The 72089-nt window shown below is 42.6% G+C and overlaps 1 protein-coding gene across 1 annotated transcript; it reads left to right on the top strand.

The window, feature by feature from the left end:
- Window positions 1-25216: 25216 nt before the first annotated feature.
- On the top strand, window positions 25217-61689 carry LOC120055117 (sodium/potassium-transporting ATPase subunit beta-233-like). Its single transcript, XM_039003039.1, has 6 exons — window positions 25217-25458; window positions 33094-33222; window positions 48372-48527; window positions 54184-54374; window positions 59547-59630; window positions 59901-61689. Exons 1-6 carry the CDS (start codon window positions 25365-25367, stop codon window positions 60159-60161), a joined length of 915 nt encoding a protein of 304 aa, XP_038858967.1. The 5' UTR covers window positions 25217-25364; the 3' UTR covers window positions 60162-61689.
- Window positions 61690-72089: the final 10400 nt, after the last annotated feature.

The raw sequence follows: 72089 nt of genomic DNA, 5'->3' as shown, positions 1-72089 counted from the left end.
ACTAACATGTCCCACTAAACTAACATGTCCCACTAAACTAACATATCACACTAAACTAACATGTCACACTAAACTAACATGTCACACTAAACTAACATGTCCCACTAAACTAACATATCACACTAAACTAACATATCACACTAAACAACATGTCACACTAAACTAACATGTCACACTAAACTAACATATCACACTAAACTAACATGTCACACTAAACTAACATATCACACTAAACTAACATATCACACTAAACTAACATATCACACTAAACTAACATATCACACTAAACTAACATATCACACTAAACTAACATATCACACTAAACTAACATGTCACACTAAACTAACGTGCCAGTTTAGAGTTTTTGGAGATAAATCCAGCCTTGTGGAGAAAACATGTTTTTCTGTCCAACGACTGCCGTTATTCACTTGTCGTCTGGTCTTGGTGATCAGACGACATTATTAGTGTTTTGGTCTGGTCTTGGTAATCAGATGACATTATTAGTGTTTTGGTCTGGTCTTGGTCTGGTCAGATGACATTATTAGTGTTTTGGTCTGGTCTTGGTAATCAGATGACATTATTAGTGTTTTGGTCTGGTCTTGGTGATCAGATGACATTATTAGTGTTTTGGTCTGGTCTTGGTGATCAGATGACATTATTAGTGTTTTGGTCTGGTCTTGATAATCAGATGACATTATTAGGGTTTTGGTCTGGTCTTGATAATCAGATGACATTATTAGTGTTTTGGTCTGGTCTTGGTGATCAGATGACATTATTAGTGTTTTGGTCTGGTCTTGATAATCAGATGACATTATTAGTGTTTTGGTCTGGTCTTGGTAATCAGACGACATTATTAGTGTTTTGGTCTGGTCTTGGTCTGGTCAGATGACATTATTAGTGTTTTGGTCTGGTCTTGGTCTGGTCAGATGACATTATTAGTGTTTTGGTCTGGTCTTGGTCTGGTCAGACATTACATTACATTTACATTTAAGTCATTTAGCAGACGCTCTTATCCAGAGCGACTTACAAGTACATACATTCATACTTTTTTTTTTGTACTGGCCCCCCGTGGGAACATTATTAGTGTTTTGGTCTGGTCTTGGTGATCACATGACATTATTAGTGTTTTGGTCTGGTCTTGGTGATCAGACGACATTATTAGTGTTTTGGTCTGGTCTTGGTGATCACATGACATTATTAGTGTGTTGGTCTGGTCTTGGTAATCAGATTACATTATTAGTGTGTTGGTCTGGTCTTGGTCTGGTCAGATTACATTATTAGTGTTTTGGTCTGGTCTTGGTGATCACATGACATTATTAGTGTGTTGGTCTGGTCTTGGTGATCACATGACATTATTAGTGTGTTGGTCTGGTCTTGGTGATCACATGACATTATTAGTGTGTTGGTCTGGTCTTGATAATCAGATGACATTATTAGGGTTTTGGTCTGGTCTTGGTGATCAGATGACATTATTAGTGTTTTGGTCTGGTCTTGGTGATCAGATGACATTATTAGTGTGTTGGTCTGGTCTTGGTGATCACATGACATTATTAGTGTGTTGGTCTGGTCTTGATAATCAGATGACATTATTAGGGTTTTGGTCTGGTCTTGGTGATCAGATGACATTATTAGTGTTTTGGTCTGGTCTTGGTGATCACATGACATTATTAGTGTGTTGGTCTGGTCTTGGTGGTCACATGACATTATTAGTGTTTTGGTCTGGTCTTGGTGATCACATGACATTATTAGTGTTTTGGTCTGGTCTTGGTGATCAGATGACATTATTAGTGTTTTGGTCTGGTCTTGGTGATCACATGACATTATTAGTGTTTTGGTCTGGTCTTGGTGATCAGATGACATTATTAGTGTTTTGGTCTGGTCTTGGTGATCACATGACATTATTAGTGTTTTGGTCTGGTCTTGGTGATCAGATGACATTATTAGTGTTTTGGTCTGGTCTTGGTGATCACATGACATTATTAGTGTGTTGGTCTGGTCTTGGTGGTCACATGACATTATTAGTGTTTTGGTCTGGTCTTGGTGATCAGATGACATTATTAGTGTTTTGGTCTGGTCTTGGTGATCAGATGACATTATTAGTGTTTTGGTCTGGTCTTGGTGATCAGATGACATTATTAGTGTGTTGGTCTGGTCTTGGTGATCACATGACATTATTAGTGTGTTGGTCTGGTCTTGATAATCAGATGACATTATTAGTGTTTTGGTCTGGTCTTGGTGATCAGATGACATTATTAGTGTTTTGGTCTGGTCTTGGTGATCACATGACATTATTAGTGTGTTGGTCTGGTCTTGGTGATCACATGACATTATTAGTGTGTTGGTCTGGTCTTGGTAATCAGATGACATTATTAGTGTTTTGGTCTGGTCTTGGTGATCAGATGACATTATTAGTGTGTTGGTCTGGTCTTGGTGATCACATGACATTATTAGTGTGTTGGTCTGGTCTTGGTAATCAGATGACATTATTAGTGTTTTGGTCTGGTCTTGGTGATCAGATGACATTATTAGTGTGTTGGTCTGGTCTTGGTGATCACATGACATTATTAGTGTTTTGGTCTGGTCTTGGTGATCAGATTACATTATTAGTGTTTTGGTCTGGTCTTGGTGATCACATGACATTATTAGTGTGTTGGTCTGGTCTTGGTGATCACATGACATTATTAGTGTGTTGGTCTGGTCTTGGTGATCACATGACATTATTAGTGTGTTGGTCTGGTCTTGGTGATCACATGACATTATTAGTGTGTTGGTCTGGTCTTGGTGATCACATGACATTATTAGGGTTTTGGTCTGGTCTTGGTGATCAGATGACATTATTAGTGTGTTGGTCTGGTCTTGGTGATCAGATGACATTATTAGTGTGTTGGTCTGGTCTTGGTGATCACATGACATTATTAGGGTTTTGGTCTGGTCTTGGTAATCAGATGACATTATTAGTGTGTTGGTCTGGTCTTGGTGATCACATGACATTATTAGTGTGTTGGTCTGGTCTTGGTGATCACATGACATTATTAGGGTTTTGGTCTGGTCTTGGTGGTCACATGACATTATTAGTGTGTTGGTCTGGTCTTGGTGGTCACATGACATTGATGTTGTAGAGAATACTGTGCATCTTTTAGATCTTTTCAAATTAAGAGTTTACTCAAAGCACCGTTGATTACCATATTATTACCATATTATTACCATATTGTTTATGGAGACCTTTACTTTTCCCTGGGAGGACTTGGATTGTGTCACAAATGGCACCCTATTCCCTATATAGTGCACTATAAAAGCCCTATATAGTGCACTAAAAAAGCCCTATATAGTACACTATAAAAGCCCTATATAGTACAGTATAAAAGCCCTATATAGTGCACTATAAAAACCCTATATATTACAGTAGAAAAGCCCTATATAGTGCACTAAAAAAGCCCTATATAGTACACTATAAAAGCCCTATATAGTACAGTATAAAAGCCCTATATAGTGCACTATAAAAGCCCTATATAGTACAGTATAAAAGCCCTATATAGTGCACGATAAAAGCCCTATATAGTGCACTATAAAAGCCCTATATAGTACAGTATAAAAGCCATATTCAGTGCACTATAAAAGCCCTATATAGTACAGTATAAAAGCCATATTCAGTGCACTATAAAAGCCTTATATAGTGCAGTATAAATGCCCTATATAGTGCACTATTAAAGCCCTATATAGTGCACTAAATAGGAAGCAGGGTACCATTTGTGACACCTCCAGATTTTGATCTAGGTAAAGACACCCCGTTGTTTATGAGAGTACAACAAGCCCATAACATGGTTTATGAGAGTACAACAAGCCCATAACATGGTTTATGAGTGTACAACAAGCCCATAACATGGTTTATGAGAGTACAACAAGCCCATAACATGGTTTATGAGAGTACAACAAGCCCATAACATGGTTTATGAGAGTACAACAAGCCCATAACATGGTTTATGAGAGTACAACAAGCCCATAACATGGTTTATGAGAGTACAACAAGCCCATAACATGGTTTATGAGAGTACAACAAGCCCATAACATGGTTTATGAGAGTACAACAAGCCCATAACATGGTTTATGAGAGTACAACAAGCCCATAACATGGTTTATGAGAGTACAACAAGCCCATAACATGGTTTATGAGAGTACAACAAGCCCGTAACATGGTTTATGAGAGTACAACAAGCCCGTAACATGGTTTATGAGAGTACAACAAGCCCATAACATGGTTTATGAGAGTACAACAAGCCCATAACATGGTTTATGAGAGTACAACAAGCCCATAACATGGTTTATGAGAGTACAACAAGCCCGTAACATGGTTTATGAGAGTACAACAAGCCCATAACATGGTTTATGAGAGTACAACAAGCCCATAACATGGTTTATGAGAGTACAACAAGCCCGTAACATGGTTTATGAGAGTACAACAAGCCCATAACATGGTTTATGAGAGTACAACAAGCCCATAACATGGTTTATGAGAGTACAACAAGCCCATAACATGGTTTATGAGAGTACAACAAGCCCATAACATGGTTTATGAGTGTACAACAAGCCCATAACATGGTTTATGAGAGTACAACAAGCCCATAACATGGTTTATGAGAGTACAACAAGCCCATAACATGGTTTATGAGAGTACAACAAGCCCGTAACATGGTTTATGAGAGTACAACAAGCCCATAACATGGTTTATGAGAGTACAACAAGCCCATAACATGGTTTATGAGAGTACAACAAGCCCATAACATGGTTTATGAGAGTACAACAAGCCCATAACATGGTTTATGAACGTACAACAAGCCCATAACATGGTTTATGAGAGTACAACAAGCCCATAACATGGTTTATGAGTGTACAACAAGCCCATTGGCTGCTAGAGAAAGAAACAAGACATGGGAATAATATCCCAAAGGTTTTTTTCTGTGAAATAATAACAGAGTTTATATTTTTCAATGTTGGTGATACTTGCTGAGAGCCAATAACGATGCACGTACTCCACTCCCCCTCTCAGAATGACTAGGCCTACACATCCCCTGTTTCACCTGTTACTAGTGGTGTCTGAATAAACCTCTCAGAATGACTAGACCTACACATCCCCTGTTTCACCTGTTACTAGTGGTGTCTGAATAAACCTCTCAGAATGACTAGACCTACACATCCCCTGTTTCACCTGTTACTAGCGGTGTCTGAATAAACCTCTCAGAATGACTAGACCTACACATCCCCTGTTTCACCTGTTACTAGTGGTGTCTGAATAAACAATGTCTGTATCTGTCAAATCTTAAGATTTGTTATAAATAAACCCATAGGTTCAAGATCAGCTTTCACTTTAACAAAGGGCTGATATTAAAGTGGTACAGTCCGGTAATAAATAGCGCGGGGGGGGGGGGGGGGGGGGGGGGGTAACGCCGTACTGGTAAAACGGGAATCTATCACAATAATGAAAACAAAACGTCCAGAAAACTGTGGGCTACGGCACCACGGAATGGACTTGACAACGGGTGGTATAACCTACGCTCAAATATGCGATGTGGTTTCGACGAGAACACTGACATTTTGCCAAGGCAGAGATGAGTGGCTGAAACTGTGACAGGGGGACTATGACTACGCCCACAGAGATCCTATGGAATTCATAGGGATTATATATGTAATTATATGATTAAGAGCGTTCACACACAGGAGGTTCATACAGGAGGTTCATACAGGAGGTCCACACAGGAGGTCCACACAGGAGGTCCACACAGGAGGTCCACACAGGAGGTCCATACAGGAGGTTCATACAGGAGGTCCACACAGGAGGTCCATACAGGAGGTCCACACAGGAGGTCCACACAGGAGGTCCACACAGGAGGTCCACACAGGAGGTTCACACAGGAGGTCCACACAGGAGGTCCACACAGGAGGTCCACACAGGAGGTTCACACAGGAGGTCCACACAGGAGGTCCACACAGGATGTTCACACAGGAGGTCCACACAGGATGTTCACACAGGAGGTCCACACAGGAGGTTCACACAGGAGGTCCACACAGGAGGTCCACACAGGAGGTCCACACAGGAGGTCCACACAGGAGGTTCACACAGGAGGTTCACACAGGAGGTCCACACAGGAGGTCCACACAGGAGGTTCACACAGGATGTTCACACAGGAGGTCCACACAGGAGGTTCACACAGGAGGTCCACACAGGAGGTCCACACAGGAGGTCCACACAGGAGGTTCACACAGGAGGTTTTGAATTTTTTTTACGTTCTGTAGCCAATGGAAACAGAGCAATAACAAACACGCAAGGTGATTGGACGTTTATTTTTCATTTATGAAATATCCAATATCCTATACTGTTTACAAAGAGAGGGCATTAGAGGCTTTATAAAACATCCGTTTATGTGACATATGCTTATGACAGGCAGCGTGATCTGTTGAGGAACTATAGTCTAATTCACCTAGGGGGCTATCTTCTAACAGAGTTAATGAGAAGCTATGGATCTGATACCCTGGTAATAAAGGATGACTGCAAAACAAACACATTTCATCAGCCTTCCCCTCTCTGTGAAAACAGAATGATCTCGTAAAAGACGTGAGAAAAGAGAGAGAGAGAGTAGAAAGAGAGAGAGAGGGTAGAAAGAGAGAGAGGGTAGAAAGAGAGAGAGGGTAGAAAGAGAGAGAGGGTAGAAAGAGAGAGAGGGTAGAAAGAGAGAGAGGGTAGAAAGAGAGAGGGGGTAGAAAGAGAGAGAGGGTAGAAAGAGAGAGAGGGTAGAAAGAGAGAGAGAGAGACAGAGAGTAGAAAGAGAGAGAGAGCAGAATGAGAGAGAGGGTAGAAAGAGAGAGAGAGAGAGAGTGTAGAAAGAGAGAGAGAGAGAGAGAGAGAGAGAGAGAGAGCAGAGAGCTGTGGGTTGGCAGCGCATTACATTGCTGCCTGCCATAAGTTGAGGGACAGTGTCTGACAGACCAATCAACCTGCACATGTCCTCTATACTTATTGTTAATGTTTGGTTATTTTGACACTTGGTTATTGTTGTTACTGTTGTCCCGTTGACAATATTGATTCTCATTTTTATATTGTAAATAGCCAAAATAAGCTTTGGCAATATGTACACATGCCAATAAAGCAAATTGAATTTAGTAGAGAGAGAGAGTAGAAAGCCTAAACAGTATATTTACCTTTCAGCATACCCATCAAATGAAACAATTTCAAGCAGACAACCTAAGAAAATGAAAAAACAATTACAAATGATTTGATGAAGAATGCAAAAAACTAAGAAAGAAATTGAGAGACCAATATCCAATCAAAACCATAGAGACCCAGAAAACCTGAGTCCATGCCTTCACTATGGTGAATCACTAAAACAATACAGAAATACACTACGGACAAAGGAACAGCACGTCAGAAATCAGCTCAATGTAATCGAAGAATCCATGGAATCTAATGGAGATAAACCACTTCCCCAATCTTTTTTTTTTGGCTCTAAAACAAAGAACAAACAGCAAAAACATATACATGATCAAATACAAATCTTAGAATCAACTATTAAAGACTACCGGAACCCAGTGGATTCTCCAATTACATTGAATGAACTGCAGTACACAATACAAACCCTTCAACCCAATAAGACCTGTAGTGTTGATGGTATCCTCAATGAAATGATCAAATATACAGACCACAAATTCCAATTGGCTATACTAAAACTCTTTAACATCATCCTCAGCTCTGGCATCTTCCCCAATGTTTGGAACCAAGGACTGATCACCCCGATCCACAAAAGTGGAGACAAATTTGGCCCCAAATAACTACCGTGGGATATGCGTCAATGGCAAACTTGGGGAAATCCTCTGCATTATCATAAACAGCATACTCTAACCAAGAATTTACAAAATGGGGCACACACGAAATTGAGACTCCACATGCAAAATTCTGCAAAAATATCCTTGTGTCACGATCGTCTTGCGGTGAGAGAGAGGACCAAAACGCAGCGTGTGAAAAATACATTCTCTTTTATGAGAAGAGAGAAAACACGAAACGAACACTTATAACAAAGCTACAAACGTAAGTGCAAATACAAAAGCTACAAACGTTCTACATAGACAATTACCCACAAACGCATAATGCCTATGGCTGCCTTAAATATGGCTCCCAATCAGAGACAAATGAAAGACAGCTGTCTCTGATTGAGAACCACTCAGGCAACCATAGACATACCTAGACACATTCACTAAACACAACCCCATACACTAAACCCAACACCCCCTTTACCATATAACCACCCAAGACGAGACAAAACACAAACATTCCCCATGTCACACCCTGACCTAACTAAAATAATAAAGAAAACAAAGAATACTAAGGCCAGGGCGTGACACCTTGGGTACAACGTAAAAGACCAAATAATGCATGCAGAGCAGAATTAGGCCGATACCCGCTAATTATCAAAATCCAGAAAAGAGACATTCAATTCTACAACCACCTAAAAGGAAGCAATTCACAAACCTTCCATAACAAAGCCATCACCTACAGAGAGATGAACCTGGAGAAGAGTCCCCTAAGCAAGCTGGTTCTGGGGCTCTGCTCACAAACACAAACAGACCCCACAGAGCCACAGGACAGAAACACAATTAGACCCAACCAAATCATGAGAAAACAAAAAGATAATTACTTGACACATTGGAAAGAATTAACAAAAAAAAAACAGAGCAAACTAGAATGCTATTTGGCCCTAAACAGAGAGTACACAGTGGCAGAATACCTGACCACTGTGCCTGACCCCTAATTAAGGACTAAGTACAGACTCAGTGAGCATAGCCTTGCTATTGAGAAAGGCCGCCGTAGGCAGACATGGCTCTCAAGAGAAGACAGGCTATGTGCACACTGCCCACAAAATGAGGTGGAAACTGAGCTGCACTTCCTGACATCCTGCCCAATGCATGACCATATTAGAGACACATATTTCCCTCAGATTACACAGATCCACAAAGAATTTGAAAACAAATCCAATTTTGATAAACTCCCATATCTACTGGGTGAAATACCACAGTGTGTAATCACAGCAGCAATATTTATGACCTGTTGCCACAAGAAAAGGGCAACCAGTGAAGAACAAACACCACTGTAAATACAACCCATATTTATGTATTTTTATTTTCCCTTTTGTAGTTTAACTATTTGTACATCATTACAAAACAGATTACACAGCCATCATATGACATTTGAAATGTCTATTCCTGTGTAATGTGTAATGTCTACTGTTCATTTTTTGGTTAATTTCACTTTTGTTTGTTATCTAGTTCACTTGCTTTGGCAATGTAAACATGTGTTTCCCTAGCCAATAAATCAATTTAAATTGAGAGAGAGAGAGAGAGTTTCAGAGACAGAGACAGAAAGAGCGAGAGAGAGTTACAGGGAGAGAGAGAGAGAGAGAGAGAGAGAGACAGAGAGAGAGAGAGAGAGAGAGAGAGAGAGAGAGAGAGAGAGAGAGAGAGAGAGAGAGAGAGAGTTACAGAGACAGAGAGAGACAGAGAGAGAGAGACAGAAAGAGAGAGTTACAGAGACAGACAGAGAGAGAGAAAGAGCGAGAGAGAGAGAGCGAGAGAGAGACAGAGAGAGAGAGAGAGAGAGAGAGAGAGAGAGAGAGAGACAGAGACAGAGACAGAGACAGAGACAGAGACAGAGACAGAGAGAGAGAGAGAGAGAGAGAGAGAGAGAGTTTCAGAGACAGAGACAGAGAGGACGAGACAGTGAGAGAGAGAGAACGTGACTGCAGCGGCCATGTCTGAAGGCAAACGAGAGTTTAATGTGGGTGTCTCTTGTGTGTTCGCACGTGGCAAGCGTTTGTACTTTCACAGAACAGTACACAATTACAGTCACTCACCCTCACACAAATCTTACCAGGTCTTGTGTATTGCTTGCTATTTGGGGTTTTAGGCTGGGTTTCTGTATAGCACTTTGTGACATCTACTGATGTAAAAAGGGCTTTAGCCAACTTATTTCGAAAATTAGCTTCATCCCGACCGTGGCAAAATTGGTTTGACTTTGGATAGCCTAGCTCTGGGGCTAGTCAATAAATTACCCAATGTAAATGAGATAATATTTTTATGTTGCACATCTTTTAGTTTTCTCATTAAATGCTTTTAATATTTTTATATGAATTTCTACAATTTATAGTTGTTTTGAGGTTTTAAAGTCATTGAAATTTGGAGCTATTGACATTTAAAAATATTGTCCCGTGTACGTTGTGTAATTTAGTGATGGTCCCTAACTATCCCCAAAGAGATATTGAATGTCAAACCAAATTGACCTTGGGTATTATGATCTGATCACTTGGAGCTGTGCTCTGAATTGATGATTACTTTGGTGCTGCCAGCCATATGGGCAGGATTGAAACAAACCAAGGAAAACCGTTACTCTTCATTCCTTGGCATACATTTTTTTTCCTATCATCTCGCAAAGCTCAGTTTTGGACGAGACGGACTTTATGAATAAATAAATTCTGTTCACACTTTGTAGTCAATTTTGACCCTAGAATAAATGTTTCTGACTCATATCAATGCCACTTAGGCCGTTTTCAAAATGAGAAGTTGCTTTTTAGGGACAGGTGCTCTTTATTAAGCTATTGTCCTTTTACATTCAAACATTAACTGAAACTTATTAATGATTGGATGAAAAACTCAGCAAACTTTGTACCGGCATAGCAACCTGAAACGTCAGCTAGTCATTGGAGGAGCTGGTACGCAGCGGTTTGTTCGGCAATGAGTGTTTCAACACATCAATTAGGTGACCAGTAGTGTGTGGATTGAATATTACTGACGGAAGTCACACTTTGTTCCCTGACTGTGCAGTAGAGGACAGAGGTTGTATAAGAGGCCTCAGAGATCTTTATCAGGTGTGTGTGTGTGTGTGTGTGTGTGTGTGTGTGTGTGTGTGTGTGTGTGTGTGTGTGTGTGTGTGTGTGTGTGTGTGTGTGTGTGTGTGTGTGTGTGTGTGTGTGTGTGTGTGTGTGTGTGTGTGTGTGTGTGTGTGTGAGAGAGAGAGAGTGAGAGAGAGAGTGAACAGTGTGAGCTGTATACTACCAAAAGAACCCACTGGTCTTCTGTTTGGAGGAAAGACAGAGAGTCGAAGGTCACCCTTATTCCCCCCACAAGCCACTGCAGTACGTTCTGACTTCTCACCACTGGTTTCCTCTAAATGACAGCTCTATCAGTAGTACTACTACCACCTTTGTTAAAACGACCTCTGTGATCTACAGTACATCCACCTCAATTGGACATTAGTAACTAAATTATTATTCATTGTTAATAAACAAAATAGTCAAATCATGATAATTAACTCTTTCTCAGACATCTCGTCGCTCAGAGTTGAATAGGAATGAAAGATAGTCATGTCGTAGATATATAATATATATTTATATCGGGGCGGCAGGTAGCCTAGTGGTTAGAGCATTGGACTAGTAACCAAAAGGTTGCTAGATCGAATCCCCTGAGCTGGTTAGGGTTAGGGTTAGGGTTAGGGTTGTCTGCACCTGAACAAGGTAGTTAACCCACTGTTCCTAGGCTGTCATTGAAAATAAGAATTTGTTCTTAACTGACTTGCCTAGTTAAATAAAGGTAAAAAATGTTTTAAAAAATATACACTACAGGTCAAAAGTTCAGACACACCTACTCATTCAAGGGTTTTTCTTTCGTTTTACTATTTTCTACATTGTAGAATAATAGTAAAGACATCAAAACTATTGAGTTTTTGCGACTCAGTCGGGGTCTCAACTTACTGTTGAGAGCTATAATACTAGAATACACAAGGTTCATTTTCGAAATTTGGTTCTGCATAAGCAGTCACTCAATTAGCGCATGTGAGCGAAACATTTTTAGATCGGTAAGTTAGTCTAGTGGCCAGCTATCAAAACTTGTAGTAAGCATGGTTGAATTACCGACCGGGGTGGGTGTCACACCCTGATCTGTCATTGTGAATGTGTCCAACCCCTTCCAGGTGTCACCCATCTTCCCCATTATCCCCAGTGTATTGATTTCTGTGTTCTCGATTTGTATGTTGCCAGTTCGTCTTGTCTTGTCAAGCTTACCAGAGGGTTTTTCCGAGCTACTGTTTTTTCCTAGTCTCTGTTTTTCTAGTCCTCCCGGTTCTGACCTCTTGCCTGCCCTGACACTAGCCAGCTAGCCTGACCATTCAGCCTGCCCTGACCTCGAGCCTGCCTGCCGCCCTGTACCGTTTGGAACTCTGACCTGATTAATGAACTTTTGCCTGTCCTCGACCAGCCTCTTGCCTGCCCCTTGTTGTTCAATAAATATCAGAGACTCGAATCATCTGTCTCCTGTGTCAGCATCTGGGTCTCTCCCTGTGTCGTTATTGTACGAACTGGCCATGACTGACCCAGCAGGCTCGGACCAGGTCTGCAACACTGTCTCCCTGCATGGAGCCACCATTGAAAGACATAAGGAGTTACTCCAGAACCTTATGGAAGAGCTCCGTTCTCTGACGGAACGCCACGACCAGGGGTTCAAGACGTTACTGGATCAATTTGGTGGATTATCTTACAGGCAGCATACCACAACGGAGACCTCCCAGTCGCTCAGTAACCCCCCTACCAGTGATGGGTTGGTACAGCCTACCCCGGCTCCCCGAGAACCCCGCTTACCTCTTCCTGAGCGATATTCTGGGGATCCTGGAACCTGCCGGGCGTTTTATTTCTCAGTGCTCCCTCGTTTTTGAGCTGCAGCCATCTTCGTTCCCTTCGGATCGGTCTAAGATAGTGTATCTGATTATGCTAATGTATGGGAGGGCGCTCTCCTGGGCGACGGCAGTTTGGCAGCAACAATCCGCCATTTGTCGTCATCTGGAATATTTCATGGCAGAGGTGAGGAAGGTGTTCTATTCTCCGGTATCCGGGAGAAAAACATCCCGAAAACGACTTGGATTACGTTAAGTGTGGCAGACTACGCAGTAGATTTTCACACGTTGGCCGCCTGGAATCTGGAGTCCCTATTCAATACCTTCCTTCACTGACTGTCGGAGGAGATAAAAGATGACCTCGCAGCTCGGGAGTTATCTTTGAACCTCAATCCCCTCATTGCCCTAACCATTGGGATTGATGGGCATCTACGGGAACGCAGGAGTGAAAGGAGGTCAGGTCTCGGTCACACTCGTTCATCCGCTGCTACCTTCTCACCTCCTAAGAAGTCCGGGAGTCCCCGACTTCTGCATGTCCAAGAGGAGCTGAAGCCACCCGAGTGCCCTCGGGAATCATCAGCAACGGGTGACTCGTTTACTCTGGAGCCTATTCAACTGGGCAGAACTAGATTATCGCCTAAGGAATGTTCACAAAGGGTGAGCTCCAACTTTTGTCTGTATTGGGGTGCTGCTGGGCATTGTATAACCACCTGCCCAGTCAAAAGAGCAGGCTCATCAGTAGGAACGAGTACGCTGGTGGGCCAGACTGGGACTTTTCTAACTCCCATTTTTGTTATCCTGCTGTGGGGTGAAGTCTTTCCGGGTGCTCATCGCCTCTGGGGCAGATGAGAGTTTTATAGATGCTACCCTGGTATCTGAGCTAGATATCCCCATACAACTCCTCTCCCTTCCCATGGACGCCAGAGCACTGGATGGTCGCTACATTGGCAGAGTCATGCACAGCACAGTTCCCATTAACCTGCGGGTATCAGGCAATCACAGTGAGTCCATACAGCTTCTCCTTATTGAATCTCCACACGTCCCGGATGTTTTGGGATTCTCATGGCTCCAGAAGCACAACCCCGTTGTTGACTGGACCACGGTTCAATCCTGGGTTGGAGCCCGTTTTGCCACTCACATTGCCTTAAGGCGGCGCAGCCTCCCCCGGAACGTCCTCCTCCAGGTTTAAGTACAGCCTCGTATTTCTCTGCCGTTCCTGCCGTTCCTGCAGAGTATCATGACCTCCTGGAGTTTTTCAGCAAGGCTCGTGCTACATCTCTTCCTCCGCATCGTCCCAACGATTGCGCTATTGACCTCCTCCCGGGGACCACACCACCTCAAGGCCGGATATATTCCCTGTCTGGCCCTGAGACCAAGGCCATAGAGGAGTACATCGAGGACTCTCTGGCTACCGGAAGCATTCGCTCTTCTGCCTCCCCTGTGGTGCGCGGGTTCACTCTTCTGCCTCCCCTGTGGTGTGCGGGTTCACTCTTCTGCCTCCCCTGTGGGGCGCGGGGTTCTTCTTTGTGGAGAAGAAGGACACGACCTTGCGTCCATGTATCGACTACCGGGTCCTCAAGGACTTCACGGGTAAGAATCGCTATCCACTGCCACTCCTCCCCTCTGCTTTCAAACCTCTCCAGGGGGCTATCATCTTTACCAAGCTGGACCTTCGGAATGCCTACCACCTTGTTCGGACACTTGAGGGGGAAGAGTGGAAGACAGCCTTCAACACATCACCAACGCTCCCGCTGTTTTCCAGGCGCTGGTAAACGATGTGCTCCGGGACATGTTGAATCGTTTTGTGTTTTTCTACCTCGACGACATCCTGGTTTTCTCTCGTTCTGCCCAAGAACATGTTCTCCATGTCCGACAAGTCCTTCAGTGCCTCCTGGAGAATCAGATGTTTGTGAAAGCAGAGATGTGCAATTTTCACCGCTCCCTTTCTGGGATACGTCATCGCTGAAGGGAATGTCCAGATGGATCCTGAAAAGGTGAGGGTGGTGGTGGATTGGCCCCAACCCACATCCAGGGTGCAGATACAACGGTTCCTGGGGTTTGCTAATTCCTACCGCCATTTCATTCGGGGATACAGCACCCTGGCGGCTCACCTCTCTGCACTCACCCAAGGTACCGTTGATATGGTCCCCAGCTGTTGACAGAGCATTTGCTCATTACAGCCCCCATCCTCATCCAACTGGTTGCCATCCGTTTGTGGTTGAGGTCGACGCTTCCGTCATGGAAGTCGGGGGCCGTCCTGTCCCAGCGGTCTGTCCAGGACCAAAAGCTTCATCGCTGTGCCTTCCTGTCCCATCGTCTCAACTCCGCGGAAAAGAACTATGACGCTGGGAACCGGGAACTTCTGGCGGTTAAGATGGCGCTGGAGGAGTGGAAGCACTGACTGGAAGGGGGGGAACATCCATTTCTGGTTTGGACGGACCATAAGACTTTAGAATACCTCCACACTGCCAAGCGCCTCAACCCAGGGCAAGCCCGTTGGGCCCTGTTATTTACCAGGTTCAATTTTACCATCTCCTACCACCCAGGGTCCAAAAATGTGAAGCCGGACACCCTCTCTCGCCTGTACAGTTCCACTGCCACACCCTCTGAATCTGAGACCATCCTCCCTACCTCGTGTCTTGCGTCTTTGGTTGTCTGGGGTATTAAGGCCCTGGTCTGCAAGACACAACGTTCCCAGCTGGACCCTGGGGGTACGGGCCGGCTAACTGGATGTTCGTCCCTCCTGATTCGGCCCGGTCTCAGGTCCTGGAATGGGCTCATTTCTCCAGGCTTACCTGTCATCCTGTCGCCCGTCGAACTCTAGCCTTCCTCCGACAACGCTTCTGGTGGCCTACTATGGTTCCGGACGTCTCTGTGGGTAGAGTAGAGGTGATCTAGAGTTTTATATGTGTCTCTGTGGGTAGAGTTGAGGTGATCTAGAGTTTTATATGTGTCTCTGTGGGTAGAGTTGAGGTGATCTAGAGTTTTTCGCCTCTAATTGCAAAGGTGACATGCTGGTAGAAATGAGGTAAGACGGATTTCAGTTTCCCTGCATTAAAATCCCTGGCCACTGGGAGAGTCACATCTGGGTGAGCAGTCTTTTGTTTGCTTACGGCCTTATACAGCTCGTTGACTGCGGTCTTAGTGCCAGCATCGGTCTGTGGTGGTGAATAGACAGCTGTGTATAAGCTACAGGCCTACAGCTACAGGCCTGTAGGATGTGGTTCTAATGTACTGGATAACCTACTATAGGATGTGGTGCTGCTGTTGCTGCTGCCCGTTGCCACGCTGCTTGGTCCGGGTTAGGTGGGTGTTTCTATAACGGCTTTCTTCCATAGGTGAAGGAGAGGACCAAAGTGCAGCGCGGCTAGTGTTCAACATGTTTAATAAAAGAACAAGTGAAACACTACAAACAACATACAAAATAACAAAATGTGCAAAAACCGAGGCAGACCTATCTGGTGCAGACAACCACAGAGACAGGAAACAAACACCCACAAAATCCCAACACAAAACAAGCCTCCTATATATGATTCTCAATCAGGGACAACGATTACCATCTGCCTCTGATTGAGAACCATATTAGGCTGGACATAGAAACAGACAAACTAGACACAACATAGAATTCCCACCCAGCTCACGTCCTGACCAACACTAAACAAGCAAAACACATAATAACTCTGGTCAGGACGTTACAGTACCCCCCTCCTGAGGTGCGGACTCCGAACGCACCCCTACAACTCAAGAGGAGGGTCTGGGTGGGCATCTGTCCGCGGTGGCGGCTCCGGCGGTGGACGAGGACACCACTCCACCACTGTCTTTGTCCCCCTCCTTAGCGTCCTTTGAGTGGCGACCCTCGCCCACGACCTTAGCCTACGAATCCTCCCCAAGGCCCCCACATGATTTTGGAGGTAGCTCAGGACAGAGAGGTAGCTCAGGACAGAGAGGTAGCTCAGGACAGAGAGGTAGCTCAGGACAGAGAGGTAGCTCAGGACAGAGAGGCAACTCCGGACTAGTGGCAGCTCCGGACTGAGTGGCAGCTCCGGACTGAGTGGCAGCTCCGGACTGAGTGGCAGCTCCGGACTGAGTGGCAGCTCCGGACTGAGTGGCAGCTCATGACTGTAGGGCAGCTCATGACTGTAGGGCAGCTCATGACTGTAGGGCAGCTCATGACTGTAGGGCAGCTCATGACTGTAAGGCAGCTCATGACTGTAGGACAGCTCATGACTGTAGGACAGCTCATGACTGTAGGGCAGCTCATGACCGTAGGGCAGCTCATGACCGTAGGGCAGCTCATGACCGTAGGGCAGCTCATGACCGTAGGGCAGCTCATGACTGTAGGGCAGCTCATGACTGTAGGGCAGCTCATGACTGGCTGACGGCTCTGGCAGATCCTGTCTGGTTGGCGGCTCTGGCAGATCCTGTCTGGTTGGCGGCTCTGGCAGATCCTGTCTGGTTGGCGGCTCTGGCAGATCCTGTCTGGTTGGCGGCCCTGGCAGATCCTGACTGACGAATGGCTCTAGCGGCTCCTGACTGACGAACGGCTCTGACGGCTCGGGACAGACAGGCGGCTCTAACGGCTCGGGACAGACGGATGGCTCAGACGGCGCTGGGGAGACGGATGGCTCAGATGGTGCTGGGGAGACGGATGGCTCAGATGGCGCTGGGGAGACGGATGGCTCAGATGGCGCTGGGGAGACGGATGGCTCAGATGGCGCTGGGGAGACGGATGGCTCCGATGGCGCTTGGCAGACGGCCAGCTCTGACGGCGTTGGGCAGACGGACAGTTCAGACGGCGTTGGGCAGACGGACAGTTCAGACGGCGTTGGGCAGACGGGCAGTTCAGGCGCCGCTGGGCAGACGGGCAGTTCAGGCACCGCTGGGCAGACAGCAGACTCTGGCCGGCTGAGACGCACTATAGGCCTGATGCGTGGTGCCGGAACTGGAGGTACCGGGCTGAGGGCACGCACCTCAGGGCGAGTGCGGGGAGGAGGAACAGGGCTCCGGAGATGCACTGGAAGCCTGGTGCGTGGTGTAGGCACTGGTGGTACTGGGCTGGGGCGGGAAGGTGGCGCCGGATATACCGGACCGCGAAGGAGGACACGCGCTCTTGAGCACCGAGCCTCTCCAACCTTACCAGGTTGAATGGTCCCCGTAGCCCTGCCAGTGCGGCGAGGTGGAATAGCCCGCACTGGGCTATGCAGGCGAACCGGGGACACCACCTGTAAGGCTGGTGCCATGTGCTTCATGGCACCCGGCTCGATGCCCAACCTAGCCCTACCAGTGCGGCAAGGTGGAATAGCCCGCACTGGGCTAAGCACGCGTACTGGGGACACCGTGCGCTTTACCGCATAACACGGTGTCTGACCAGTACGACGCCCTCTCACTCCACGGTAAGCCCGGGGAGTTGGCTCAGGTATCCAACCCGGCTTCGCCACACTCCCCTTTAGCCCCCCCCCCCCCCCCCCCCCCCCCCCAGAAATTTTTGGGTGAGCCTCTCGGGCTTCCAGCCTCTCTTACGTGCTGCCTCCTCAATCCACCGCTCCTGGGCTGTGGCTGCCTCCTTCTCCTCCCGAGAGCGGCGATTCTCTCCAACCTTTGCCCAGGGTCCTTTTCCGTTCATGATTTCCTCCCATGACCATTCCTCCTGGTACCGCTGCTGCTGTTGCTGCTGCCCGTTGCCACGCTGCTTGGTCCGGGTTAGGTGGGTGTTTCTATAACGGCTTTCTTCCATAGGTGAAGGAGAGGACCAAAGTGCAGCGCGGCTAGTGTTCAACATGTTTAATAAAAGAACAAGTGAAACACTACAAACAACATACAAAATAACAAAATGTGCAAAAACCGAGGCAGACCTATCTGGTGCAGACAACCACAGAGACAGGAAACAAACACCCACAAAATCCCAACACAAAACAAGCCTCCTATATATGATTCTCAATCAGGGACAACGATTACCATCTGCCTCTGATTGAGAACCATATTAGGCTGGACATAGAAACAGACAAACTAGACACACAACATAGAATTCCCACCCAGCTCACGTCCTGACCAACACTAAACAAGCAAAACACATAATAACTCTGGTCAGGACGTTACAACAACGTTCCCAGCTGGACCCTGGGGGGGGGGGGGGGGGGGGGGGGCTAACTGGATGTGCGTCCCTCCTGATTCGGCCCGGTCTCAGGTTCTGGAATGGGCTCATTCCTTCAGGCTTACTTTGAGGTGATCTAGAGTTGTATATGTGTCTCTGTGGGTAGAGTAGAGGTGATCTAGAGTTTTATATGTGTCTCTGTGGGTAGAGTTGAGGTGATCTAGAGTTTTATATGTGTCTCTGTGGGTAGAGTTGAGGTGATCTAGAGTTTTATATGTGTCTCTGTGGGTAGAGTAGAGGTGATCTAGAGTTTTATATGTGTCTCTGTGGGTAGAGTTGAGGTGATCTAGAGTTTTATATGTGTCTCTGTGGGTAGAGTTGAGGTGATCTAGAGTTTTTCGCCTCTAATTGCAAAGGTGACATGCTGGTAGAAATGAGGTAAGACGGATTTCAGTTTCCCTGCATTAAAATCCCTGGCCACTGGGAGAGTCACATCTGGGTGAGCAGTCTTTTGTTTGCTTACGGCCTTATACAGCTCGTTGACTGCGGTCTTAGTGCCAGCATCGGTCTGTGGTGGTGAATAGACAGCTGTGTATAAGCTACAGGCCTACAGCTACAGGCCTGTAGGATGTGGTTCTAATGTACTGGATAACCTACTATAGGATGTGGTTCTAATGTACTGGATAACCTACTATAGGATGTGGTTCTAATGTATTGGATAACCTACTATAGGATGTGGTTCTAATGTACTGGATAACCTACTATAGGATGTGGTTCTAATGTACTGGATAACCTACTATAGGATGTGGTTCTAATGTACTGGATAACCAACTATAGGATGTGGTTCTAATGTACTGGATAACCTACTATAGGATGTGGTTCTAATGTCCTGGATAACCTACTATAGGATGTGGTTCTAATGTACTGGATAACCTACTATAGGATGTGGTTCTAATGTACTGGATAACCTACTATAGGACGTGGTTCTAATGTACTGGATAAGCTACTATAGGATGTGGTTCTAATGTACTGGATAACCTACTATAGGATGTGGTTCTAATGTACTGGATAACCTACTATAGGATGTGGTTCTAATGTACTGGATAACCAACTATAGGATGTGGTTCTAATGTACTGGATAACCTACTATAGGATGTGGTTCTAATGTACTGGATAACCTACTATAGGATGTGGTTGTAATGTACTGGATAACCTACTATAGGATGTGGTTCTAATGTACTGGATAACCTACTATAGGATGTGGTTCTAATGTACTGGATAACCTACTATAGGATGTGGTTCTAATGTACTGGATAACCTACTATAGGATGTGGTTCTAATGTACTGGATAACCTACTATAGGATGTGGTTCTAATGTCCTGGATAACCTACTATAGGATGTGGTTCTAATGTACTGGATAAGCTACTATAGGACGTGGTTCTAATGTACTGGATAACCTACTATAGGATGTGGTTGTAATGTACTGGATAACCTACTATAGGATGTGGTTCTAATGTACTGGATAAGCTACTATAGGATGTGGTTCTAATGTACTGGATAACCTACTATAGGATGTGGTTCTAATGTACTGGATAACCTATTATAGGATGTGGTTCTAATGTACTGGATAACCTACTATAGGATGTGGTTCTAATGTACTGGATAACCTACTATAGGATGTGGTTCTAATGTACTGGATAACCTACTATAGGATGTGGTTCTAATGTACTGGATAACCTACTATAGGATGCGGTTCTAATGTACTGGATAACCTACTATAGGATGTGGTTCTAATGTACTGGATAACCTACTATAGGATATGGTTCTAATGTACTGGATAACCTACTATAGGATGTGGTTCTAATGTATTGGATAACCTATTATAGGATGTGGTTCTAATGTACTGGATAACCTACTATAGGATATGGTTCTAATGTACTGGATAACCTACTATAGGATGTGGTTCTAATGTACTGGATAACCTACTATAGGATGTGGTTCTAATGTACTGGATAACCTACTATAGGATGTGGTTCTAATGTACTGGATAACCTACTATAGGATGTGGTTCTAATGTACTGGATAACCTACTATAGGATGTGGTTCTAATGTACTGGATAACCTATTATAGGATGTGGTTCTAATGTACTGGATAACCTACTATAGGATGTGGTTCTAATGTACTGGATAACCTACTATAGGATGTGGTTCTAATGTACTGGATAACCTATTATAGGATGTGGTTCTAATGTACTGGATAACCTACTATAGGACGTGGTTCTAATGTACTGGATAACCTACTATAGGATGTGGTTCTAATGTACTGGATAACCTACTATAGGATGTGGTTATAATGTACTGGATAACCTACTATAGGATGTGGTTCTAATGTACTGGATAAGCTACTATAGGATGTGGTTCTAATGTACTGGATAAGCTACTATAGGATGTGGTTCTAATGTACTGGATAACCTACTATAGGATGTGGTTCTAATGTACTGGATAACCTACTATAGGATGTGGTTCTAATGTACTGGATAACCTACTATAGGATGTGGTTCTAATGTACTGGATAACCTACTATAGGATGTGGTTCTAATGTACTGGATAACCTACTATAGGACGTGGTTCTAATGTACTGGATAAGCTACTATAGGATGTGGTTCTAATGTACTGGATAACCTACTATAGGATGTGGTTCTAATGTACTGGATAACCTACTATAGGATGTGGTTCTAATGTACTGGATAACCAACTATAGGATGTGGTTCTAATGTACTGGATAACCTACTATAGGATGTGGTTCTAATGTACTGGATAACCTACTATAGGATGTGGTTGTAATGTACTGGATAACCTACTATAGGATGTGGTTCTAATGTACTGGATAACCTACTATAGGATGTGGTTCTAATGTACTGGATAACCTACTATAGGATGTGGTTCTAATGTACTGGATAACCTACTATAGGATGTGGTTCTAATGTACTGGATAACCTACTATAGGATGTGGTTCTAATGTCCTGGATAACCTACTATAGGATGTGGTTCTAATGTACTGGATAAGCTACTATAGGACGTGGTTCTAATGTACTGGATAACCTACTATAGGATGTGGTTGTAATGTACTGGATAACCTACTATAGGATGTGGTTCTAATGTACTGGATAAGCTACTATAGGATGTGGTTCTAATGTACTGGATAACCTACTATAGGATGTGGTTCTAATGTACTGGATAACCTATTATGGGATGTGGTTCTAATGTACTGGATAACCTACTATAGGATGTGGTTCTAATGTACTGGATAACCTACTATAGGATGTGGTTCTAATGTACTGGATAACCTACTATAGGATGTGGTTCTAATGTACTGGATAACCTACTATAGGATGCGGTTCTAATGTACTGGATAACCTACTATAGGATGTGGTTCTAATGTACTGGATAACCTACTATAGGATATGGTTCTAATGTACTGGATAACCTACTATAGGATGTGGTTCTAATGTATTGGATAACCTATTATAGGATGTGGTTCTAATGTACTGGATAACCTACTATAGGATATGGTTCTAATGTACTGGATAACCTACTATAGGATGTGGTTCTAATGTACTGGATAACCTACTATAGGATGTGGTTCTAATGTACTGGATAACCTACTATAGGATGTGGTTCTAATGTACTGGATAACCTACTATAGGATGTGGTTCTAATGTACTGGATAACCTACTATAGGATGTGGTTCTAATGTACTGGATAACCTATTATAGGATGTGGTTCTAATGTACTGGATAACCTACTATAGGATGTGGTTCTAATGTACTGGATAACCTACTATAGGATGTGGTTCTAATGTACTGGATAACCTATTATAGGATGTGGTTCTAATGTACTGGATAACCTACTATAGGACGTGGTTCTAATGTACTGGATAACCTACTATAGGATGTGGTTCTAATGTACTGGATAACCTACTATAGGATGTGGTTATAATGTACTGGATAACCTACTATAGGATGTGGTTCTAATGTACTGGATAAGCTACTATAGGATGTGGTTCTAATGTACTGGATAAGCTACTATAGGATGTGGTTCTAATGTACTGGATAACCTACTATAGGATGTGGTTCTAATGTACTGGATAACCTACTATAGGATGTGGTTCTAATGTACTGGATAACCTACTATAGGATGTGGTTCTAATGTACTGGATAACCTACTATAGGATGTGGTTCTAATGTACTGGATAACCTACTATAGGACGTGGTTCTAATGTACTGGATAACCTACTATAGGATGTGGTTCTAATGTACTGGATAACCTACTATAGGATATGGTTCTAATGTACTGGATAACCTACTATAGGATGTGGTTCTAATGTATTGGATAACCTACTATAGGATGTGGTTCTAATGTACTGGATAACCTACTATAGGATGTGGTTCTAATGTACTGGATAACCTACTATAGGATGTGGTTCTAATGTACTGGATAAGCTACTATAGGATGTGGTTCTAATGTACTGGATAACCAATTATTTTCATGCCAGTGATCAGTCATCAGAAAGGATATTTCATAATAGCCATGGTAGTTGTAATGCCCTGTTCGAATGGGGTGATATTTTAAGCCATATTGTACAGGCTGAAGGACAATTGATTGGTTATATATAGTGTTTAGCATAGGCCACAAGTGAAAACCCCTTTACCCATTACATCTAAAACATTGCTCCACGCCTTCTTACTAATATCTCCCTAGAGTCTGAGTGCCCGGGGCTGGATTCTACTAAGCTAACACGTGGAATTGTTTTAAGATGGTCATATGGAATTGTTTTAAGATGGTCATACCAAGGATCATTTAGCTATTTGATTTAGAATTGTAGAACCGCTGTAGGTATCAAAAATATGTATTTTAAATGATTTGATGAAACATTGAATTTGGCCTTACTGCTATTAGCCCATAGAAACACATTGATTAACAGATTCATACATGGAAAAACAGATAGTCCCCCCAAAAAATCTGCTGATGTAAAACGGGCTTTATAAATACATATGATTGATTGAATGGCCGTACTGAAGAGCTCAGTGACTTTCAACGTGGCACCGTCATAGGATGACAACAAGTCAGTTAGTCAAAACTCTTCCCTGCTAGAGCTTCCCCCCGGTCAACTGTAAGTGCTGTTAAAATGAAATGGAAACGTCTAGGAGCAACAACGGCTCAGCCGCGAAGTGGTAGACCACACATGCTCACAGAACTGGACCGTCGAGTGCTGAAGCACGTAGTGTGTAAAAATCATCTGTCCATCGGTTGCAAACACTCACTACCGAGTTCCAAACTGCCTCTGGAAACAACGTGAGCACAAGAAGAGTTCGTCGGGAGCTTAATGAAATGGGTTTCCATGGCCGAGCAGCCGCACACAAGCCTAAGATCACCACGTACACACACTGGGAGACGAATTCACCTTTCAGCAGGACAACAATCCAAAACACAAGGCCAGATATACACTGGAGTTGGTTACCAAGATGACATTGACTGTTCCTGAGTGGAGTAGTTACAGTTTTGATTTAAATTGGTTTGAAAATATATGGCAAGACTTGAAAATGGCTGTCTAGCTATGTACAAAAACCAACTTAACAGAGCTTGAAGAATGTTTTAAAGAATAATGTGCAAATATTGTACAATCCAGTTGAGCAAAGCTCTTAGAGAAGTACACAGAAAGACTCACAGCTGTAATCGCTGCCAAAGGTAATTCTAACATGTATTTACTGAGGGGTGTGAATACTTATGTAAATTAGATATTTCTGTATTTAATTTTCAATACATTTGCAAACAATTCCAAAAACATGTTTTCACTTTGTCATTATGGGCTATTGTGTATAGTTGGGTGATGTTTAAAAAATATATTTAATCCATTTTGAATTCAGGCTGTAACACAACAGAATGTTGAATAAGTCAAGGGGTATGGATACTTTCTGAAAGCACTATGTCAGCCCATTTCCCAGGATTTCTAAAGCCATGTAAGTCAGAGCTCTCCCTTGTAAATCAGGTCTTTATAGACCCCAATGTGCCAGCCTGGTCAAATAAATGGCAAAAAAGTTAACTCCTGAAAAAAAAGCACTTTTAACACGTGATGTCAAAATAGAACTCCAAGAATGATCATAGAATGTCGCGGTGCTTATGACATCACAATAGAATTCGAATTCTATTGTAGTTTTAGAATTCTACAATTTGTGTTGTCACGATGTCGTTTTGAACCGCCCGCCTACCCTCTTTTCATGGGGCAGTGGACATAGCAGTCGCCCCCCTGCATACGATTCTTACGCAAAACGATGACTGTTTGTGATTTGCCAGAGAGTTAGCCCTCCCCGCCTTCTCTTTGTAGGTAACTTATTACAAGAGTTTGCGGGCGGAGTCGGTTACCGTAAGAGATAAATTGTGTGCGGTACAATAGGGAGAGCCGGGTACGACGCTGTCCTTTACTATTCTGTACAGGGGATAGTTTGGGAATCTGGTACCTTAAGCCCATTAGAGCACCTTAATTGAAAAGTGAAATTAAAAAGCAAAAAAATATGTCGGCAAATAAAGATGGAGACGGTGGATGGAAGAGCTTTCTGTGGAATTCAGAAAGGAAGGAATTTCTAGGACGCACGGGTGGCAGTTGGTGTAAGTACATACATCCGTAATAAGCTACTTTTTGGGGGGAGACAGAGGGATATTAACTCGAGGTTAAAGAATGATACGTGTCCGAGCTCTGTTGTTTCCAGAAGGTGTCCGTTTATTCCTCTGAATATTGTAACGGCACGGAGGGTTCCAGACTCTTTCCCCCATTTCTTGATTGACAAAATAAAGAGCCAGTTAGATTTGACTTTTAGCATCGTGACTTTCACTTTCAATGGAAAAGTACACGAAAAAACACATTCAATGAATTAACTGTGAAATAGGCTATAAACTAATCTGTAAAATAACCTTACAAACCCATTGATGGAATAAGATTACAATAAACGTAACGAAAATATCCGGACCGTCTAAAATGTCGTTTTCATATATTTCATATATACTTTTCGGTCCAGTGAACGTTAATTATGTCTCTATTCGTTATTAGACTAAACCGGATCGATCATGTATACGTTAGTGAAAGCAAGAGGCTCTCTCTCGGTGTCATTTGCCAAGGAGGTCATTTTGAAGGACATAGCTAGCTAATTGACATTCTATGGTGGGATTCCGGAGTGTTGGATTGCAACTAACATGGGGGTCGACTTGCCAAAATGGCATGCTTGTTTCTGGTGTCACATAGTTAGCCTAGATACAAAGGATAAAGTTGATGAATATGAACTAGTTTCTTTCTCTGTGAACAAAATAATGTTCCAAATGACAGGGGAACATCCATAACCTCGGTAATTAGGTCTTTTATCCTAATACTTAATGTTTCATAGGCATCATAGTTCAAGGTTAGTCAAGGTGATCAGTCCTTTTAGCCTGAACCCGCTGTCATTGTTCTGGACAGGAGAGATCATCTAATGTAAATGTGGGAAACAATGGGCATTGATTTAGCAATAAGCGACTTTCCTGCTCTGCCGGTGAGCTTGTAACAGTGTAACGCGGTGCCATCGACTTTACATTGTTACCGTTTCGCTCGATATTCGAGCGGGAGACTTGTTTCGGTAGGTCGTTTTTTTGTTGTCAACATTTCGTTTTATCTCGTCGCTTTTTCGACATAGGAGGAGGAAGCCGACGACTCACATGCTCTCTAAGGGCCCCGTGGAAAAGTTTCTTTTAGCAGGCAGCTACTGCTAACAATCTGTTGCTAATTCAATTCCTCGAGTTCACATAGGCTACCGTTTGCTTTTCTAGGCTGCCAGAAGGGCGATTATTACGGTATGATTTCACAATCGGAGAACAATACAGATTTAGACTACGAGCTCTAGTGGGCGACGGGGACAACGGTTGTCCGTTTCCTGAATCCTGCCACCGCAGATGGTGCTTGTTACTGAAAAGTTTTGCTTTATCTCTCGCAACTGTTGCTCATCTCGGAATGGTTTTATTGAATTCAGAAGCTCGATTAAATGGTCTACGTTTTGAAAGGCAAAGGTTTTCTGGCGTGTACGCTGTGTTTGCATAGTCTACATAAACTACCCCCCTCTGTATTATCGATGTGGTTATGACGCATGGTTATGACGCATGGATAAACCTTCGGCGAGTCTGGCTCAGACTATATATATATATAGTATATATGACTGGGCTGGCTGAATGGCACCATCTCATTTTTTTGCATCAAATCACAATTGATCATCGTCAAAGAAACGGTTCTCTACTTTGGTGACACTTGTAACCAATGACAGTGTAATACCCCCTTTTACCATTACGCCTTAAACGTACATTACGCCTTAAACGTACAATACGCCTTAAACGTACAATACGGATTATCTCATCAATCTCTGTGCTGCCTGCCTTGAGAAATGTCTGGGTTGTCCATTCACAAGAGGAAGCCATGTCTGTCTTCCCCGCCCGCTGCTCTGGGGGAGGGACATAGACCAAGCTGAGAGAGAGAGAGGGTTATCACAAGGAAGGTATTCAACAAGTCTCCTATTGGCCAATTCAACTAGTAGGGTTTTATAAAGAAAATGTAGATGTTTAACACTTGATAATGCTCACCTTGTACAAGACAGACAGAGATAATGGTCTGAATTGAGTAAATCGCCGTGAGCAGTTCACCCTGGTGAACACATACACCTGCTAACCATGTGTATGTGACAAATAAAATGTGATTTGATTTGATTTGGTCGTGGCTGTGGAAGAAAAGCATGGAGTTGAGAGACTAATAAATGAATAGACTTCAGGTTCCCGAGTGGCGCAGCGGTCTAAGTCACTGCATCTCAGTGCTAGAGGCATCACTACAGACCCTGGTTCGATTCCAGGCTGTATCACAACTGGCCCGAGATTGGGAGTCCCCATAGGGCGGTGCACAATTGGCCCAGGTTTGGCTGGGGAATTTGTTCTTAACTGACTTGCCTAGTTAAGTAAAAATAGATGTTAAAAACAAAATTGTCCCTACAGTCACCTTAAATGTGATTTGGTTGCAGCTCTCACACACACACACACAACACACACAACACAATATGAAATGTTGTTTCCTGAAGATTGTTTAGTCACTGTTTAGTGTTGTAATCAGTGTTGCGGAAGCTACTCTGAAAATCTAGTTTACCAAGCTATCAATTACTTCACACGAAGAAGGTAAGCTACACTAAAGCTACCCGTAAGTAAAATAATATTTTGTAACTAAAGTTACTTTGAAAAAGTAGTCTCCAAACTACTTTGTGAACAGTGATCATATATCTAAATATGAAATGTCATAGAATACAAAATTGCAAGATCAGATCAGTCTGTCGTCAGATGTTGACAGAATGTGTCATTTATCCTATTAAACCCCAAAAAGGATGTTTAAAGTGAAAATTAGGTAAATCTGTTGCCTAAAAAAAAAAATAGTTTCAGTAGTTATCTACACCTCGACATGGCTAAACAGTTATTAACTACTGAAAACATGGGTTGATTTACTACGGTCACCTTTACAAGCAGGGAAAGAAATGAACTTCTCTGGCCACACCTGTCTCTGCTTGCCTGTCTGCCTAGCCCCACGGCCCACACCTGTCTCTACTTGCCTGCTTGTCTAGCCACACCTGTCTCTGCCTGCCGGCTGTGTTGGTGGCGGGGGAGGGGAGGTGAGGGGAGGTGTGAGTTTAGGGATGTTTGTAAATGAGGCTGACAGAGGAGAGAGACTGGTAACCGTTGACAAAGACCCAGAGTGACTGATAGTGTTGTTGCCCTCCGTTATTATTGCATCACGAGAGGTCAACGAGATTCAGGTCAACACAAAGCCTATTTAGAGTTAGAGAAGTGTAGCTTTAGAGTAGAGAAGTGTAGCTTTAGAGTATAGAAGTGTAGCTTTAGAGTATAGAAGTGTAGCTTTAGAGTATAGAAGTGTAGAGGTAGAGTAGAGAAGTGTAGAGGGAGAGTAGAGAAGTGGAGAAGTGGAGAGTGGAGAAGTGTAGAGTAGAGAAGTGTAGAGGTAGAGTAGAGAAGTGTAGAGGTAGAGTGGAGAAGTGTAGAGCGGAGAAGTGTAGGGGTAGAGTGGAGAAGTGTAGAGGGAGAGTAGAGAAGTGTAGAGGGAGAGTAGAGAAGTGTAGAGTGGAGAAGTGGAGAGTGGAGAAGTGTAGAGTAGAGTAGAGAAGTGTAGAGGTAGAGTGGAGAAGTGTAGAGCGGAGAAGTGTAGGGGTAGAGTGGAGAAGTGTAGAGGTGGAGTAGAGAAGTGTAGAGGGAGAGTAGAGAAGTGTAGAGTGGACAGTGGAGAAGTGGAGAGTGGAGAAGTGTAGAGTAGAGAAGTGTAGAGGTAGAGTGGAGAAGTGTAGAGGGAGAGTAGAGAAGTGGAGAGTGGAGAGTGGAGAAGTGTAGAGGTAGAGTAGAGAAGTGTAGAGGTAGAGTGGAGAAGTGTAGAGTGGAGAAGTGTAGAGGTGGAGTAGAGAAGTGTAGAGGGAGAGTAGAGAAGTGTAGAGGGAGAGTGGAGAAGTGTAGAGGTAGAGTGGAGAAGTGTAGAGGTAGAGTGGAGAAGTGTAGAGGTAGAGTGGAGAAGTGTAGAGGTAGAGTGGAGAAGTGTAGAGGTAGAGTGGAGAAGTGTAGAGGTAGAGTGGAGAAGTGTAGAGGTAGAGTGGAGAAGTGTAGAGGTAGAGTGGAGAAGTGTAGAGGTAGAGTGGAGAAGTGTAGAGGTGGAGTGGAGAAGTGTAGAGGTGGAGTGGAGAAGTGTAGAGGGAGTGTAGAGTTAGAGTAGAGAAGTGGAGAGTTAGATTAGGGAAGTGTAGAGGTGGAGTGGAGAAGAAAAGAAAAGTAGTGAAGTATGCTTTAGTAGTATATGTGTGGGGAAGTGTACTTTAGTAGGGTAGTGAAGTGTGGAAATGCACGTAGCGTAGCAGTTAAGATGATTGGGGCAGTAACCGAAAGGCTGCTGGTTCGAATCTCCGAGCTGACTAGGTGAACAATATGTAAATGGTCTAGTAGTGTGTTCTAGTAGGGTAGTAAATGTGCTTTAGTAGTTGTTAAGTACTATCAACAGGCTCTGTTTAGTAGTGTGTTCTAGTAGGGTAGTAAATGTGCTTTAGTAGTTGTTAAGTACTATCAACAGGCTCTGTTTAGTAGTGTGTTCTAGTAGGGTAGTAAATGTGCTTTAGTAGTTGTTAAGTACTATCAACAGGCTCTGTTTCTATCCTGGCATTAACAGCAGAGTAAGAATTAAATACATGGTGAAGGTTGCACTGAAGTTTACAGTGAATTCAGAGAAAGCTCGAGTTCCAGGAAGATTAACAGTCTTGTGCCTCTTACAGGGATTTAGACTGTTTTTGAAATGAAATAAATGGTGAATTACTTCTCGTATTGGATCATAAGCATTTGTAATGACAGCATACGCTTTGTTTAGATAAGCAGATGTTTGGTTTGTTTTTCAGCCATTTGGAAAGTTATTTATTTTCGACATGTTCGTTAGTTACTGAGCTGGGTGGCAAAGGAGGACACAGTAAGTTAAAGCTATATATATATATATATATATATATATATATATATATATATATATATTATATAAACTCAGCAAAACAAGAAACGTCCTCTCACTGTCAACTGCGTTTATTTTCAGCAAACTTAACATGTGTAAATATTTGTATGAACATAACAAGATTCAAGAACTGAGACATAAACTGAACAAGTTCCACAGACATGTGACGAACAGAAATGGAAGAATGTGTCCCTGAACAAAGGGGGGGCTTAAAATCAAAAGTAACAGTCAGTATCTGGAGTGGCCACCAGCTGCATTAAGTACTGCAGTGCATCTCCTCATGGACTGCACCAGATTTGCCAGTTCTTGCTGTGAGATGTTACCCCACTCTTCCACCAAGTCACCTGAAAGTTCCTGGACATTTCTGGGGGGAATGGCCCTAGCCCTCACCCTCCGATCCAACAGGTCCCAGTGGGGAATGGCCCTAGCCCTCACCCTCCGATCCAACAGGTCCCAGTGGGGAATGGCCCTAGCCCTCACCCTCCGATCCAACAGGTCCCAGTGGGGAATGGCCCTAGCCCTCACCCTCCGATCCAACAGGTCCCAGTGGGGAATGGCCATAGCCCTCACCCTCCGATCCAACAGGTCCCAGTAGGGAATGGCCCTAGCCCTCACCCTCCGATCCAACAGGTCCCAGACATTTCTGGGGGGAATGGCCCTAGCCCTCACCCTCCGATCCAACAGGTCCCAGACATTTCTGGGGGGAATGGTCCTAGCCCTCACCCTCCGATCCAACAGGTCCCAGACATTTCTGGGGGGAATGGTCCTAGCCCTCACCCTCCGATCCAACAGGTCCCAGGGGGGAATGGTCCTAGCCCTCACCCTCCGATCCAACAGGTCCCAGTGTAACGCTCATTTCTTCGATGATAAACATGAATCTGACCGGTGAGACAAAACTGTGACTCGTCAGTGAGTCAGTACCAGTCCTGTTTGGTCCAGCGACGGTGGGTTTGTGCCCATAGGCGACGTTGTTGCCGGTGATGTCTGGTGAGGATCTGCCTTACAACAGGCCTACAAGCCCTCAGTCCAGCCTCTCTCAGCCTATTGCGGACATTTGTTGTTACACGTGGTCTGCCACTGCGAGGACGATCAGCTGTCCGTCCTGTCTCCCTGTAGCGCTGTCTTAGGCGTCTCAGTACGGACATTGCAATTTATTTCCCTGGCCACATCTGCAGTCCTCATGCCTCCTTGCAGCATGCTTAAGGCACGTTCACGTAGATGAGCAGGGAGCCTGGGCATCTTTCTTTTGGTGTTTTTCAGAGTCAGTAGAAATGCCTCTTTAGTGTCCTAAGTTTTCATAACTGTGACCTTAATTGCCTACCGTCTGTAAGCTGTTAGTGTCTTAACGACCGTTCCACAGGTGCATGTTCATTAATTGTTTATGGTTCATTGAACAAGCATGGGAAACAGTGTTTAAACCCTTTACAATAAAGATCTGTGAAGTTATTTGGATTTTTACTCATTATCTTTGAAAGACAGGGTCCTGAAAAAGGGATGTTTCTTTTTTTGCTGAGTTTATATAGTTAAAAAAAAAACTTTATTTAACTAGGCAAGTCAGTTAAGAACAAATTCGTATTTACAATGACGGCCTAGATTTAATAATTCGATTTAATTAGATTGAATAAATAGCCCTCTAACCCTATAATAACGCAATATCTATGGTTAAAGCACATAATATCAAACTTGATTTTCCTATATTTTGATTATTATTTGAATTATAGCTAGCTAAGCCACAACAATACCCAGCACATTCCTAATCACGAGTTACTCAGCCCTTTAAAACCCAGACGTCTTCCATTCAACAGCCTGTAAAACCCAGACGTCTTCCGTTCAGCAGCCTGTAAAACCCAGACGTCTTCCGTTCAGCAGCCTGTAAAACCCAGACATCTTCCATTCAACAGCCTGTAAAACCCAGACGTCTTCCGTTCGGCAGCCTGTCGGTCAGATGTCTAATGGTGGTTTTCCTGGAGAGTTTCTCCCTGGGTGGTTTTCCTGGAGAGTGGGTGGTTTTCCTGGGGAGTTTCTCCCTGGGTGGTTTTCCTGGAGAGTTTCTCCCTGGGAGGTTTTCCTGGAGAGTTTCTCCCTGGGTGGTTTTCCTGGAGAGTTTCTCCCTGGGTGGTTTTCCTGGAGAGTTTCTCCCTGGGTGGTTTCCCTGGAGAGTTTCTCCCTGGGAGGTTTTCCTGGAGAGTTTCTCCCTGGGTGGTTTTCCTGGAGAGTTTCTCCCTGGGTGGTTTTCCTGGAGAGTTTCTCCCTGGTTGGTTTCCCTGGAGAGTTTCTCCCTGGCTGGTTTTCCTGGAGAGTTTTTCCCTGGGTGGTTTTCCTGGAGAGTTTCTCCCTGGGTGGTTTTCCTGGAGAGTTTCTCCCTGGGTGGTTTCCCTGGAGAGTTTCTCCCTGGCTGGTTTTCCTGGAGAGTTTCTCCCTGTGAGGGAAGCTTTCCTGAAAGCACCGTATTCTCAGACTGGAATATCCAGTTAGAATCAATTTAGTCAAAATGTTCAAGGGGACCTGGTAGGATGAATCTATATCAGGATGTTGGGGAACGCTGGAGTATTAATGTCAGTCACCTCGAGATCTACGTCACCCATTTACCCATTCACCCATTCATGGTGATCTGCTAATAGACTACATGCACATCAGTACATAATATACTACTAATGTACAGTATATGTCCATTTGTAATTAACCCCTTCTCTTTCTCTCCACAGTTAAAATCTTGTTGTTCTACCTGATCTTCTATGGATGCTTGGCTGGGATTTTCATTGGGACCATCCAGGCCCTGCTGCTAACCCTTAGTAACTACAAACCCACCTACCAGGACAGAGTCGCCCCACCAGGTAAAGACTGCTCTAATCCCCTTATACTGCTTTATGCTGATTTAAACTGCTTTAAACTGCTTTAAACTGCTTTATACTACGTTATACTGCTTTATACTGCTATATACTGCTCTATACTGCTTTATGCTGCTTTATACTGCTTTATACTGCTATATACTGCTCTATACTGCTTTAAACTGCTTTATACTGATTTAAGCTGCTTTATGTTACTTTATACTGCTTTATAGTGCTTTAAGCAGCTTTATACTACTTTATGTTGCTTTATACTGCTTTATATTGATTTATACTGCTCCATACTGCTTTATACTGCTCTCTACTGCTCCATACTACTCTCTACTGCTCCATACTGCTTTATACTGCTCTCTACTGCTTATACTGCTTTATACTGCTCCATACTGCTTTATACTGCTTTATACTGCTCCATACTGCTTTATACTGCTCCATACTGCTTTATACTGCTTATACTGCTCCATACTGCTTTATACTGCTTTATACTGCTCCATACTGCTTTATACTGCTCCATACTGCTCTCTACTCCTCCATACTGCTTTATACTGCTCCATACTGCTTTATACTGCTCCATACTGCTTTATACTGCTCCATACTGCTTTATACTGCTCCATACTGCTTTATACTGCTCCATACTGCTTTATACTGCTCTCTACTGCTTATACTGCTTTATACTGCTCCATACTGCTTTATACTGCTTTATACTGCTCCATACTGCTTTATACTGCTCCATACTGCTCTCTACTGCTCCATACTGCTTTATACTGCTTTATACTGCTCCATATTGCTTATACTGCTCCATACTGCTTTATACTGCTTTATACTGCTCCATACTGCTTATACTGCTCCATACTGCTCCATACTGCTTTATACTGCTCCATACTGCATTATACTGCTTTATACTGCTCTATACTGCTTTATACTGCTTATACTGCTCTATACTGCTTTATACTGCTCCATACTGCTTTATACTGCTCCATACTGCTTTATACTGCTTTATACTGCTCCATACTGCTTTATACTGCTTATACTGCTCTATACTGCTTTATACTGCTCCATACTGCTTTATACTGCTTATACTGCTCCATACTGCTTTATACTGCTCCATACTGCTTTATACTGCTTATACTGCTCCATACTGCTTTATACTGCTCTACTGCTTTATACTGCTCCATACTGCTTTATACTGCTCCATACTGCTCTCTACTGCTTTATACTGCTCCATACTGCTTTATACTGCTCCATACTGCTTTATACGGCTTATACTGCTCCATACTGCTTTATACTGCTCTCTACTGCTTTATACTGCTCCATACTTCTTTATACTGCTCCATACTGCTTTATACTGCTCCATACTGCTCCATACTGCTCTCTACTGCTTTATACTGCTCCATACTGCTTTATACTGCTCCATACTGCTTTATACTGCTCCATACTGCTTTATACTGCTCCATACTGCTTTATACTGCTCCATACTGCTCTCTACTGCTTTATACTGCTCCATACTGCTTATACTGCTCCATACTGCTCTCTACTGCTTTATACTGCTCCATACTGCTTATACTGCTCCATACTGCTTTATACTGCTTTATACTGCTCCATACTGCTTTATACTGCTTTATACTGCTTTATACTGCTCCATACCGCTCCATACTTCTTTATACTGTTTTATACTGCTTATACTGCTCTCTACTGCTTTATACTGCTCTATACTGCTTTATACTGCTCCATACTGCTTTATACTGCTCCATACTGCTTTATACTGCTCTAGGCAATATCCTTTTGTCATTTTGTTAAGTGGGATTTCCATCAGTAGCTAAATGAAGTGTCAAGGTGTGAGACACGCTGTGGGGTTGGTAGTGACTGAGGGGTGAAGTAAAAGTGTCACTCCAGTCTCCAGATTTCCTCTTTTGTCCTCTATTGCTCCTCAAGCAGTGGGGAGGCCGATGACATCACAGTTTCCCATCAGACCCTACTCCTTGAAGTTTGCAGTTGTCTAGAAAAAAAAACGATTTTGCAGTTGTTGTTTTTTTTACTCTTTAGTGTGTTTATACTTTAGTGTGTTTATACTTTAGTGTATTTATACTTTAGTGTATTTATACTTTAGTGTGTTTATACTTTAGTGTATTTATACTTTAGTGTATTTATACTTTAGTGTATTTATACTTTAGTGTGTTTATACTTTAGTGTATTTATACTTTAGTGTGTTTATACTTTAGTGTATTTATACTTTAGTGTGTTTATACTTTAGTGTATTTATACTTAGGGTATTTATACTTTAGTGTATTTATACTTTAGTGTATTTATACTTTAGTGTGTTTATACTTCACTTTTCAACAGTACATGTAAAAAAATATATATATAATCGCTGGAAGAACTCTTTAAATCTTTAGTCATAACACTGTTTACTATATTGAATTGGCTCAGTGGAACAGATTTAAACCAATTATAATTAGAGGATTCTAGCTGTGCAGTTAATGGGTTTTACAGAGAACATTTCTACAAGTGTACATAAATGGATCTAGAATGATGATTGAAACATATATGCCTAGAAAGTGTATAATAATTATCTGAAAGGCCTAAATAACCTCATATCAATAAAGACTATATTTGAATAGGCTTTTATCAGAATCAACCATAATGCTTTGAGCTTCAATTGAGGGCTTCTAACATGTTGTTATTGAGGTCCGGTCGGTGAAGGATTGTGGCTACTGGTCTCCTTTGTGCTGCTGTTATGTGGTTGACTGTCCTATTTCCAAGGTTTCTGTCAAAAGCTGCTCCTCAACACCTCCTCCTCTCCACTGAAGGTTCCTCTGACCTCAGACAGCTTCAGCCATTTTGTCCTTCCTCTTCCCTTGCATGCCTGTCCACTTCCCTCCGCATTCTTCATCTCTGGGAAACACAACACTTCACAACTTCTACCGGGACTCGATTGGCCTGTCTGTTCATGAACACATCTTTGGGAATTAAGTTGAGCACCCTGCGTGTGGAGGACAGCTCATATGAGCCTATTTTTAGTTTTTCCTTCATAAGGTGGAATCAGAAATTCTTTCTGTAATCTTTTAAAGGCATGTTTAAAGAGACGCAACAGTGTAGCCTGTTGTGTGATACGTTACAGCTGCTGTTGCTTCCTTAATATGACAGGGAGTACATTCTCAATATCTCTCTCTCTCTCTCTCGCGCTTTCTCTCTCTCTCAGCCCTGCCTTCCGTGCCAAGGCCCGTTTGCACAGCACACACTATTGCCCAGGTGGTATTTTTAGCAGCCATTTTAAAGACTGGCACCATCACATGGGTCTGTTTGCCTGTTGGCTATTTAGTTGTGGAGTGTCATGAGCTGAAATGTGTTCCATTGGTGGCCACATAAAGGAAGGAGCAAGTCCCCCCTCTCATTCTGAAGCTAAAAGTTTCCATTGGTGGCCACATAAAGGAAGGAGAAAGTCCCGCCTCTCATTCTGAGGATAAAAGTTTCCATTGTGAGTGAAGAGCACGTGAGGCTGGCGGTTGGGTAGGGGGTGTGGGGGTGTGGAGACTTTCAACAAGCCATGACTGGAAGTAAAACAGCTATATTGAACATTTGACTCCACATAACATGTACTAGGACAAATATTTTGAGTAACATTAAGCTTAAAGACGTGAACGGTTGGTTTTCATTGAGATCTTATGCAATAGACTCTGGATAAGGATTTGTATTTGGATGTTGAGGAAGGAGTCTGGTAAAGAAACAATGATGGTTCCTCTCCCTCTCTCTCTCTCTGTCTCTCTCTCTTCTCTCTCTCTCTCTCTCTCTCTCTCTCTCTCTCTCTCTCTCTCTCTCTCTCTCTCTCTCTCTGTCTCTGTCTCTCTGTCTCTCTCTCTTTCTCTCTCTCTCTCTGTCTCTCTCTCTCTCCTCTCTCTTCTCTCTCTCTCTCTCTCTCTGTTTCTGTTCTACCTGAAGTTATTTTTACTATTACTTTGACATTACTATTACTACATTGTTGGGTTTAGAGTGTGCAAGAAAGGCATTTCCCTGTACGTGTGCTCGTGACGTTAAAACGTGAAAGTTGCCACGCCTAGCTGTGACCCTGTGTGTGTACCAGGTCTGTCTGTCTGTGGAAAAGTACTACCACGGTTTAGACACAGCCCATCTGAAGAGAGCTATTAGACACCAGAGGGGGGGGGGGGGGGGGGGGGGGGGGGGGGTCTGAGGTTTCTACTGTTTGATAAACCCTAACACTAACAAAAATGTATTAATAGGTAACCTTCATTTATAGCTATAAATCATTGAATTCAGGATTATATATGTCTATTAACGCTGGTGTGTATACAGATATTATTGAGTGTTGGTAGATATATTGAAAAAATAAAACAAAAACAGACTTTAGTTTCCCAGCTGATCTGTGATTCGTCCACATACACTCCCCCTATTCATGTATTTGGACAGGGAAGCTATAACGTATAATTTGTCTCTATACTCCAGCATTTTGGATTCGAGATCAAATCTTTTAATATATGAAGATACATATCTGTTTTATAATTTAGAAATTAAAGAAATGTATGTATCTAGTCCCCCCCCTAGGATAGTACCCCCCAGGATAGTCCCCCCCAGGATAGTCCCCCCCATCTGGTACTGGTACTTCCTGTATATAGCTCCACATTGATCTGGTACTTCCTGTATATAGCTCCACATTGATCTGGTACTCCCTGTATATAACTCCACATTGATCTGGTACTGGTACTTCCTGTATATAGCTCCACATTGATCTGGTACTTCCTGTATATAGCTCCACATTGATCTGGTACTCCCTGTGTATAGCTCCACATTGATCTGGTACTGGTACTTCCTGTATATAACTCCATATTGATCTGGTACTGGTACTTCTTGTATATAGCTCCACATTTATCTGGTACTCCCTGTATATAGCTCCACATTGATCTGGTACTGGTACTCCCTGTATATAGCTCCACATTGATCTGGTACTTCCTGTATGTAGCTCCACATTGATCTGGTACTTCCTGTATATAGCTCCACATTGATCTGGTACTTCCTGTATATAGCTCCACATTGATCTGGTACTTCCTGTATATAGCTCCACATTGATCTGGTACTTCCTGTATATAGCTCCACATTGATCTGGTACTTCCTGTATATAGCTCCACATTGATCTGGTACTTCCTGTATATAGCTCCATTCTTGTGTATTTTATTTTATTCCTGTTTTGGTGCTGTTTTTACTCTGCATTGTTGGGAAGGGCTTGTAAGCAAAGCATTTCACAGTAAAGTCTAACCAGTTGTTTCGGCGTATTTGACAAATTAAATTGGATTTGATTTGACTCTACAAACTTGTTGAATTGCTGTTTGTTTTGGCTGTGTTTGGGATTATTTTGAGGCTACAGATGAAATCAGTTATGATGAACTTCATAGGGTGTTGAAAGGTCACGGTGACCAGCTACAGATGAAATCAGTTATGATGAACTTCACAGGGTGGTGAAAGGTCACGGTGACCAGCTACAGATGAAATCAGTTATGATGAACTTCACAGGGTGGTGAAAGTGAACTGTGAGCTTGATGCTCCTTTACAAATAAATATCCAGGGTCTTATTCTTATTCAACGATGGTCGATGCTGGGCTGCCGTTGGACAAATTAATATAACCTCGCTCTTTTATCATCATGTAGGCTTTGCCCATACTGTATCAGCCAGCTGTTGCCTAGAGCGAATGTGCCATTACCAAAGTGGGCACATTCGTTATATATCACAAACAAACAATGGTGACAAAGTGCTTTCATTTCTAAACAGTAAAACAGATACAGTTGAAGTCGGAAGTTTACATACACCTTAGCCAAATACATTTAAACTCAGTTTTTCACAATTCCTGACATTTAATCCTAGTAAAAATGTCCTGTCTTAGGTCAGTTAGGATCACCACTTTATTTTAAGAATGTGAAATGTCAGAATAATAGTAGAGAGAATGATTTATTTCAGCTTTTATTTATTTCATCACATTCCCAGTGGGTCAGAAGTTTACATACACTCAATTAGTATTTGGTAGCATTGCCTTTAAATTGTTTAACTTGGGTCAAATGTTTCGGGTAGCCTTCCACAAGCTTCCCACAATAAGTTAGGTGAATTTTGGCCCATTCCTCCTGACAGAGCTGGTGTAACTGAGTCAGGTTTGTAGGCCTCCTTGCTCGCACACACTTTTTCAGTTCTGCCCACAAATTGTCTATGGGATTGAGGTCAGGGCTTTGATGGCCACTCCAATACCTTGACTTTGTTGTCCTTAAGCCATTTTGCCACAACTTTGGAAGTATGCTTGGGGTCATTGTCCATTTGGAAGACCCATTTGCGACCAAGCTTTAACTTCCTGACTGATGTCTTGAGATGTTGCTTCAATATATCCACATAATTGTCCTGCCTCATGACGCCATCTATTTTGTGAAGTGCACCAGTCCTTCCTGCAGAAAAGCACCCCCACAACATGATGCTGCCACCCCCGTGCTTCACGGTTGGGATGGTGTTCTTTGGCTTGCAAGCCTCCCCCTTTTTCCTCCAAACATAACGATGGTCATTATGGCCAAACAGTTCTGTTTTTGTTTCATCAGACCAGAGGACAGTTTTCCAAAAGTACAATCTTTGTTCCCATGTGCAGTTGCAAACTATAGTCTGGCTTTTTTATGGCGGTTTTGGAGCAGTGGCTTCTTCCTTGCTGAGCGGCCTTTCAGGTTACGTCGATATAGGACTCGTTTTACTGTGGATATAGATACTTTTGTACCTGTTTCCTCCAGCATCTTCACACGGTCCTTTGCTGTTGTTCTGGGATTGATTTGCACTTTTCGCACCAAAGTACGTTCTTCTCTAGGAGACAGAACGCGTCTCCTTCCTGAGCGGTATGACGGCTGCGTGGTCCCATGGTGTTTATACTTGTGTACTATTGTTTGTACAGATGAATGTGGTACCTTCAGGCATTTGGAAATTGCTACCAAGGATGAACCAGACTTGTGGAGGTCTACCATTTTTTTCTGACATCTTGACTGATTTCTTTAGATTTTCCCATGATGTCAAGCAAAGAGGCACTGAGTTTGAAGGTAGGCCTTGAATTACATCCACAGGTACACCTCCAATTGACTCAAAAGATGTCAATTAGCCTATCAGAAGCTTCTAAAGCCATGACATAATTTTCTGGAATTTTCCAAGCTGTTTAAAGGCACAGTCAACTTAGTGTACCTAAACTTCTGACCCACTGGAATTGTGATACACTGAATTATAAGTGAAATAATCTGTCTGTAAACAATTGTTGGAAAAATTACTTGTGTCATGCACAAACTAGATGTCCTAACCGACTTGCCAAAACTATAGTTTGTTGACAAGAAATGTGTGGAGTGGTTGAAAAACAAGTTTTAATGACTCCAACTTAAGTGTATGTAACTTCAACTGTATGTATAAAAATACCCTAAAATAAAAGATGACATTTTGTACTGTCGCTTCAGATATATTTTTTATCTCAAAGCCAAAATGCTGGAGTATAGATCCAAATGAAAGGTTTTAGCGTCACTGTCCAAATAAATACATAGTATGACCCAATTTTTACCCTCTCCACCTGGTAGTACTTCCTCTATAGCCCTATTTAATACCCTCTCCACCTGGTAGTACTTCCCCTATCTTCCTCTATAGCCCTATTTAATACCCTCTCCACCTGGCAGTACTTCCTCTATAGCTCTATTTAATACCCTCTCCACCTGGTAGTACTTCCTCTATCTTCCTCTATAGCCCTATTTAATACCCTCTCCACCTGGTAGTACTTCCTCTATAGCCCTATTTAATACCCTCTCCACCTGGTAGTACTTCCTCTATAGCTCTATTTAATACCCTCTCTACCTGGCAGTACTTCCTCTATAGCTCTATTTAATACCCTCTCCACCTGGTAGTACTTCCACTATAGCCCTATTTAATACCCTCTCCACCTGGTAGTACTTCCACTATAGCCCTATTTAATACCCTCTCCACCTGGCAGTACTTCCTCTATAGCCCTATTTAATACCCTCTCCACCTGGTAGTACTTCCTCTATCTTCCTCTATAGCCCTATTTAATACCCTCTCCACCTGGTAGTACTTCCTCTATCTTCCTCTAAAGCCCAATTTTTACCCTCTCTACCTGGCAGTACTTCCTCTATAGCCCTATTTAATACCCTCTCCACCTGGTAGTACTTCCTCTATCTTCCTCTAAAGCCCTATTTAATACCCTCTCCACCTGGTAGTACTTCCTCTATAGCCCTATTTAATACCCTCTCCACCTGGTAGTACTTCCCCTATCTTCCTCTATAGCCCTATTTAATACCCTCTCTACCTGGCAGTACTTCCTCTATAGCCCTATTTAATACCCTCTCCACCTGGCAGTACTTCCTCTATAGCCCTATTTAATACCCTCTCCACCTGGTAGTACTTCCTCTATAGCCCTATTTAATACCCTCTCCACCTGGTAGTACTTCCTCTATCTTCCTCTATAGCCCTATTTAATACCCTCTCCACCTGGCAGTACTTCCTCTATAGCCCTATTTAATACCCTCTCCACCTGGTAGTACTTCCTCGATCTTCCTCTATAGCCCTATTTAATACCCTCTCTACCTGGTAGTACTTCCTCTATAGCCCTATTTAATACCCTCTCCACCTGGCAGTACTTCCTCTATAGCCCTATTTAATACCCTCTCCACCTGGTAGTACTTCCTCTATCTTCCTCTATAGCCCTATTTAATACCCTCTCTACCTGGCAGTACTTCCTCTATAGCCCTATTTAATACCCTCTCCACCTGGCAGTACTTCCTCTATAGCCATATTTAATACCCTCTCCACCTGGTAGTACTTCCTCGATCTTCCTCTATAGCCCTATTTAATACCCTCTCTACCTGGCAGTACTTCCTCTATAGCCCTATTTAATACCCTCTCCACCTGGCAGTACTTCCTCTATAGCCCTATTTAATACCCTCTCCACCTGGTAGTACTTCCTCTATCTTCCTCTATAGCCCTATTTAATACCCTCTCTACCTGGCAGTACTTCCTCTATAGCCCTATTTAATACCCTCTCCACCTGGTAGTACTTCCTCTATCTTCCAATAATAGCCCTATTTAATACCCTCCTCACCTGGCAGTACTTCCTCTATAGCCCTATTTAATACCCTCTCCACCTGGTAGTACTTCCTCTATCTTCCTCTATAGCCCTATTTAATACCCTCTCTACCTGGCAGTACTTCCTCTATAGCCCTATTTAATACCCTCTCCACCTGGCAGTACTTCCTCTATAGCCCTATTTAATACCCTCTCTACCTGGCAGTACTTCCTCTATCTTCCTCTATAGCCCTATTTAATACCCTCTCTACCTGGCAGTACTTCCTCTATAGCCCTATTTAATACCCTCTCCACCTGGTAGTACTTCCTCTATCTTCCTCTAAAGCCCTATTTAATACCCTCTCCACCTGGTAGTACTTCCTCTATAGCCCTATTTAATACCCTCTCCACCTGGCAGTACTTCCTCTATAGCCCTATTTAATACCCTCTCCACCTGGTAGTACTTCCTCTATCTTCCTCTATAGCCCTATTTAATACCCTCTCTACCTGGCAGTACTTCCTCTATCTTCCTCTATAGCCCTATTTAATACCCTCTCTACCTGGCAGTACTTCCTCTATAGCCCTATTTAATACCCTCTCCACCTGGTAGTACTTCCTCGATCTTCCTCTATAGCCCTATTTAATACCCTCTCTACCTGGCAGTACTTCCTCTATAGCCCTATTTAATACCCTCTCCACCTGGCAGTACTTCCTCTATAGCCCTATTTAATACCCTCTCCACCTGGCAGTACTTCCTCTATAGCCCTATTTAATACCCTCTCCACCTGGTAGTACTTCCTCTATAGCTCTATTTAATACCCTCTCCACCTGGCAGTACTTCCTCTATAGCCCTATTTAATACCCTCTCCACCTGGCAGTACTTCCTCTATAGCCCTATTTAATACCCTCTCCACCTGGCAGTACTTCCTCTATAGCCCTATTTAATACCCTCTCCACCTGGTAGTACTTCCTCTATAGCCATATTTTGTACTCTCTCCACCTACAGGTCTATCATCCATACTAACCCAGGGTGTTGTCTATCATCCATACTGACCCAGTGTGTTGTTTACCTACAGGTTTATCATCCATACTGACCCAGTGTGTTGTTTACCTACAGGTTTATCATCCATACTAACCCAGTGTGTTGTCTACCTACAGGTCTGACCCAGTGTGTTGTCTACCTACAGGTTTATCATCCATACTAACCCTGTGTGTTGTCTACCTACAGGTCTGACCCAGTGTGTTGTCTACCTACAGGTCTAACCCAGTGTGTTGTCTACCTACAGGTTTATCCCAGTGTGTTGTCTACCTACAGGTTTATCCCAGTGTGTTGTCTACCTACAGGTTTATCCCAGTGTGTTGTCTACCTACAGGTTTATCATCCATACTAACCCAGTGTGTTGTCTACCTACAGGTTTATCATCCATACTAACCCAGTGTGTTGTCTACCTACAGGTCTGACCCAGTGTGTTGTCTACCTACAGGTCTAACCCAGTGTGTTGTCTACCTACAGGTCTGACCCAGTGTGTTGTCTACCTACAGGTCTAACCCAGTGTGTTGTCTACCTACAGGTCTGACCCAGTGTGTTGTCTACCTACAGGTCTAACCCAGTGTGTTGTCTACCTACAGGTCTAACCCAGTGTGTTGTCTACCTACAGGTCTAACCCAGTGTGTTGTCTACCTACAGGTCTAACCCAGTGTGTTGTCTACCTACAGGTCTAACCCAGTGTGTTGTCTACCTACAGGTCTAACCCAGTGTGTTGTCTACCTACAGGTCTAACCCAGTGTGTTGTCTACCTACAGGTCTAACCCAGTGTGTTGTCTACCTACAGGTCTGACCCAGTGTGTTGTCTACCATCCATACTAACCCAGTGTGTTGTCTACCTACAGGTCTGACCCAGTGTGTTGTCTACCTACAGGTCTGACCCAGTGTGTTGTCTACCTACAGGTCTGACCCAGTGTGTTGTCTACCTACAGGTCTGACCCAGTGTGTTGTCTACCTACAGGTCTGACCCAGTGTGTTGTCTACCTACAGGTCTGACCCAGTGTGTTGTCTACCTACAGGTTTATCATCCATACTAACCCAGTGTGTTGTCTACCTACAGGTTTATCATCCATACTAACCCAGTGTGTTGTCTACCTACAGGTCTAACCCAGTGTGTTGTCTACCTACAGGTCTGACCCAGTGTGTTGTCTACCTACAGGTCTGACCCAGTGTGTTGTCTACCTACAGGTCTAACCCAGTGTGTTGTCTACCTACAGGTCTAACCCAGTGTGTTGTCTACCTACAGGTCTAACCCAGTGTGTTGTCTACCTACAGGTCTAACCCAGTGTGTTGTCTACCTACAGGTCTAACCCAGTGTGTTGTCTACCTACAGGTCTAACCCAGTGTGTTGTCTACCTACAGGTCTATCCCAGTGTGTTGTCTACCTACAGGTCTGACCCAGTGTGTTGTCTACCTACAGGTCTAACCCAGTGTGTTGTCTACCTACAGGTCTAACCCAGTGTGTTGTCTACCTACAGGTCTAACCCAGTGTGTTGTCTACCTACAGGTCTGACCCAGTGTGTTGTCTACCTACAGGTCTAACCCAGTGTGTTGTCTACCATCCATACTAACCCAGTGTGTTGTCTACCTACAGGTCTGACCCAGTGTGTTGTCTACCTACAGGTCTAACCCAGTGTGTTGTCTACCATCCATACTAACCCAGTGTGTTGTCTACCTACAGGTCTGACCCAGTGTGTTGTCTACCTACAGGTCTGACCCAGTGTGTTGTCTACCTACAGGTCTAACCCAGTGTGTTGTCTACCATCCATACTAACCCAGTGTGTTGTCTACCTACAGGTCTAACCCAGTGTGTTGTCTACCTACAGGTCTAACCCAGTGTGTTGTCTACCTACAGGTCTGACCCAGTGTGTTGTCTACCTACAGGTCTAACCCAGTGTGTTGTCTACCTACAGGTCTGACCCAGTGTGTTGTCTACCTACAGGTCTGACCCAGTGTGTTGTCTACCTACAGGTCTGACCCAGTGTGTTGTCTACCTACAGGTCTAACCCAGTGTGTTGTCTACCTACAGGTCTGACCCAGTGTGTTGTCTACCTACAGGTCTAACCCAGTGTGTTGTCTACCTACAGGTCTGACCCAGTGTGTTGTCTACCATCCATACTAACCCAGTGTGTTGTCTACCTACAGGTCTAACCCAGTGTGTTGTCTACCATCCATACTAACCCAGTGTGTTGTCTACCATCCATACTAACCCAGTGTGTTGTCTACCATCCATACTAACCCAGTGTGTTGTCTACCATCCATACTAACCCAGTGTGTTGTCTACCATCCATACTAACCCAGTGTGTTGTCTACCTACAGGTCTAACCCAGTGTGTTGTCTACCATCCATACTAACCCAGTGTGTTGTCTACCTACAGGTCTAACCCAGTGTGTTGTCTACCTACAGGTCTAACCCAGTGTGTTGTCTATCTACAGGTCTAACCCAGTGTGTTGTCTACCTACAGGTCTGACCCAGTGTGTTGTCTACCTACAGGTCTAACCCAGTGTGTTGTCTACCATCCATACTAACCCAGTGTGTTGTCTACCTACAGGTCTAACCCAGTGTGTTGTCTACCTACAGGTCTAACCCAGTGTGTTGTCTATCTACAGGTCTAACCCAGTGTGTTGTCTACCATCCATACTAACCCAGTGTGTTGTCTACCTACAGGTCTAACCCAGTGTGTTGTCTACCATCCATACTAACCCAGTGTGTTGTCTACCTACAGGTCTAACCCAGTGTGTTGTCTACCTACAGGTCTAACCCAGTGTGTTGTCTACCTACAGGTCTAACCCAGTGTGTTGTCTATCTACAGGTCTAACCCAGTGTGTTGTCTATCTACAGGTCTAACCCAGTGTGTTGTCTATCTACAGGTCTAACCCAGTGTGTTGTCTACCTACAGGTCTAACCCAGTGTGTTGTCTACCTACAGGTCTAACCCAGTGTGTTGTCCACCATCCATACTAACCCAGTGTGTTGTCTACCTACAGGTCTAACCCAGTGTGTTGTCTACCTACAGGTCTAACCCAGTGTGTTGTCTACCTACAGGTCTAACCCAGTGTGTTGTCTACCTACAGGTCTAACCCAGTGTGTTGTCTACCTACAGGTCTGACCCAGTGTGTTGTCTACCTACAGGTCTAACCCAGTGTGTTGTCTACCTACAGGTCTAACCCAGTGTGTTGTCTATCTACAGGTCTAACCCAGTGTGTTGTCTATCTACAGGTCTAACCCAGTGTGTTGTCTATCTACAGGTCTAACCCAGTGTGTTGTCTATCTACAGGTCTAACCCAGTGTGTTGTCTACCTACAGGTCTGACCCAGTGTGTTGTCTACATACAGGTCTAACCCAGTGTGTTGTCTACCTACAGGTCTAACCCAGTGTGTTGTCTACCTACAGGTCTGACCCAGTGTGTTGTCTACCTACAGGTCTGACCCAGTGTGTTGTCTACCTACAGGTCTAACCCAGTGTGTTGTCTACCTACAGGTCTGACCCAGTGTGTTGTCTACCTACAGGTCTAACCCAGTGTGTTGTCTACCTACAGGTCTAACCCAGTGTGTTGTCTACCTACAGGTCTGACCCAGTGTGTTGTCTACCTACAGGTCTAACCCAGTGTGTTGTCTACCTACAGGTCTGACCCAGTGTGTTGTCTACCTACAGGTCTAACCCAGTGTGTTGTCTACCTACAGGTCTAACCCAGTGTGTTGTCTACCTACAGGTCTAACCCAGTGTGTTGTCTACCTACAGGTCTAACCCAGTGTGTTGTCTACCTACAGGTCTGACCCAGTGTGTTGTCTACCTACAGGTCTAACCCAGTGTGTTGTCTACCTACAGGTCTAACCCAGTGTGTTGTCCACCATCCATACTAACCCAGTGTGTTGTCTACCTACATGTCTAACCCAGTGTGTTGTCTACCTACAGGTCTAACCCAGTGTGTTGTCTACCTACAGGTCTAACCCAGTGTGTTGTCTATCTACAGGTCTAACCCAGTGTGTTGTCCACCATCCATACTAACCCAGTGTGTTGTCTACCTACAGGTCTGACCCAGTGTGTTGTCTACCATCCATACTAACCCAGTGTGTTGTCTACCTACAGGTCTAACCCAGTGTGTTGTCTACCTACAGGTCTAACCCAGTGTGTTGTCTACCTACAGGTCTAACCCAGTGTGTTGTCTACCTACAGGTCTAACCCAGTGTGTTGTCTACCTACAGGTCTAACCCAGTGTGTTGTCTACCTACAGGTCTAACCCAGTGTGTTGTCTACCTACAGGTCTGACCCAGTGTGTTGTCTACCTACAGGTCTAACCCAGTGTGTTGTCTACCTACAGGTCTGACCCAGTGTGTTGTCTACCTACAGGTCTAACCCAGTGTGTTGTCTACCTACAGGTCTGACCCAGTGTGTTGTCTACCTACAGGTCTAACCCAGTGTGTTGTCTACCTACAGGTCTAACCCAGTGTGTTGTCTACCTACAGGTCTGACCCAGTGTGTTGTCTACCTACAGGTCTAACCCAGTGTGTTGTCTACCTACAGGTCTGACCCAGTGTGTTGTCTACCTACAGGTCTAACCCAGTGTGTTGTCTACCTACAGGTCTGACCCAGTGTGTTGTCTACCTACAGGTCTAACCCAGTGTGTTGTCTACCTACAGGTCTGACCCAGTGTGTTGTCTACCTACAGGTCTAACCCAGTGTGTTGTCTACCTACAGGTCTAACCCAGTGTGTTGTCTACCATCCATACTAACCCAGTGTGTTGTCTATCTACAGGTCTAACCCAGTGTGTTGTCTACCTACAGGTCTAACCCAGTGTGTTGTCTACCTACAGGTCTAACCCAGTGTGTTGTCTACCTACAGGTCTAACCCAGTGTGTTGTCTACCTACAGGTCTAACCCAGTGTGTTGTCTACCTACAGGTCTAACCCAGTGTGTTGTCTACCTACAGGTCTAACCCAGTGTGTTGTCTACCTACAGGTCTAACCCAGTGTGTTGTCTACCTACAGGTCTAACCCAGTGTGTTGTCTACCTACAGGTTTATCCCACACCCCACGCTCTGAAAAGTTTGAGATCTCTTACAATGTCAACGATGTGGAGACGTATCTGAAGTACACCAAGAGCATCAAGGAGTTCCTGGAGATGTACGATGATGAGAGGCAGACCGACCAGATGAAGTACGAAGACTGTGGAGGCAAGTACAGACTAGTAGAAACTAGTACACACTAGTACAGACTAGTAGACACTAGTACAGACTAGTAGAAACTAGTACAGACTAGAGGTCGACCGGTTATGATTTTTAAATGCCGATACCGATACCGATTATTGGAGGACAAAAAAAGCCGATACCGATTAATCGGCCGATTTATAAAAATAAAAAAAATGTTTTTTAAAATATATATATATATATATATCATACACACACACACATTTTTGTAATAATCTCAATTGCAACAATACTGAATGAACAATGAACACTATTATTTTAACTTAATATAATACATAAATACGCACACAGCTCTGAAGTGACAATGATACTGAAGAGTCTGCTTAGGAGACAAATACTCTCAACTGTTTGAATAAAAATAGAGTTTAAGTTACCTGTGATGAATGTTGAAAACAAAAACTTTAATTTCTATATGCAGGAAATCCTATTTTAATAATGGGCATGGTAAGAATTGACAACCAAAGTGCGAGTCATAATTCCCATGACGCCTAGCAAAATCTGAAAAGCGGTTCCTTCATTTATTCCATAGGATATTTTTAGATTCACTTAAAATAAGGTCTGTGTTTCGTGTAGGCTTACATCACCGTTTCAATTTTATAACTGTAGATATCCATAGGACAAGGTAACTCTGATCAATATTGGCTAAATATAAGCGAAGATAAACTTTTTTGTAGAGTGGATTTATGAAAATATGTTGACAAACGTTACCTTATCCTAGTGAGATTTACACGGGTATCAAAACGTCGAGGCGGTTTAAGCCTGCACGAAACACAGACCTTATTTGAAGTAGATCAAGACATTCTCTATGGAAGACATGAACGGTAAAATAACGAAGGAACCCCTTTCAAATTCAGCCGCAAGTTATTACAGGAATTATAACGCGTCGACTATTTCTCTCTAAACCATATACCTTTGACTAATCCGGAAACTATCACCTCGAAAACAAAACGTTTATTCCGTTCCGTATTTTATCTAACGGGTGGCATCCATGAGTCTAAATATTCCTGTTACATTGCACAACCTTCAATGTTGTCATAATTACGTAAAGTTCTGGCAAATTAGTTCGCAAAGAGCCAGGCGGCCCAAACTGTTGCATATACCCTGACTCTGCGTGCAATGAACGCAAGAGAAATGACACAATTTCACCTGGTTAATATTGCCTGCTAACCTGGATTTCTTTTAGCTAAATATGCAGGTTTAAAAATATATACTTGTGTATTGATTTTAAGAAAGGCATTGATGTTTATGGTTAAGTACACATTGGAGCAATGACAGTCATTGATTGATTGTTTTTTATAAGATAAGTTTAATGCTAGCTAGCAACTTACCTTAGCTTACTGCATTCGCTAACAGGCAGGCTCCTCGTGGAGTGCAATGTAATCAATGCAAGATTGGATCCCCGAGCTGACAAGGTTACAAATCTGTCGTTCTGCTTCGTTTAGGGGGTTCCTAGGCCGTCATTGAAAATAAGAATGTGTTCTTAACTGACTTGCCTAATTAAATAAAGATTAAATAAAGATTAAATAAAGATTAAATAAAGGTGTAAAAAAATGAAAAAGAAAAAAAAAACGTCAAATCAGCGCCCCAAAATACCGATTTCCGATTGTTATGAAAACTTGAAAATCGGCCGATTAATCGCTCGACCTCTAGTACAGACTAGTAGACACTAGTACAGACTAGTACAGACTAGTAGAAACTAGTACAGACTAGTACAGACTAGTAGAAACTAGTACAGACTAGTAGACACAAGTACAGACTAGTACAGACTAGTAGAAACTAGTAGACACTAGTACAGACTAGTAGACACTAGTACAGACTAGTAGACGATAGTACAGACTAGTAGACACTAGTATATACTAGTAGACACTAGTACAGACTAGTAGACACTAGTACAGACTAGTAGACGATAGTACAGACTAGTAGACGATAGTACAGACTAGTAGACACTAGTATATACTAGTAGACACTAGTACAGACTAGTAGACGATAGTACAGACTAGTAGACGATAGTACAGACTAGTAGACACTAGTACAGACTAGTAGACACTAGTACAGACTAGTAGAAACTAGTACAGACTAGTAGACACTAGTACAGACTAGTAGACACTAGTACAGACTAGTAGAAACTAGTACAGACTAGTAGACACTAGTACAGACTAGTAGACACTAGTACAGACTAGTACAGACTAGTAGAAACTAGTACAGACTAGTAGACACAAGTACAGACTAGTACAGACTAGTAGAAACTAGTAGACACTAGTACAGACTAGTAGACACTAGTACAGACTAGTAGACGATAGTACAGACTAGTAGACACTAGTATATACTAGTAGACACTAGTACAGACTAGTAGACACTAGTACAGACTAGTAGATGATAGTACAGACTAGTAGACGATAGTACAGACTAGTAGACACTAGTACAGACTAGTACAGACTAGTAGACACTAGTACAGCCTAGTAGACACTAGTACAGACTAGTAGAAACTAGTACAGACTAGTAGACACTAGTACAGACTAGTAGAAACTAGTACAGACTAGTAGAAACTAGTACAGACTAGTAGAAACTAGTACAGACTAGTAGACACTAGTACAGACTAGTAGACACTAGTACAGACTAGTAGACACTAGTACAGACTAGTAGAAACTAGTACACACTAGTACAGACTAGTAGACACTAGTACAGACTAGTAGAAACTAGTACACACTAGTACAGACTAGTAGACACTAGTACAGACTAGTAGACACTAGTACAGACTAGTAGAAACTAGTACACACTAGTACAGACTAGTATACACTAGTACAGACTAGTAGACACTAGTACAGACTAGTAGACACTAGTACAGACTAGTAGAAACTAGTACACACTAGTACAGACTAGTAGACACTAGTACAGACTAGTAGACACTAGTACAGACTAGTAGACACTAGTACAGACTAGTAGAAACTAGTACACACTAGTACAGACTAGTAGACACTAGTACAGACTAGTAGACACTAGTACAGACTAGTAGACACTAGTACAGACTAGTAGACACTAGTACAGACTAGTACAGACTAGTAGACACTAGTACAGACTAGTAGACACTAGTACAGACTAGTAGACACTAGTACAGACTAGTAGACACTAGTACAGACTAGTAGACACTAGTACAGACTAGTAGACACTAGTACAGACTAGTAGACACTAGTACAGACTAGTAGAAACTAGTAGACACTAGTACAGACTAGTAGACACTAGTACAGACTAGTAGACGATAGTACAGACTAGTAGACACTAGTATATACTAGTACAGACTAGTAGACACTAGTACAGACTAGTAGACACTAGTACAGACTAGTAGACACTAGTACAGACTAGTAGACACTAGTACAGACTAGTAGAAACTAGTACACACTAGTACAGACTAGTAGACACTAGTACAGACTAGTAGAAACTAGTACAGACTAGTAGACACAAGTACAGACTAGTAGACACTATCCATATATAGTCCCAAATGGCACTATATTCCCTTCATAGCACACTACTTTTATTTATTTAACCTTTATTTAACTAAGCAATTCAGTTAAGAACAATTTCTTGTTTTACTATGACGGCCTACCCCAGGCCAAACCGTCCCCAAACCCGGACGACGCTGGGCCAATTACGCACCGCCCCATGGGACTCCCGATCACGGCCGGCAGTGATACAGCCCGGGATCGAACCAGGGTCTGTAGTGACACATCTAGCACTGAGATGTGGTGACTTAGACCGCTGAGCCACTCGGGAGCCTTTTGACCAGGGCACTAAATAGGGAATAGGGTGCCATCTGGGATGCAAGTCTGGAACAGTACTGAATGAATATGCATGGCTTAATCAATATGCAATATAATGTCAGATTGATCATTGGCTGATTGATTGAATTTATGTTGGGTGTTTAATATTGTTAAACATGATTGTTTAACGTCTGGTACATTGGGGTTATTGACTACTTCTGTGTGTTTATACTGTTTTAATATAAAATCATGAAAGGCTTTTACAGAACACACACGCTGGCTTAAACATTTCTAGGTACCCTGTTTAGCTATGCTGTGTCTGGTGTATTAATGTACCCTGGTAGGGGTTAGTCATGCTGTGTGGTGTATTAATGTACCCTGGTAGGGGTTAGTCATTAATGTACCCTGGTAGGGGTTAGTCATGCTGTGTGGTGTATTAATGTACCCTGGTAGGGGTTAGTCATGCTGTCTGGTGTATTAATGTACCCTGTTAGGGGTTAGTCATGCTGTGTGGTGTATTAATGTACCCTGGTAGGGGTTAGTCATGCTGTCTGGTGTATTAATGTACCCTGGTAGGGGTTAGTCATGCTGTGTGGTGTATTAATGTACCCTGGTAGGGGTTAGTCATGCTGTGTCTGGTGTATTAATGTACCCTGTTAGGGGTTAGTCATGCTGTCTGGTGTATTAATGTACCCTGGTAGGGGTTAGTCATGCTGTGTGGTGTATTAATGTACCCTGGTAGGGGTTAGTCATGCTGTGTCTGGTGTATTAATGTACCCTGTTAGGGGTTAGTCATGCTGTCTGGTGTATTAATGTACCCTGGTAGGGGTTAGTCATGCTGTGTCTGGTGTATTAATGTACCCTGTTAGGGGTTAGTCATGCTGTGTGGTGTATTAATGTACCCTGGTAGGGGTTAGTCATGCTGTCTGGTGTATTAATGTACCCTGGTAGGGGTTAGTCATGCTGTGTGGTGTATTAATGTACCCTGGTAGGGGTTAGTCATGCTGTGTCTGGTGTATTAATGTACCCTGTTAGGGGTTAGTCATGCTGTCTGGTGTATTAATGTACCCTGGTAGGGGTTAGTCATGCTGTCTGGTGTATTAATGTACCCTGGTAGGGGTTAGTCATGCTGTGTCTGGTGTATTAATGTACCCTGGTAGGGGTTAGTCATGCTGTGTGGTGTATTAATGTACCCTGTCAGGGTTTAGTCATGCTGTGTCTGGTGTAGTGATAAGGTACCCTGTCAGGGTTTAGTCATGCTGTGTCTGGTGTAGTGATAAGGTACCCTGTCAGGGTTTAGTCATGCTGTGTCTGGTGTAGTGATAAGGTACCCTGTCAGGGTTTAGTCATGCTGTGTCTGGTGTATTAATGTACCCTGTTAGGGGTTAGTCATGCTGTGTGGTGTATTAATGTACCCTGGTAGGGGTTAGTAATGCTGTGTGGTGTATTAATGTACCCTGTTAGGGGTTAGTCATGCTGTGTGGTGTATTAATGTACCCTGGTAGGGGTTAGTCATGCTGTGTGGTGTATTAATGTACCCTGGTAGGGGTTAGTCATGCTGTGTGGTGTATTAATGTACCCTGTTAGGGGTTAGTCATGCTGTGTGGTGTATTAATGTACCCTGTTAGGGGTTAGTCATGCTGTGTGGTGTATTAATGTACCCTGGTAGGGGTTAGTCATGCTGTGTGGTGTATTAATGTACCCTGGTAGGGGTTAGTCATGCTGTGTGGTGTATTAATGTACCCTGTTAGGGGTTAGTCATGCTGTCTGGTGTATTAATGTACCCTGGTAGGGGTTAGTCATGCTGTGTCTGGTCTATATTGTCTGCTCAGGTGACTGATCTAATAGGTGTCTCTCTGTGCTTGTAGAATTACCTGGATCGTACATTGACCGTGGTGAGCTGGAGAGTGACGTTGGAGCGAGGAAGGCCTGCAGGTTCAAGCGGACCTGGCTGGGACCCTGTGCTGGTCTGGGTGGTCACGACGAAAACTTCGGCTTCAAGGATGGGAAACCCTGCCTGATCGCCAAGCTCAACAGGATCATCAACTTCAGACCAAGGGTATGTAATCTAATCTAGTTTTATAGCATTGATTAGCTAACTCTCAAAATGTATTTATTTATTTTAGGTTTCTTAAACTAACATGTGTTATACGCAATTCAGGTTTTTTGCTGCAATGTATACCCAACCATCCTGTGATCTTAAGGTATCTTATGTGCCAGAACATGTTTTCAAGACCCCCCAGCAGTGGCGGTTCTAGCTTCTATGGCTCCCGGCAAAAAAAGACAAGATGGCTCCCTGACAAAAAAAGACAAGATGGCTCCCTGGCAAAAAAAGAAAAGATGGCTCCCTGGCAAAAAAAGACAAGATGGCTCCCTGGCAAAAAAAGAAAAGATGGCTCCCTGGCCAAAAAAGACAAGATGGCTCCCTGGCAAAAAAATAAAAGATGGCTCCCTGGCCAAAAAAGACAAGATGGCTCCCTGGCAAAAAAAGACAAGATGGCTCCCTGGCAAAAAAGGACAAGATGGCTCCCTGGCAAAAAAAGACAAGATGGCTCCCTGGCAAAAAAAAGAAAAGATGGCTCCCTGGCAAAAAAAGAAAAGATGGCTCCCTGGCAAAAAAAGACAAGATGGCTCCCTGGCAAAAAAAGAAAAGATGGCTCCCTGGCAAAAAAAGAAAAGATGGCTCCCTGGCAAAAAAAGACAAGATGGCTCCCTGGCAAAAAAAGAAAAGGCCCATTCTGCACTAACTGTCATTTTTATTCAGACATTTGGAACAACACAAATAAATAATCATAACATTTAAAACTATATACACTACCGGTCAACAGGTTTACAACACCTTCTCATTCCAGGGCTTTTTATTTTCGACATTGTAGAATAATAGTGAAGACATCAAAAACTATGAAATAACACATATGGAATCATGTAGTAACCAAAAATGTGTTAAACAAATCAAAAAATAATTTAAGTGAATCTAATTATTACACTATTATAACAAAAAATACACAAATAATACTAAATTGCACAAATCCTATATCACACAAATACACAAATAGAATAACACATTTATAAAGAAGAAAACCTGATTATTACACTATTGGTCTTCAAACAAGAAACACACAAACTAAATTGCACAACTGCCATCTAAACCCTGACCTGTCTTACCTTCCTTGATGCATAGTCATCAATTACATCATCATAAGAAATCTGCCCAGCAATTACATGGTTAATACTGATGACAGCAAGGCTACTAAGGCGTTCTTGTGACATGGTGGACCTCAGGTAGGATTTGATGAGCTTCAGCTTTTGAAAAGCTCCTTTCTGCTTCAGCTACGGTCACTGGAAGATGAGGACACATTCTGAGAGCTCCCTTTACGTGTATACATTTCAGCAGCTCAAGCAGGGTCATGGTCTTCGATGGAAAGTCAGGCACGTTCTTCAGTTCCTGTGCAAGTTCTCTGCCATCCAAGTCTGAGTGTTCTTTATAGTGCAGTGTCATACTAAGAGGCCTCACATTGTTCTGTCAGCTCCTCATTGGAGAGACTTTGGAAGGTAGACAGCACTTCAAACTTCCCTCCCACATTTTCCCTTGTGGAACATCTTTCCTGAAGGACTGAGGTTGATGTCCACCTCCAGCTTCTTCAGATCATCACTCAAAAGGCTCATCAAACGATTCGTATGAAAAGTGACGCTTTGTGGACCTCAGCCTTTTGTCTTGTAGAACGGCCTCTACGTTCATCCCCTCGCAAATATCCTTGGCTGACGTTTGTGCAGTCATAAAGCCCGTTGCCCTGTAGTTGCTGAGACTTCTCTCTGTCTTTCTGAGAAGACTGACTGTAACGTCCACGTGCATCCTGGGAGACTGCATCAGCTTGCTCCCATGTTGGATGTGTCTCTAGATGTCATACCACACCACTGTACAGATGCTGAAACGGTATGATCCCACCTTGTCTCAGTCCACATCTTCAAAGTGATGTCCACATGTTTTTTCAGGATGACCCATCGCTGTGTGCAGGCTGAGAACAAGGTGTACAGTTTGTATAAGATGCCAAAGTAACCCGTGGCATCGTCATAACCTTTAGCAGCATCAGTCACAACCAAACAGGAGTCAAACAGGAGTCAAGACTACATTACCCATCCCCCAACACTGTCAACCAAGAGGCACGACTACATTACCCATCCCCCAACACTGTCAAACAGGAGTCAAGACTACATTACCCATCCCCCAACACTGTCAACCAAGAGTCAAGACTACATTACCCATCCCCAACACTGTCAACCAAGAGTCAAGACTACATTACCCATCCCCCAACACTGTCAACCAAGAGTCAAGACTACATTACCCATCCCCCAACACTGTCAACCAAGAGTCAAGACTACATTACCCATCCCCCAACACTGTCAACCAAGAGGCAAGACTACATTACCCATCCCCCAACACTGTCAACCAAGAGTCAAGACTACATTACCCATCCCCAACACTGTCAACCAAGAGTCAAGACTACATTACCCATCCCCCAACACTGTCAACCAAGAGTCAAGACTACATTACCCATCCCCCAACACTGTCAACCAAGAGTCAAGACTACATTACCCATCCCCAACACTGTCAACCAAGAGGCAAGACTACATTACCCATCCCCCAACACTGTCAACCAAGAGTCAAGACTACATTACCCATCCCCAACACTGTCAACCAAGAGTCAAGACTACATTACCCATCCCCAACACTGTCAACCAAGAGTCAAGACTACATTACCCATCCCCCAACACTGTCAACCAAGAGTCAAGACTACATTACCCATCCCCAACACTGTCAACCAAGAGTCAAGACTACATTACCCATCCCCAACACTGTCAACCAAGAGTCAAGACTACATTACCCATCCCCAACACTCAACCAAGAGTCAAGACTACATTACCCATCCCCAACACTGTCAACCAAGAGTCAAGACTACATTACCCATCCCCCAACACTGTCAACCAAGAGTCAAGACTAAACCAATTCACCTTGGTGGTGTGCAGACAGCTTTTATATTATTCTTAACGATTTCAAACAAACCAGAAAAAAATGCAATAATATGTCTGTGTATATAACTTCTGACTGTATATATTCACAGTATTATGAATGAATTGTGGTTTATTTGGTAGCATTTTGTAGTGTGACTGATTTGACTAATTGCATTAGTACTGTAAGTTAGGCGGCCCATGTCGCCCATACCTACATTTCGCCACTGCCCTCCAGACCTGAAACATAGCCTGTATTCATGGCCCTCCAGACCTGAAACATAGCCTGTATTCACTGCCCTCCAGACCTGAAACATAGCCTGTATTCAAGACCCTCCAGACCTGAAACATAGCCTGTATTCACGACCATCCAGACCTGAAACATTGGCTGTATTCACGACCCTCCAGACCTGAAACATAGCCTGTATTCACGGCCCTCCAGACCTGAAACATAGCCTGTATTCACGACCCTCCAGACCTGAGAGGTAGCCTGTATTCACGACCCTCCAGACCTGAGAGGTAGCCTGTATTCACGACCCTCCAGACCTGAAACATAGCCTGTATTCACTGCCCTCCAGACCTGAAACATAGCCTGTATTCACGACCCTCCAGACCTGAGAGGTAGCCTGTATTCACGACCCTCCAGACCTGAGAGGTAGCCTGTATTCACGACCCTCCAGACCTGAAACATAGCCTGTATTCACGACCCTCCAGACCTGAAACATAGCCTGTATTCACGACCCTCCAGACCTGAAACATCGCCTGTATTCACGGCCCTCCAGACCTGAAACATAGCCTGTATTTACGACCCTCCAGACCTGAAACATAGCCTGTATTCACGACCCTCCAGACCTGAAACATAGCCTGTATTCACGACCCTCCAGACCTGAAACATAGCTTGTATTCACGACCCTCCAGACCTGAAACATAGCCTGTATTCACGGCCCTCCAGACCTGAAACATAGTCTGTATTCACGACCCTCCAGACCTGAGAGATAGCCTGTATTCACGACCCTCCAGACCTGAGAGGTAGCCTGTATTCACGACCCTCCAGACCTGAAACATAGCCTGTATTCACGACCCTCCAGACCTGAGAGGTAGTCTGTATTCACGACCCTCCAGACCTGAAACATAGCCTGTATTCACGACCCTCCAGACCTGAGAGGTAGCCTGTATTCACAGCCCTCCAGACGTGAAACATAGCCTGTATTCACGACCCTCCAGACCTGAAACATAGCCTGTATTCACGACCCTCCAGACCTGAAACATAGCCTGTATTCACGACCCTCCAGACCTGAAACATAGCCTGTATTCACGACCCTCCAGACCTGAGAGGTAGTGGGAATATATTAAAGTGAAGGAGCAGTTTCTCTGGGATTCTACCTGTAGTTTTGTGTGTGATGTTACCACTTCACAGAAACAGTTTCAGGACGAAAAAGTGATAATGACAACAACAAGATAATGCTTATTGGTCTGTCTGGGTTAGGTTAATATGGTAATGCTGATTGGTCTGTCTGGGTTAGGTTAATATGGTAATGCTGATTGGTCTGTCTGGGTTAGGTTAATATGATAATGCTGATTGATCTGTCTGGGTTAGGTTAAGGTGGTAATGCTGATTTGTCTGTCTGGGTTAGGTTAAGGTGATAATGCTGATTGGTCTGTCTGGGTTAGGTTAAGGTGATAATGCTGATGGGTCTGTCTGGGTTAGGTTAAGGTGATAATGCTGATTGGTCTGTCTGGGTTAGGTTAAGGTGATAATGCTGCTGGGCTGTCTGGGTTAGGTTAAGGTGATAATGCTGATTGGTCTGTCTGGGTTAGGTTAAGGTGATAATGCTGATGGTCTGTCTGGGTTAGGTTAAGGTGATAATGCTGCTGGGCTGTCTGGGTTAGGTTAAGGTGATAATGCTGATGGTCTGTCTGGATTAGGTTAAGGTGATAATGCTGATGGTCTGTCTGGGTTAGGTTAAGGTGATAATGCTGATTGGTCTGTCTGGGTTAGGTTAAGGTGATAATGCTGATTGGTCTGTCTGGGTTAGGTTAAGGTGATAATGCTGATTGGTCTGTCTGGGTTAGGTTAAGGTGATAATGCTGATTGGTCTGTCTGGGTTAGGTTAAGGTGATAATGCTGATGGGTCTGTCTGGGTTAGGTTAAGGTGATAATGCTGATTGGTCTGTCTGGGTTAGGTTAAGGTGATAATGCTGATTGGTCTGGGTTTTGTTTCAGCCTCCAACCAACAACGCCTCCGTCCCTGAAGCCGGCCACATCAGAGTCCAGGCCAACGTCATGCCCATCCACTGTCAGAACAAGGTACGCCACACATGGCACCGTGAAGCATATCATGAACATATAAAGTATAGCTGCATCCAAAATTGCACCCTAGTCCCTATATAGTGCACTACTTTTGACCAGGGTCAATAGGGCTCTGGTGAAAAGTAGTGCACTATATAGGGTTCCATTTCTGATGCAGCCGTACCATGAAGCTGTCGTCAACTGGAAATGCTATGCTCGGTCTCTGTATGTGGTTTTTACCTTCGGGAAAGCCCACTAACTGTGATGCCATCCTGTCATTCTCTACAGAGAGAGGAGGATGCTAGCAAGATTGGTGAGATCAAGTACTATGGCATGGGCATGGGGTTCCCCCTCCAGTACTACCCCTACTATGGCAAGCTGCTGCAGCCCCAGTACCTGCAACCTCTGGTGGCCATTCAGTTTACCAACCTCAGCTTCAACGAGGAGCTGCGTCTTGAGTGCAAAGTGTACGGAGCGAACATTGACTACAGCGAGAAAGATCGCTACCAAGGACGCTTTGACGTTAAGTTCACTATCGCCAATTCATGACCTCAGCTATGAAAATAGCACTTTTCTCTGCCCCTATTTCAAAACAAGTTGATTTAGAGAAATAAAGAAAAATAGTTAAATTAAAACACGACTAGTCTTGGAACAAACTTTCATAATATACGGGACCTACAGTTAATCTGTGTGCTTTAAACTGGCTTCCTGCATAATGTCTAGGGTTAGAATGTACATTACACCGGCTTCCTGCATAATGTCTAGTGTTAGAATGTACATTACACCGGCTTCCTGCATAATGTCTAGGGTTAGAATGTACATTACACCGGCTTCCTGCATAATGTCTAGGGTTAGAATGTACATTACACCGGCTTCCTGCATAATGTCTAGGGTTAGAATGTACATTACACCGGCTTCCTGCATAATGTCTAGGGTTAGAATGTACATTACACCGGCTTCCTGCATAATGTCTAGGGTTAGAATGTACATTACACCGGCTTCCTGCATAATGTCTAGGGTTAGAATGTACATTACAGCGGCTTCCTGCATAATGTCTAGTGTTAGAATGTACATTACACCGGCTTCCTGCATAATGTCTAGTGTTAGAATGTACATTACACCGGCTTCCTGCATAATGTCTAGTGTTAGAATGTACATTACACCGGCTTCCTGCATAATGTCTAGGGTTAGAATGTACATTACACCGGCTTCCTGCATAATGTCTAGGGTTAGAATGTACATTACACCGGCTTCCTGCATAATATCTAGTGTTAGAATGTACATTACACCGGCTTCCTGCATAATGTCTAGTGTTAGAATGTACATTACACCGGCTTCCTGCATAATGTCTAGGGTTGGAATGTACATTACACCGGCTTCCTGCATAATGTCTAGTGTTAGAATGTACATTACACCGGCTTCCTGCATAATGTCTAGGGTTGGAATGTACATTACACCGGCTTCCTGCATAATGTCTAGGGTTGGAATGTACATTACACCGGCTTCCTGCATAATGTCTAGGGTTAGAATGTACATTACACCGGCTTCCTGCATAATGTCTAGGGTTAGAATGTACATTACACCGGCTTCCTGCATAATGTCTAGGGTTAGAATGTACATTACATCGGCTTCCTGCATAATGTCTAGTGTTAGAATGTACATTACACCGGCTTCCTGCATAATGTCTAGTGTTAGAATGTACATTACACCGGCTTCCTGCATAATGTCTAGGGTTGGAATGTAAATTACAGGAAGAGTAACAATAGCAACATATTTATTCTACTGTAAATGAGAAGTCCTTGAGCCATGGGACATTCATCTTTTACTGTAAATAACAATTCCACTACTGATATGTAGCGAGCAGTGTTTCTGTCTGTCCGCTAAGTATTCTGCCTAATGTGCTTTCTATATATTTTTGGAGTGTCCAGTACAGTAGTGGCATACAGTGGTCCTTTCCAAGCCATGTTGTAATTTCTCTTGTCTATTGTCAGTAAGCTTTAGTGGTCCAAGGTGTGTGTGTCTTAGTGTTTGTGTTTATGTGTTAAGTGTGTTAGGTTATTAAATGTGAGTGTGTGGATGTGTGTTAATGTACTCTTACTAAATGAAATTACTGGCATGGTACGCTCTGATCTCTCTAGGTCTGAGTGATCTCTCTCTAGGTATGTGTGTGACTTATCTCTCTCTAGGTCTGTGTGTGACTTATCTCTCTCTAGGTCTGTGTGTGACTTATCTCTCTCTAGGTCTGAGTGATCTCTCTCTAGGTCTGTGTGTGACTTATCTCTCTCTAGGTCTGTGTGTGACTGATCTCTCTCTAGGTCTGAGTGATCTCTCTCTAGGTCTGTGTGTGACTTATCTCTCTCTAGGTCTGTGTGTGACTGATCTCTCTCTAGGTCTGTGTGATCTCTCTCTAGGTCTGTGTGATCTCTCTAGGTCTGTGTGATCTCTCTCTAGGTCTGTGTGATCTCTCTAGGTCTGTGTGATCTCTCTAGGTCTGTGTGATCTCTCTAGGTCTGTGATCTCTCTAGGTCTGTGTGATCTCTCTCTAGGTCTGTGTGATCTCTCTCTAGGTCTGTGTGATCTCTCTAGGTCTGTGATCTCTCTAGGTCTGTGTGATCTCTCTCTAGGTCTGTGTGATCTCTCTCTAGGTCTGTGTGATCTCTCTCTAGGTCTGTGTGATCTCTCTCTAGGTCTGTGTGATCTCTCTAGGTCTGTGTGATCTCTCTCTAGGTCTGTGTGATCTCTCTCTAGGTCTGTGTGATCTCTCTAGGTCTGTGTGATCTCTCTAGGTCTGTGTGATCTCTCTCTAGGTCTGTCAGTAAATAGCTGCACACCCTGGAATGCTTTACCTTCATTTATTTTTCAGTTGATTGGGAGAATCATTTTTGTTTGATGCTTCTCTTCTTCTCTCTGTTTGATGCTTCTCCTTCCACCTCCTCCTCTTCTTCTCTCTGTTTGATGCTTCTCCTTCCACCTCCTCTTCTTCTCTCTGTTTGATGCTTCTCCTCCTCTTCTCTCTGTTTGATGCTTCTCCTTCCACCTCCTCCTCTTCTTCTCTCTGTTTGATGCTTCTCCTCCTCCTCCTCTTCTTCTCTCTGTTTGATGCTCCTTCCACCTCCTCCTCTTCTTCTCTCTGTTTGATGCTCCTTCCACCTCCTCCTCTTCTTCTCTCTGTTTGATGCTTCTCCTTCCACCTCCTCCTCTTCTTCTCTCTGTTTGATGCTCCTTCCACCTCCTCCTCTTCTTCTCTCTGTTTGATGCTTCTCCTTCCACCTCCTCCTCTTCTTCTCTCTGTTTGATGCTTCTCCTCCACCTCCTCCTCTTCTTCTCTCTGTTTGATGCTTCTCCTTCCACCTCCTCTTCTCTCTGTTTGATGCCTCTCCTCCTCTTCTTCTCTCTGTTTGATGCTTCTCCTTCCACCTCCTCCTCTTCTTCTCTCTGTTTGATGCTTCTCGTCCACCTCCTCCTCTTCTTCTCTCTGTTTGATGCTTCTCCTCTTCTTCTCTCTGTTTGATGCTTCTCCTCTTCTTCTCTCTGTTTGATGCTTCTCCTCTTCTCTCTGTTTGATGCTTCTCCTCCTCTTCTTCTCTCTGTTTGATGCTTCTCCTCTTCTTCTCTCTGTTTGATGCTTCTCCTCCTCTTCTTCTCTCTGTAGTCTACAACTAGCTGTGTTCTGTGTGTCCAGCAGCAGGCAGGGGAGACTAGCTTCCTTCCTCCTTCATGGAAACACTGACAGCAACTTGCTTTTAAAAACAAACCATTTTGTTGTTGCTGGAGACATCACATGACGTGGTGTAACTTTCTAACAAATGTTTTAGTCATTTTCACGGTGGAAGAATTATATATTTATGCAGTTGTACATTTTTTTTTTTTTTTTTTTTTAGCAGGAAAAAGTCTAAATGTATGAATCCGATACCAAAGTCACTGGTCAAAAAGTTAGAATATCAGAAACAATGCAGTACCCTGTGTAATAGGAGGTTTTGTTGGTGTAAAAGTGATTCGTGTTTATCATCCGGACCATTGTCAGTAGTCCGTCTGCTCCTGTCATTTAATTAAATCTGGGTATGACCTTAAAGACAAATAAATTGAGAAATGTATCCTGCAGTCAAATGTCTCTTATTTAAATTATTTGTCTCTTATTTAAATACATACTCATAGAAATGGAATGTGCATATTTGTATTTGTGGAGCAAAAAAAAAAAAGAGTTTATCCATCCTAAATCTGGAAGAAATATTGGACCTGTTGAAAGGGAAAATGAACATAGAATTAACTATGAAAAAGGCTTCTCAAATTCTAGTTTATATTTAATGTAGCTAACGTATTACATTGATAGATAGATAGGAGTTGGACAGGTCTATAATAGTTAGACAGGTCTATAACAGAGGGAGTTAGACAGGTCTATAACAGAGGGAGTTAGACAGGTCTATAATAGTTAGACAGGTCTATAACAGAGGGAGTTAGACAGGTCTATAACAGAGGGAGTTAGACAGGTCTATAATAGAGGGAGTTAGACAGGTCTATAACAGAGGGAGTTAGACAGGTCTATAATAGAGGGAGTTAGACAGGTCTATAACAGAGGGAGTTAGACAGGTCTATAACAGAGGGAGTTAGACAGGTCTATAATAGTTAGACAGGTCTATAACAGAGGGAGTTAGACAGGTCTATAACAGAGGGAGTTAGACAGGTCTATAATAGTTAGACAGGTCTATAATAGTTAGACAGGTCTATAACAGAGGGAGTTAGACAGGTCTATAATAGTTAGACAGGTCTATAATAGAGGGAGTTAGACAGGTCTATAACAGAGGGAGTTAGACAGGTCTATAATAGTTAGACAGGCCTATAACAGAGGGAGTTAGACAGGTCTATAACAGAGGGAGTTAGACAGGTCTATAATAGTTAGACAGGTCTATAATAGAGGGAGTTAGACAGGTCTATAACAGAGGGAGTTAGACAGGTCTATAATAGTTAGACAGGCCTATAACAGAGGGAGTTAGACAGGTCTATAACAGAGGGAGTTAGACAGGTCTATAATAGAGGGAGTTAGACAGGTCTATAACAGAGGGAGTTAGACAGGTCTATAACAGAGGGAGTTAGACAGGTCTATAACAGAGGGAGTTAGACAGGTCTATAATAGTTAGACAGGTCTATAACAGAGGGAGTTAGACAGGTCTATAACAGAGGGAGTTAGACAGGTCTATAATAGTTAGACAGGTCTATAATAGTTAGACAGGTCTATAACAGAGGGAGTTAGACAGGTCTATAATAGTTAGACAGGTCTATAATAGAGGGAGTTAGACAGGTCTATAACAGAGGGAGTTAGACAGGTCTATAATAGTTAGACAGGCCTATAACAGAGGGAGTTAGACAGGTCTATAATAGTTAGACAGGCCTATAACAGAGGGAGTTAGACAGGTCTATAACAGAGGGAGTTAGACAGGTCTATAACAGAGGGAGTTAGACAGGTCTATAATAGTTAGACAGGTCTATAACAGAGGGAGTTAGACAGGTCTATAACAGAGGGAGTTAGACAGGTCTATAACAGAGGGAGTTAGACAGGTCTATAACAGAGGGAGTTAGACAGGTCTATAATAGTTAGACAGGTCTATAACAGAGGGAGTTAGACAGGTCTACAAATAGTTAGACAGGTCTATAACAGAGGGAGTTAGACAGGTCTATAATAGTTAGACAGGTCTATAATAGTTAGACAGGTCTATAATAGTTAGACAGGTCTATAACAGAGGGAGTTAGACAGGTCTATAACAGAGGGAGTTAGACAGGTCTATAACAGAGGGAGTTAGACAGGCCTATAACAGAGGGAGTGGACTGTTTCCAGTCCAGTGTAGTGGTCCTATCCGCTCCGCTCTGTGCTGGGCCACAGTGGTTCATCTGGGCCCTGGAATGTGTTAGGCAGCTCAGCCAGTCACCAGGCTAATGATTAACAAGGAGCCAGGCCACTGCGCCACAGATCAGGAGCTCTGCTCTCTCTCGCCCCAACAATGTTGTCCAACAGGTCAGACCCCCCCCCTCCCTCCCTCCCCTCCCTCCCTCCCTCCCTCCCTCCTCCCCCCCCCCTGAGTATGGATCAACAACATTGTAGTTACTCAACAATACTAACCTTAAATCAGAGTGAAAAGAAGGAAACCTTTACAGAATAAAAAATTCCAAAACACGCATCCTATTTACAAACAAGGCAGTAAAGTAAAACTCAAAAAAATGTGGCAAAGAAATGTACTTTTTGTCCTGAATACAAAGGGTTATGTTTGGGGCAAATCCAACACAAACATCACTGAATACCACTCTTCAAATTCACAAGCATGGTGGTGGCTGCATCATGTTATGGGTGTGCTTGTCATCAGCAAGGACTAGGGAGTTTTTTAGGATAAAAAGAAATAGCAGAGGTCAAATCCTAGAGGAAAACCTGCCTGTTGTGCTTTCCAACAGACACTGGGAGCCAAATTCACCTTTCAGCAGGACAATAACCTAAAACACAAGGCCAAATATACACTGGAGTTGCTTACCAAGAAGATATTGAATATTTCTGAGTGGCCTAGTTAAATTTTTTAAATTTAAAATCGGCTTGAAAATCTTTGGCAAGACTTGAAAATGTCTGTCTAGCAACTTGATGTAACGCTCGTCGTTGGGAGAAAGAGAGGAGGACCAAGATGCAGCGTGGTGAGTATTCATTTTAATTGAATACTTGAACAAAACAAAACAAAACAAAAAAAAAAAAAACGACGACGAAACAGTCCCGTAACGTGAACACAAGTACACATAAAACAGGAACAATAACCCACAACCCACAATACAAAACAGGCTACCTAAATATGGCTCCCAATCAGAGACAACGACTAACACCTGCCTCTGATTGAGAACCATATCAGGCCAAACACATAGAAATAGACAAACTAGACAAACAACATAGAATTCCCACTCAGATCACACCCTGACCAAACAAAACATAGAAACATACAAAACAAACTATGGTCAGGGCGTGACACTTGAATAATTTTATAAAGAATGATGTGTAAATATTGTACAATCCAGGTGTGCAAAGCTCTTAGAGACTTACCCAAAAAGACTCACAGCTGTAATTGCTGCCAAAGGTGATTTTAACTTTTTTATTTTTTTTATTTAACGAGGCAAGTCAGTTAAGAACAAATTCTTATTTTCAATGACGGCCTAGGAACAGTGGGTTAACTGCCTTGTTCAGGGGCAGAACGACAGATTTGTACCTTCTCAGCTCGGGGGATTCAATCTTGCAACCTTTCAGGTCCTAGTCCAACGCTCTAACCACTAGGCTACCCTGCCGCCCCATTGACTGAGGGGTTGGAATACTTATGTAAATTAGATATTTCTGTATTTCATTTTCAATAAAGTTCTAAAAACATGTTTTCATTTTGTCATTATGTGGTATTGTGAGTTAAAAAATAAAATAGCGATCCATTTTGAATTCAGACTGTAACATAACAAAATGTGGGGCTGTAAATACTTTATTATTTTTTATTTTTAGCACTGTATCTCAGAGCCTAAATTACTGTGCTCAGTGTAAAAGCCTGCGTGTAAATAGAGAATCATACATCCCATCATTCCAACTGCTGGAAAGATGCAAATTGAAAGCATGAAGTAAAATTTGACAATTAGTTTAATAATGATAATGATCGTCAACTAACGTCTTTCATGTGTTTTGAAGAACATTACTGCCACGGTTGTGTTATATCATATAAATGATATCATCCAGGTAGACAGTGATAGCTACTCAACATGGTTATGTTATATCATATAAATGATATCATCCAGGTAGACAGTGATAGCTACTCAACATGGTTGTGTTATATCATATACATTATATCATCCAGGTAGACAGTGATAGCTACTCAACATGGTTGTGTTATATCATATAAATGATATCATCCAGGTAGACAGTGATAGCTACTCAACATGGTTGTGTTATATAAATTATATCATCCAGGTAGACAGTGATAGCTACTCAACATGGTTGTGTTATATAAATGATATCATCCAGGTAGACAGTGATAGCTACTCAACATGGTTGTGTTATATCATATAAATTATATCATCCAGGTAGACAGTGATAGCTACTCAACATGGTTGTGTTATATAAATGATATCATCCAGGTAGACAGTGATAGCTACTCAACATGGTTGTGTTATATAAATGATATCATCCAGGTAGACAGTGATAGCTACTCAACATGGTTGTGTTATATAAATTATATCATCCAGGTAGACAGTGATAGCTACTCAACATGGTTGTGTTATATAAATGATATCATCCAGGTAGACAGTGATAGCTACTCAACATGGTTGTGTTATATCATATAAATGATATCATCCAGGTAGACAGTGATAGCTACTCAACATGGTTGTGTTATATAAATGATATCATCCAGGTAGACAGTGATAGCTACTCAACATGGTTATGTTATATCATATAAACTATATCATCCAGGTAGACAGTGATAGCTACTCAACATGGTTGTGTTATATAAATGATATCATCCAGGTAGACAGTGATAGCTACTCAACATGGTTATGTTATATCATATAAATTATATCATCCAGGTAGACAGTGATAGCTACTCAACATGGTTGTGTTATATTATATAAATGATATCATCCAGGTAGACAGTGATAGCTACTCAACATGGTTGTGTTATATCATATAAATTATATCATCCAGGTAGACAGTGATAGCTACTCAACATGGTTGTGTTATATAAATGATATCATCCAGGTAGACAGTGATAGCTACTCAACATGGTTGTGTTATATAAATGATATCATCCAGGTAGACAGTGATAGCTACTCAACATGGTTGTGTTATATCATATAAATGATATCATCCAGGTAGACAGTGATAGCTACTCAACATGGTTGTGTTATATAAATTATATCATCCAGGTAGACAGTGATAGCTACTCAACATGGTTGTGTTATATAAATTATATCATCCAGGTAGACAGTGATAGCTACTCAACATGGTTGTGTTATATCATATAAATTATATCATCCAGGTAGACAGTGATAGCTACTCAACATGGTTGTGTTATATAAATGATATCATCCAGGTAGACAGTGATAGCTACTCAACATGGTTGTGTTATATCATATAAATTATATCATCCAGGTAGACAGTGATAGCTACTCAACATGGTTGTGTTATATAAATGATATCATCCAGGTAGACAGTGATAGCTACTCAACATGGTTGTGTTATATAAATGATATCATCCAGGTAGACAGTGATAGCTACTCAACATGGTTGTGTTATATCATATAAAATGATATCATCCAGGTAGACAGTGATAGCTACTCAACATGGTTGTGTTATATAAATGATATCATCCAGTAGACAGTGATAGCTACTCACATGGTTATGTTATATCATATAAATTATATCATCCAGGTAGACAGTGATAGCTACTCAACATGGTTGTGTTATATAAATGATATCATCCAGGTAGACAGTGATAGCTACTCAACATGGTTATGTTATATCATAAATTATATCATCCAGGTAGACAGTGATAGCTACTCAACATGGTTGTGTTATATTTATATAAATGATATCATCCAGGTAGACAGTGATAGCTACTCAATGGTTGTGTTATATCATATAAATTATATCATCCGGTAGACAAGTGATAGCACTCAACATGTTTTGTTATATTATATAATGATTTCATCCAGGTAGACAGTGATAGCTACTCAACATGGTTGTGTTATATAAATTGATATCATCCAGGTAGACAGTGATAGCTACTCAACATGGTTGTTTTATATAATGATATCATCCAGGTAGACAGTGATAGCTACTCAACATGGTTTGTGTTATATAATGATATCATCCAGGTAGACAGTGATAGCTACTCAACATGGTTTGTGTATATATATAAATGATATCATCCAGGTAACAGTGATAGCTACTCAACATGGTTGTGTTATATAATGATATCATCCGGTAGACAGTGATAGCTACTCAACATGGTTGTGTATATCATATAAATTATATCATCCAGGTAGACAGTGATAGCTACTCAACATGGTTGTGTTATATCATATAATGTATCATCCAGGTAGACAGTGATAGCTACTCACATGGTTGTGTATATATGATTATCATCCAGGTAGACAGTGATAGCTACTCAACATGGTGTGTTTATATCATTAAATTATATCATCCAGGTAGACAGTGATAGCTACTCAACATGGTTGTGTTATATCATATAAATGATATCATCCAGGTAGACAGTGATAGCTACTCAACATGGTTTGTGTTCTATAATGATATCATCCAGGTAGACAGTGATAGCTACTCAACATGGTTGTGTTATATCATATAAATTATATCATCCAGGTAGACAGTGATAGCTACTCAACATGGTTGTGTTATATAAATGATATCATCCAGGTAGACAGTGATAGCTACTCAACATGGTTGTGTTATATAAATGATATCATCCAGGTAGACAGTGATAGCTACTCAACATGGTTGTGTTATATCATATAAATTATATCATCCAGGTAGACAGTGATAGCTACTCAACATGGTTGTGTTATATATAATGATATCATCCAGGTAGACAGTGATAGCTACTCAACATGGTTAGTGTTATATCATATAAATTATATCATCCAGGTAGACAGTGATAGCTACTCAACATGGTTGTGTTTATATAAATGATATCATCCAGGTAGACAGTGATAGCTACTCACATGGTTGTGTTATATATATAAATGATATCATCCAGGTAGACAGTGATAGCTACTCAACATGGTTGTGTTATATCATATAAATTATATCATCCAGGTAGACAGTGATAGCTACTCAACATGGTTGTGTTATATAAATGATATCATCCAGGTAGACAGTGATAGCTACTCAACATGGTTGTGTTATATCATATAAATGATATCATCCAGGTAGACAGTGATAGCTACTCAACATGGTTGTGTTATATAAATGATATCATCCAGGTAGACAGTGATAGCTACTCAACATGGTTGTGTATATCTATAATTATATCATCCAGGTAGACAGTGATAGCTACTCAACATGGTTGTGTTATATCATATAAATGATATCATCCAGGTAGACAGTGATAGCTACTCAACATGGTTGTGTTATATAAATGATATCATCCAGGTAGACAGTGATAGCTACTCAACATGGTTGTGTTATATCATATACATTATATCATCCAGGTAGACAGTGATAGCTACTCAACATGGTTGTGTTATATATAAATTATATCATCCAGGTAGACAGTGATAGCTACTCAACATGGTGGTTTTATATCCTATAACTATTCATGTTTTATATAAATGATATCATCCAGTAGACCAGTGATTAGCTACTCCACATGGTTGTGCTATATCATATCAGTATATCATCCAGGTAGGGACAGTGGATAGCTACTCAACATGGTTGTGTAGCAGTAATATAAATTATATCATCGCAGGTAGAACAGTGATAGCTACTCAACATGGTTTGGTTATATCATATAAATGATAATCATCCAGGTAGACCAGTGATAGCTTACTCAACATGGTTGTGTTATATAACATAGATTATATCATCCAGGTATGACAGTGATAGCTACTCAACATGGTTGTGTTATATCATATACAATCGATATCATCCAGGTAGACAGTGATAGCTACTCAAACTATGGTTGTGTTATATATAAATGAGATCATCCAGGTAGACAGTGATAGCTACTCAACATGGTTGTGTATATCATATAAGATTATTCATCCAGGTAGACAGTGATAGCTACTCAACATGGTTTATGGTACTAATATATAAATTATCATCTCATACAGGTAAGGGGGGGGGGGTGGGGGGGGGGGGGGACAGTGATAGCTACTCAACAGGGTTTGTGTATATCATATACATTATATCATCCAGGGCAGGACAGTGATATGAGACTTCACCATGGTTGTGTTATATAAATGATATCATCCAGGTAGACAGATGATAGCTACTCATAACATGGTTATGTTATTTATATAAATGATATCATCCAGGTAGACAGTGATAGCTACTCAACATGGTTGTGTTATATAAATGATATCATCCAGGTAGACAGTGATAGCTACTCAACATGGTTGTGTTATATAAATGATATCATCCAGGTAGACAGTGATAGCTACTCAACATGGTTGTGCTATATCATATACATTATATCATCCAGGTAGACAGTGATAGCTACTCAACATGGTTGTGTTATATCATATAAATGATATCATCCAGGTAGACAGTGATAGCTACTCAACATGGTTGTGTTATATAAATGATATCATCCAGGTAGACAGTGATAGCTACTCAACATGGTTGTGTTATATCATATAAATGATATCATCCAGGTAGACAGTGATAGCTACTCAACATGGTTGTGTTATATAAATGATATCATCCAGGTAGACAGTGATAGCTACTCAACATGGTTATGTTAT

This window comes from Salvelinus namaycush, chromosome 10 (assembly GCF_016432855.1).
Source record: "Salvelinus namaycush isolate Seneca chromosome 10, SaNama_1.0, whole genome shotgun sequence".
Taxonomy (NCBI): domain Eukaryota; kingdom Metazoa; phylum Chordata; class Actinopteri; order Salmoniformes; family Salmonidae; genus Salvelinus; species Salvelinus namaycush.
This window is presented reverse-complemented; position numbering and strand designations above follow the sequence as displayed.

Bases quoted from the DNA above. Each gene is read 5' to 3' on its own strand.
- LOC120055117 (XM_039003039.1), top strand. From the start codon at position 25,365: ATGTCGGCAAATAAAGATGGAGACGGTGGATGGAAGAGCTTTCTGTGG. The intron at 25,459-33,093 runs GTAAGTACATAC...TTCTCTCCACAG, and splicing joins ACGCACGGGTGGCAGTTGGT to TTAAAATCTTGTTGTTCTAC. The intron at 48,528-54,183 runs GCAAGTACAGAC...CTGTGCTTGTAG, and splicing joins GAAGTACGAAGACTGTGGAG to AATTACCTGGATCGTACATT.